Source organism: Carcharodon carcharias, chromosome 2 (assembly GCF_017639515.1).
Source record: "Carcharodon carcharias isolate sCarCar2 chromosome 2, sCarCar2.pri, whole genome shotgun sequence".
Taxonomy (NCBI): domain Eukaryota; kingdom Metazoa; phylum Chordata; class Chondrichthyes; order Lamniformes; family Lamnidae; genus Carcharodon; species Carcharodon carcharias.
The window spans coordinates 206,779,725-206,851,813 of record NC_054468.1 but is presented as its reverse complement, the minus strand read 5'-3'; the positions used below and the strand labels follow the sequence as shown (position 1 = coordinate 206,851,813).

Genomic DNA, 72,089 nt, shown 5'->3' with positions numbered 1-72,089 from the left:
ATGCAAGATTGTGCCCTCATGCCAAGTGAGCCGCTCTTAAGACTTAAAATAATTGACCTCCTTGTCAGAGGTCATGGTAATGACCAAACTCAGGTTCTCCAATGTGGGCCCCACTTCCACCATCCATGAGGCTGAATGCAGCAGCCTTCCATCCTGATGTAGCAGTTGACGAGGTGTCATAACTCAGTCTGGGTTTTAACTCCTAACCTCGGGAGAACTTGTCACCCAGCTCCACCTGCTGGGTGTCACTTGCCTTGTAAGGGATCTTTGGAGATTCCACCATTGTAGCCAATCTGCAAACTCCCACTGGAGTTACAGCCAGAGTCCACTGGAATGACTGAGGAATTTCAATCCCATTAACTGGTTATTCATTTCTTTGCTGCACATGGAGCTGTCTATGTAACAACAGCCATTGCCCTCCAAAAGATGAATTCATTGTCTAAATTACTTTGAAGCATTTTAACAGTAAGGTGCTATATAAATGCAAATGTTTCTTTTTATGATTAATATTTTGTACTGAACTTTCATTTGGTTTATGCTGTAGCATTGTACCCATTAGGGACAGGGTTGAGACTGCCTAAGCATCTATTGTACAGCACCTCAGCCAACAGAAAGGGAGGGACCACTGTTTCATTGGTTTGGGTTAGATTGGAACTCAGTTTCCTAGGGGAAAATATTCTGATGACACATTATGTCGTTTGTTCCCCATAGTGTTAGCTCAATGATTAATTTTTTCGAGGGAAGAAAGACTTGCAGTTATATAGAACCTTTTACTACCTCAGGATATCCCAAAACAATTTACAGTGCTTTTGAAATGTAGTTATTTGAACTGTGGGAATCACACAGCAAGCTCCCACAGACAACAATCTGATCATGCCCAGATAATCTGTTTTTACGGTGTGATTGAGGGATAAATTTTGGCCAGGGCACTGAGTAATAACTCCCTGCTCCTAATTAAAATAATGACATGGGATCTTTTACATCTACCTTTCAGTACTGCATTGGAGTACATTACCAGCCTATTTGTATTCAAGATCTGGATTTTCTTCTTTGAGGCAGTTAGCGGTAGTCGGGAAATTTCCCAGCTTGGCCCGTCCGCCTCAGGGGAAAGTACCCACAAAGGCGGGAACTTCATTGCTGGAATCAGGCCAGCCGGGACGAAGTGAGGAGGCAGTCACAGGGCTGCTGGTTGCAGAGGCATGCTGTTTAAAAGGCCTGCCTCAGTGCTGTGGGGCTTAGTTCCAGTGAAAAAAAACACAAAGGCCCTCCAGCCCTCACCCCTCACACTCCCCATGCCCCATCCTTGCCACCTCATGCCCCCCACCCATGCCTTATGTCCCCTCGTGTCCCCAATGCCAAGCCCTGCCTTTCCACCCACCCCCTCAGGTCCCTCATGTCCCCATGCCAACCTCCTCCCTTTCAACCACACCCTCAGGCCCCTCATGCCCCCTATGTTCCTCTACCTATCCCCCATGGCACCTCATGCCCTCTATGCCAAGCTACAGCACCTCCATGTCCATTGACCCACTGCAAGCATTCTAGAACCAATGAACCCCATAGTGTATAGTGGTATATGTGAAAAAAATTCTCTTACACATCCCGCTATACACTATGGGGTTCATTGATTCCAAAAAGTGCGCAGGGACCCAGTGGGCATGGAAATGCCATAGCTTGGCAAAGGGGATATGAGGGGAATGAGAGTGTGGGTGGGAGGGTAGAGCTTGGCATAGGGGGCATGACCCTGGACCTTTTGAACACATCTTCTACAAGGTCCCCTCATGCAAACTAGAGTTCATGACTCCTCTAAGGAGCTGTGGACCATGACTCTTTAAAAACCTGGCTCAACTCCATGAAGAGTAGGAGATGCCTATCTCCACAATGGAGCTGGCCAGGTAAGAAGTGCTGGATGCAGGCTTTTAACAGAAACCAGCCTGCACCCTAAAATGCACCCCTGAAAATCAGACAGACTGGAAATGGGGTCAGGAATCCTGGAATCTGGATCCACCCACCTTTTTTAAAGGGCTCCCAAATCAGCCTGACTCAGTGAAAATCCAGGCCCAATTATCTGCTAGCTACACTCTTGTCGAAAACTACAGCCCAACTACAATGTTTTAGTGTCAGCCATGGTTCAGTATCTACTTAGTTCTGTTGAAGGGCCATGAGGACTCGAAACATTAACTGTGCTCTTCTCCGCCGATGCTGCCAGACCTGCTGAGTTTTTCCAGGTATTTCTGTTTCTGTTTTTATCTTGAATGGGACTTGAATCCAGAAACCTAACATTTGGACTAGAGTGCTACCATCTGAACCATGGCTGACACTAAAAACATTGTAGTTGGGCTGTAGTTTTCGACAAGAGTGTAGCTATCAGAAAGAATTCTGGCTGTTCTAACATGCACAGCTTTAAGAATTCTGCTAGTTGTTTTGTGCTTGCTGAAGTGCAGCATGAGGATCAGTTAGCTAGATGCCAACAGCGTAGGTTTAATCCCTAACCCCGCTGAGGTAGTTCTTGGGGCTTACAACCTTGCTCCATAGGATATCCTGGTGTCATCTATAATTAGCAACCCTTGGATAATAAGTGGAGGGAAGTACAGCAGAGCATTGTGACCTGTGAGCAGCCTTTCCCAACTGAAAAAATATCAAGGACACTAAAATATATTTCAATGTTGCATATTTCAATCATTTTAATAGTTCCTGAGTTGCACCATTAAGCTTCATGCTTCAGTGAGAAACATGGACTATCTTTATGATTGCCAACCTTGACTCCTTGGCCAAGCACTGGGTGAGAGCATAGCTCTACAGTGCCTGAACATTTGAACTTAAATGGAATACTACGATACTGCCCAAATGTCCAAAAACTGAAAAGAACGTCCCTTTCAACTGGTATTAATCCCAGTGAAGTCAGGTGAACTTGAACATCAACTGTGGCCCAGTTTGACACCATTTAGTGCAGCCTGAAATCAGTGAAGTTCACAAAGCAAACTGCTGTTGCAATATTAGAAGTCAGGCTTAGATGCGGAACAAGGCTTTACTACTTAGCCTTTAAACTGACTGTGGTATCTATCCTATTATTTATGAGAAAAGATCAATGGTGGAGAGGCTGACTCCTGTTTGCAGTCGGGAATGAAGTCATTATCTATCTTCTGAAATAAAGTTGTGCCTACTGCCTGCATCTTCCACATTACAGCGTCTGGCTAATAAGAATTGTAACTGATAATGGGTTGCAGTGCTTATTGATTTTATCCCTCAGATGTGCGCTATCAGGCAGCAAAATGTGCATGTTTATCACCTTAACCTGAACGTGTTAGCCCTTAATTAGTCTGTTCAAACAACAATAATCAGCTTAAAATTGCAATGGTGGTGAGGGAAGTTTAACAAAATGAAAGAAAAATGATTCGGATTTGGCTGACATTAACTGCTTAAGGCCCAAATTCTTTCACAGCAGGAAATAATGGGCCTTACCAGACTTTGCTTGATGAATTGCACCTTATTTTGAGGATGATTGACATCTGTCTGACATACATGTATAACTAACTGCTTCATCTCCTTAAGATGTTGCGCCAATGCCACCACCATCGCCCCTCACACCCCTCCCCCTCTGTACCCCTAATAAATGCATTTACAAAACCTGGAAAAGGAAAAAGTCATGTTATGACGTGGCAGATGGGGTGTACCACGTGGACCAAATCCACAAGGGAAACTTGGTGTAGAAATATCCCCCCGTTGGAGGAGCTGTGCGGGGACAGGCTGGGTCAGGCGTGAACCTGATTGTCGCCCTTGATTGGGGCTGCGCCACCATTTTACATGGGCAGGCCAATTAAGGCCCATCCAGCGTGGCGTGTGCCTGGAAATGCTAAGCACTCCCTTTGCGGGTTGGGGGGGCGGAATTCCCTGAGTCGGGGACTGTGCACTTTCGTGCATGTGCGTGAAAGAGCGCAGAAATCTCTCTGAGGCACAGAGCTACCTCAGGGTGATTAAGTTCAGAATGCAAGTTTTTATTAAAGACAGAGAAAAATTATTTAGACATGTCCCCTCATGTGACAGCGTCACATGAGCTGGGACATGTTTATCAAATGTTTGAAAATTTTTAATTTAATTACTAAAGCCTTCATGAAACTTTATCCTGCCTGTTGATGAGGTCTCGTGAAAAATGTGAAGGCCGCCTGGGCTCTTCACCTGCCTGCCAACCTTAAGCTTGGACAGGCGGGGTTCTTAACTGCTTTAATTACTTTCTTAATGGCCTTAATAGGCCTTTGACAGTTCGGCGGGCACGCAGTTCAGTCAGCTGTGCACCTGCCGAATTGAAAATCTAAATGATGTGGGGTAATGTCGGGATGCCCACCCGACGTCACTGCGCGTCATTTTATACATCAGTGAGCAGACCCTGCCCCTCCTCACCGACTCAGAAATCCTTCCCTTGGTCATGCTATCACAACAGTTTTGTAATTTGTATTTATTATGAGATGTGTGCACTAAATTCAGAAGCAATGAGTCCACCAAGACCTTTAGAGATTTTAAAAATTAAATTAGAATATTTATTAACAAAATAAAAGATTCAAACACATACATAAGACTACAAATTACTTACTACTATAATTCCTAAAATTTCTAATTAACTGACTCCCAGTTACACACCCCCTTTAAGGCAACAGCCCAAAATAGATTTTAGATTTAAAACAAGCCCAGCAAGTTAACACAGTACCTATTTGACAGTCGAATCCAAAATGGCTTCCCCAACTTCATTTACTTTATATAGCAGATATATGCATAAATGGCTGGAAGCTTCTTGAAGGCTGTTTCACACACTTCTGTTAGATTTTACATGGCCGTCTCCTCACATAGCCTTTCATTTTCCTTTATATATGTTTCTCTCTATCTAATATGTAAATTCTATTGTTCCATATATCTTTGAAACTGTATCTTCCTCATTATATAAAAACTTTCATGCTGCCAATATTGTCAGTAACCTTTGGGAAAAATAAACACAATCCTTAGGCTTTCTTACCAGGCTAGTTGTAAACAGAGTAACATCCCTTTGAAATCGGAACAATCCCTTTATTTATCTAAAAATGCAAATGCCCTTCACACATGCTAAGCCAGAATCTATGTTTACTCATTAGCATTTCAAGTGCATTTCTACACCTAGCTTCTTTTGATAATTTCAAGCTTGCAGTCTACTTTATTTCAAATGTAATTAAATCACACAGACAGACCCATCTATATTCATATTCATAAACCTACTTCACAATAAACCAGAAAAATATTTTGAAAATTATTATACTTTCATCACAGTAATTTCAGTGAGATTTTAACTCATTCAAAACTAACTCAGTTGCACAGAGTTAAAATTGAGCCCATTAGGTCCAATAGACCCAGCCATTTTGATGGAACTCAAGCCCATCTACCCATCTTCTGACTGACTCCCTCAATCCTTTCTCTCTCCAAAAATGCTCTTGCTACTTGGCCCAGATATTCTATCTGTTTCAATGGTCTTCCTAGGTAACCTATTATACTGAGGCTTGTCTAAATTTTAATGCCTTTGACTTCTTTCAACAGTCTCACAGAAGAGACTGTGTAAACCAATGCATCATTTAAATTGTTTTGTATTAATCTCTTTTAATCATGTAATTGTGCTTTTATTTCTTTCATATTAATGAATGTAAGCTGGTTGTGGTGGAGTTCTGTGGGCAGAGTTTATCTCACGGTGGTAAGAAGATGAAGCTACTGAGAAGAGTTTTGACTGAAGGCATTGCTGAGGCTCATAGTGAACTTTTGACAATTGGCAGTTTCAACTAAACAGACACAAACACACACAAAGACATGTGAGGCAGGTCTCTGAGGTGGTAGTTTGCCACAGACACTTTGTCTATAGAAAATGAACCAGACAATGGCCACTCAGGAATGTGTGAATGACCTTCTTCATGCCCCAAGATACAGTAATAACACCTATTGTTGACATGCTCCTGGAGACACCTCCCCACCCTGCTGAAGGCAGGATATGACCACGTAGGGGTGGTCCTGGGTGGCCAGGGTGGGATTAATAATCCAATCGGATAGTCTGATTTAAAGTATTGCAAGCTATGTCAAGGGCCAGCATCAGGAAGGTGTATAAAGACACAGCCCTGAAGGACATTGCCACTGCAGTGGTTAGAATGGCCTGGTCAGCCATTTCGAAGTTGTGTTGGGATATCTGTTGAAGCATTGAGCACCTGAGATGGATCCCTAAGCAAGCATTGTCATTGTGAGGATGTACTATTGCTTTGAGATTTAATAAAAGTGTTTTACATTTAGCCATGATCTTATTAAATAGCAGAGTAGGCTCGAGGGGCTGAATGGCCTACTCTTGCTCTTTGTTTGTATGTACGTGTGTAGTATCCAAGTTGTTGTGTGCCATTTTTATCAAAAGGAAAGAAAAGGCCTTTAGATCAGAGAGGGGGGCCTTACAAACCAGAAGAAACACTCCAATGTTGGTCACCTGACTGACTGTTTCTATTAAAGTGCAAATGTATTCTCATCAAATCTCGTACTTTATCCTACTGTTCTCTTCTCCTTTCTGTGAAAGAAGTGTCTTCTCTGTTTTCCCCTCTTGCCCTTTGGTGTTTCAGTCCTTTATTGTGATGAACAATTTGCCACAAGGATCACAACAGGGACCACTGCTGTTCACAATTTATGTTAACAAATTGGAAATTAGAATCTAAAATACAAATTTGTTGATGATATCAGTTTTGGGGATAGTCAATACTGAGGAGGACTGCAACAAATTACAAGAGGATAACCTGGCAGAATGGGCAAACAATTGGCAAATGAAGTTCAACACAGATAAATATGAGGTGGTATATTTAATAATAAGAAGGTCAATTAATTATTATTTGGGAGGTGCAAGGCTTGGCTGAATAGAGGAACAAAGGGATCTGGGAGTACAAATGCACCAATCACTGAAAGTTGTTCCTCAGGTTAGCAAAGCTATAAAAACAGGAAACCAAGTGCTAGGCTTTATTTCCAGATGGATAGAATTGAAAAGTAGGGAAGTTGTGCTAAGCTGCATCAAACCTTGATTAGATCCCACTTAAAAGTACTGTGTGCAGCTCTGGTCGCCACCTTATATAAAAAATTGAGGCACCGGGGAAGGTGAAAAGAAGATTTACAAGGATGATATCAGAAATATGTGGGCGTACATATCAGGAAATGATTGATAGTTTATGCCTTTTTTCTCTTGAAAAAAGAAGGCTGTGCAATCCAATAGAAGCCTTCAAATTTTTTGAAAGTTTTGATAGGGTGGATACAGAGACAATGTTTCCCCTTGTGGGGAAGAGCATAACTATAGAGACCATCAATATAAGATAATCACCAAGAAATCCAATTTGAGAATTCAGAAGAAAGTTTTTTTACCCAAAGAGTGGTAGGAATACAGAACATGCTACCACCAGGAGTGATTGAAGTGAATATAGGTGCATTTAATGGGAAGTTAGACAAGCATTGAGGGAGAATGGAATAGACAGTCACAATGGGATTTAGATGAGAAAAGATGCAAGAGGTTCAAGTGGAGCATAAACACTGGTATGGACTGGTTGGGCCCAATGGCCTAATTCTGTGTTGTATATTCTATGCAGTCCTATGTAAAAACAACTTTATTAATTTCTTTCAAATTCTGAAAAAAATTAATTATTAGGTCGCCTCAAAGACTTCCCTTTTCAAAAGAAAATAAGTCCAGTCTCCTTAACTTTTCCTTATAACTTAAATTCCTGATAGCCAAGCCTGGAAATTATGGAGTTGTGGGGATGTGGACACAGGGGCAGGGTAAAAATGAGGGGAGACAGGCAGGAAATTGGGGCAGAACCCATTTCCACCAGGTTTCCACTCATTTAGGGTGCTGGAGACAAATTTCAACTGGGGTGATGAGGGGGAGTGGATGTGTGTGGTGAGATGCTGGTTTCCCTCAGCATCTAACAGTTTTGCCTTCTGTACGATGTTTGTGCCCTGTATGGGGCCGCAGATGGGGCCCACAACGCCCTTTCTAAATGGCAATCAATCCAAAAGAGATGAATAACTGTTTAGAAGCAGGAAACTCAGTGAGGATAAATGCCTTTGTAGCAATCACTTTGGAATCACAAACTGCAGGTCAGAAATGAAGCAGCTGTAATACCCCTCCAGTCTCCACAGAGCAGGCATCTCTGCAGTAATGGCGTGAGTATCCATCCTAATATATTAAAATGACCTTGACTTTGAATTTCCAGTTAAGAGCAAATGGAAGTTTTACTTTGTCTCAATTTCAACTATGCAGTACCTAGACCATGATGTCATCTTTGTTGTCCATCTTCGTCTCCTTCACTTGTAATAATATCCATCCTATGTTGATTGGGAGGTATTAATTCAATTTGTTTAGCTTTTAAGCACAGTTTGTGACAACTTATGTGTTTCAAAATTAACTTTGTAATGCAATATGACTTTCCTCTTCCAAAAATATTACATTAGTGCCAAAAGCAGCACAGAAATAATAACCACCTTTGATTCTAAAGCATCTTCCAAGAAACTGATGCCTGTTTTGTGCCAAGCATCCCTGCTCCTTTCAAGAAGACTGGAATCTAAAAATCTCAAGATCTTCTTCATTTGGTGAGGTTATTTTAATGTCTTTTTGCACTTGAGGACAGGATATAAGAAAAAGCTCATTGGCGTTCGCACCTCTCTAGGCTCCAACCACTGTCTATCCATCAGAACATTTCTTACCTCACTCTGTTTTTTGACAATGCTGAGGTCAATTAATCTTTTGCACTTTCACTTTCTTAACCCTCCAAACTTTAAGTACATACAGTATTCTTCCTCCTCACTGCACCTTCAGTCAATCTGCACATAGTAACTTCCCACAAACAACAATTTTCTTTACGTGGGCGACAGTGGCTAGGCCAGTATTTATTATCCATCCCCAGTTGTCCTTGCGAATGTGATGATGAGTTGCCTTCTTGAACCGCTGCAGTCCATCTGACATAGGTATACCCGGAGCGCTGTTAAAATGTGGGGAGTTCCAGGATTTTGACCTAGTGACAGTGAAGGAACAGTGAGGATATATAATTCTAACTGAGGAGGCTATATGGCTTAGAGGGGAACTTGCAGGTGGTAGTGTTGCATCTGCACCACTACCCATGTCCTAGGTGGTAGAGTCATGAGTTTGGTAGGTGATGCCAAAGAAGCCTTTGTCAGTTGCTACCATTGCATCTTGTAGATTGTACACAGTGGGCTGACAATGGAGGGTGTAATGTTTAACTTAGTGGATGGGGTGCCAATAAGTGGGCTACTTTGTTCTGGATGATGTCGAACTTCTTGAGTGTTGTTGTTGGAGCTGCACTCATCCAGGCAAGTGAGGGATATTTTATCACACTCCTGCCTTGTGCCTTGTAGATGGTGGACAGGCTTTGGGGAGTCAGGAGATGGGTTACCCACCACAAAATTCCCATTCTCTGACCTGCTCTTGTAGCCACAGTATTTATATGGTTGATCCAGTTCAGTTTCAGTTCAACAGTAACCCCCAGGATATTGATGGTGCGGGATTCAGTGATGGTAATGCCACTCAATGTTAAAGTGAGGTGGTTACATTCTCCCTTGTTGAAGGTGGTCATTACCTGGCACTTGTGTGGAGTGAATATTACTTTCCACTTATCGCCCCAAGCCTGAATTTTATCCAGGTCTTGCTGCGAATGGACATGGACTACTTCAGTATCTGAAGAGTTGCGGATGGAACTAAAAACTGTGAAATCGTCATTCAAAATTCTCACTTCTGACCTTATGATAGAAGGAAGTTTGTTTATGAAGTACCTGAAGGTGGTTGGGACTAGGACACTACCCTGAGGAACCCCTGCAGTGATATCCTGGGACTGAGATGATTGACCTCCAAAACCACAACCATCTTCCATTGTACTCAGTATGACTCCAACCAATGGAATGTTTTACCTCTGATTTCCATTGACTTCAATTTTCCTAGTGCTCTTTAACATTGTACGCTTGGTCAAATGCTGCCTTGATGTTAAGAGCCAGGGTGGGTTTACAATGAAACGCACCGTGCCATGGCACGGGGACCCCGAATGACAGTGGGGGGCCCAAAATAATGAGCGAGTGCTCAAGCGGAGAGTTGCTGCAACTATGCAATGAAGGCTGGTACTGGGTCTACTATGATTCTCTTGAAAATATCAGCACCATATGCATGGGTGCTGGATATGGGGTGTTCAAAGCCCTGGGTGTCACACAGCCCTCATTGTGTAAAGCAGACCTGAGTGTGTTATGCTGCCCTGCATTAGAATGATCAGCTCCTGCAATACTCTCACATTGACCCCATTTCAATGCAAAAGCTCCTTTCAATGTCCAGAACTATAAACTGCAGTGGGGTTTCATCCTTGTGAATAAAACTGCAAAGACAAAGCAACTCAACTCCCCAGCCCTAACTTCAATAAATAATACGCAGCAATTTCTTTAGAAAAAACTTAACATTGCTGAGTAACAGTCTACAAATAATGATATCCCCAAAATTCTCGGCAGGATTTTGTTTTAAACCAGGTTTGAATTCCAAAATAGAGCTGGTACTGTACTGAGCACACAATGGTGAGGATGAATTGCTGCATTTTGCCTTTTGCATTAGTGAGCTGGGCTGACCCGTTCCTTCACCGACCCTGCACTTATTCGCTCCTCGATGCCGCTTTGGATAGAGGGAGATGAACTTGGCTGCCAGCGCGCCCCCATCACAGAGCTGCCGCTCGGTGTTAACACGCACAATGTCCTCTGTGCGGATCTGCCTCACAAACACGTCCCCAACACGGAGCAAGAGAGCCCGAGTGTCCCCAGTGCAACAGGCAGCTTGTTCAATGAGCACAGCATCAGCAGCAGCAACCTCAGGTGGAGCTGAGTGATCCCTCCGGCAGAGCTGCCCCTGCTCGGAGTAGCCCCAGCTCAGAGTGGTCCCAGCTCAGGATGGTCCCAGCTCTGAGTGGTCCCAGCTCAGAGTGGACCCAACTTGGAGTAGCCCCAGCTTAGAGTGGTCCCAACTTGGGGCGGCTCCAGCATGGGGTGGTCCCAGCTCAGAGTAGTCCCAGCTCAGGGTAGTCCCAGCTCAGAGTGATCCCAGCTCGGAATGTTCAGAGTAGCCCCAGCTTGGAGTGGTCCCAACTTGGGGTGGCCCCAGCTCAGGGTGGTTCCAGCTCGGAATGGTCCCAACTCTGGGTGGTCCCAGCTCAGGGTGGTCCCAGCTCTGAAGAAGAGGCATGCAGACTTGAAACGTTAACTCTGTTTCTCTCTCCACAGATGCTGTCAGACCTGCTGAGTTTTTCCAGCACTTCATGTTTTTATTCCAACTTGGAGGGGCCCTGTTTTCTGTTGCTGCTTTTAACAGGCAAATCGCAATCAGGTGCTCCCGACTGTGAGATATGGACAACATGACTCGATTATCAATTTACTCAGAGAAGAACCATTCCCTCAACAGTTAGAAAAGCAGGATTCCAAGGAATAAAGACAGTTGTTTTATTATATATTAAAAAAATAATTGCAGGTATTTGCCATGAGAGAGTGTTTGGTGAGTTCAGGATTGTAAAATCAGTGAAGACTCGAATACTGTGCTTGTGAAACTGAGGTTATATGATAGTGTGCAGAAGTAGTTATGTGACTGTGAAAAAGCCAGTGAAATAACCAATGCCACATAGTTTTGTGTTGTGTCAAAAATGAAGCTGGGCACAGGGCCCCACTGACTGTAAATCTGCCACTATCAAGAGCAATAACTCTTAACTCACTCCTGAAATTCAGTTCTTTTGTCCACGTTTGGATCAAGGCTGTAAAATGGTCTGTGGCCAGATGGTCCTGGTGGAATCCAAATCGGGCATTGGTGATCAGGTAATTGGTAAGTGCCATTTAGGAGCACTGTTGGAGAATCCTTCCATCTCTTTGCTGATGATTGAGAGTAGACTGAAGGGGCTGTAATTGCTTTTGTTGTGCTTTGTGTCGACAGGATATAACTGGGAAATTTTACATTTTGTTGGGTAGATGCCAGTATTGTGGCTACACTGGAGTAGCTCAATTAGGGGTGCAGCTAATTCTGGAGCACAAATCTTCACCACTGTTGCCGAGCCCAGGGCCCTTGCTGCATCCAATGTGCTCAATTGTTCCCTGATCTCCCTGGAGTGAATGGAATTGGCTGAAACCTAGCATCTATGATGCTGTAAACCTCAGGATCGGCCGAAACGGACCATCCATTCAGCACTTCTGGCCGAAGATGGTTGCAAATGCTTCAGCCTTGTATTTTTACTCAGGTGCTGTGCTCTGCTATATTTAAGGATGGGAATGTTTGTAAAGCCTCCTCAATCGTCCACCATCATTCACGTCTGAATGTAGCAAGACTGCAGGGCTTTGATCTGATTCCTTTCTTGTGAGTTGGTTGGCTCTGCCAATGGCTTGCTGCTTCTGCTGGTTAACATGCATGCAGGCCTGTGATGCAGCTTCTCAAGGTTGGCGCCTCATGGGAAAGACAACCTGATTATCTGGTTTAATGATGTTGGTTGAAAGGTAACTATTAGCCAGGACATCAGGAGAACTCACCCACTCTTCTTTGAACTGAATTATGGCATTTTTTACGTTCACCCAAAAGAGCTGATGAGACCTCCGTTTAACATTGCATCGAAAAGATAGCACCTCTGGTAGTACAGCACTCCCTCAGTACTGTGACTTAAGAATCAGGCTGGATTACATCAGCATGCCTTTCACTTGGGCTTGAACCCATGACCTGCTATATCAGAGATGAGAATATTACAACTGAGCCAAGATTGACACCATGGCCAGGACTTTACGGGCCCTCTGCGGTGTGTCTCCCCCCTGGCAGATGCGGTGAGCCACTTAAATCTCCATTCAGTTTGGTGGGACCATAATATCCCACTGGGGGGGAGGGGCTGTAAAAACCTGGCCCAGGTTTGTTGTGCTCTGGTCATTCAGCCTGTTTCTTCCTCAATAATGTTTGTAACTAACCCCAAATTCACCCAGTGTGACAATTATGGTTTTATTTAGTGTGTAATATACCTTTAAGAATAATGCTTGTTAAGGAAGATCACATGATCTTTAGTACCCAATAGGAGAGTAGCGCAGGTTACCTCAGTAGTCAGTAGTTAGTAGCGCAGAGATAGAGTTTGAGTAGAAAGCACATATGTAGTTATTGCTGAGTACCTTGTAAATAAACATAAAGGGCAGGATTTCCTGGTTGGCATGCGGGGGCAGGACCCGCACGGCGACATGTAAAAGGGCGTGGGATGATGTCAGGTGGAACTCCCGACATCACCCCGCGTCATTTCAATATTCAGGTCGGCGGGGGCACAGCTGAATCAGCTCTGCGCCCACTGACCTGTAAACGGCCAATTGAGGCCATTCAAAAAGTAATTGCACTAGTTAAAGGACTTGCCCGTCCAACGTTAAGGTTGGCAGGCAGGCTGGGAGCCCTGGTGGGCTTCAGAAAAAGCATGAAACCTCATCCATGGGCGGGATGATGTTTCATGTAGGTTTTTAAAAATTTAATAAATAAAGTGTAATTAAAAGTGTTGGACATGTCCCAACTCACGTGACAGTGTCACATGAGGGGACATGTCAGGGAAGTTTTATTTTTCTTTTTTTAACAATTTTGAATTTGGCGCCGATCTCCCTGAGGCAGCACTTAGCCTCAGGGAGGTGAGTGCGCTCTTTTGTGCGCATGAGTGCAAGAGCACACTCTCGGCTGAGGGTATCCTCCCGCCTGCACAGGGAACACAAAGCGCTTCCTAGCGGATGTCACGCTGGGGGCACTGATTGGAGGCACGCCTGCATGCGCCCACTTCTGAACTTCCCCCCCTTTAGGGGGAAAATTCTGCCCAAAGTTTCCACCTAAGAAGTGTCTGCGGATCAACCCTATCAATAATACCAACTCGGCCACCTCTCACAATACCCAATTTATTTTTTTATGTGCTTGGTTTCTAGTTAGAATTGCACTTATTAAGAAGAAGATAATAATTTGTATAGCCATTGTAGTCAGCCGTTTTTTAATTGTTCTTTGGATGTGAGCATCGCTGGCAAGACCAGCATTTATTACCCACCCCTAATTGCCCTTAAGAAGGCGGTGGTAAATCACCTTCATGTACCACTGCAGTCCATATCTTAAGGGTACAGCCATAGTGTGTTTGGGAAGGAGTTCCAGGATTTTGACCCAGTGAAGATGCAGCCGATATAGTTACACATCAGGATAGTGTTTGGCTTAGAGGGCAACTTGCAGGTGATGGTTTTTCTGTCTGTTGTCGCTGTCCTTGTCTTTCTAGGTGGTAGAGGTCTTGGGTTTGGAAGATGCTGTTGAAGAAACCTTGACGAATTGCTGCAGTGCATCATGTAGATGGTACACACTGCTGCCACTGCATGCCAGTGATAGTTGGAGTGGAAGTTTAAAGTGCTGGATGAAGTGGATCAAGTTGGCTGCTTTATCCTGGATGTTATTGAGCTTCTTTGGTGTTGTTGGAGCTGCACTAAAGCAGGCAAGTTTTTAAAGAATTGTAACAGAATCCAGTAATGCCTATTATTTATAGTCCACTGTATAATTCTTTATTGTTTGACATCTCTATTTCTGATTGTTTCTTGCAAGTACATACAAGATCAACACTGCATTTCTCAGATCTGATCTCATATTTAATCAAGCATGTAATATGCTTTATTACATTACTTAGCATAATGATTGGAAAGTACTTGGCTTTCACTCTTGCTTGTTTTTAAATTATATTATGAAAGAATGGAAAATGTTTGTGTATAGTTTATTTTAAATTGAGAATTCTAACTGAGGGACCAAAGCCCAAAGTGCAGGATAACACCAAGCTAAAAGAACCAAGGTAAAAAGTCGCAGTAAATAAATGAGAAAAGACAACGAAATTTCTAAATAAAAAAGATTTGTAAGATGAAAGAATAAGGAAAAGGACAATACTAAAAAGGGAAAAGAAAAAGTAAAAATGAAAAAAAGTCGTACGTCATTATGCTTGCAGTCCACAAGGTTTATTCTTGCATGGAGTGAGTCAGATTCTTTTAGTAACACACAAAGTGTGATGATTTGTGAACTTTATTCATCTTTTATTCACTTTCAAACAATGGAATCACAAGCAAAACGACTGTCCCATTTATAGGAACCAACATAAAAGTTTGTTTCCTCTCAGTCAGTGTGGAAACACTGTCCACCACTGTCCACTGTCCCCAGGCCAAAGACTTGTTACAAACACATAGAAACATAGAGGATAGGAGCAGGAGTAAGTCACTTGGCCCTTGGAGCCTGCTCTGTCATTCAATATGATCATGGCCGAACCTCTATCTCAACGCCATTGTCCTGTGCTCTCCCCATACCCCTTGATGGCTTTGGAGTCCAGAAATCTATCTATTTCCTTCCTAAGTATATTCAGTGACTTGGCCTCCACAGCCTTCTGTGGTAGAGAATTCCATAGGGTCACCATCCTCTGAGTGAAGATGTTTCTCCTCATCTCAGTCTTAAACGATCTACCCCGTAGCCTGAGATTGTGACCCCTTGTTCTAGACCCCCCAGCCAGAGGAAATATCATCCCTGCAATGGAGGGCAGGGATTTTGAGTATGGAGGTCTGTAAGTGGCTGACTGCTTGGTGGACTCTGCCCTGTGTGAGGCAGCTTTTCATCCGTTAATCAGTCACCGAAGGGAAGGTGTGGAATGACCCGGGTTCATTTGATGGTGGCTATGGCGGTTTTGGCGATACTGGTGCAGGATGTGGGGGTCACTTGCAATCACCTGGAGGATTTGGCTCACCAGCTGGAGGCAGCCAGAATGACAGGAAAACTAGATCATGGGCCCAGCAAATAGTCCCTTCCACAGTGTCACAACCAATGTCTGTTACTGAAGCAGAGGAGATTTTCAGAGTTGTCTCATGTAATTGTGATTGGCATGATCAAAGATGCGGAGAATGGCCAACAAATATCCTATACAAGTTGGATGCTATGAAAGCACCCCCAATGGATGTGAGGCAGTGGGTGGATACCGATGAAGATGGAAGTGAGAATATTGTGGTTCCCTCCGGCAGCTTTGGAAAGGATCTGGCCACCTCCGATCATTCCAGAACAAAAAGAGCTTGGGAGCTTTGAAAATCATGGATTTGGAAGACATGAGTGAGTTGGCATCACACATGTTGGAGGTAGTGCAGGCTCACTTGTTGCTGAATAAGCTACAGCCTGCACCTGGTTGGAGGGGTGGGGTGGGGGGGGGGTGGGGGGTGGGGGGGGTGGGGGGGGCGTGGTGGGGTGGGGGAGGCGGCGGAGGGGGGTGGGGGAGGCGGCGGAGTTCTAGCTTTGCATACCCCAGTACGGAATGAGAAAGTAAAAAATAAGGATGGGGTTGTCTACATTGTTGATTGGATGCATTGCACCTGCAATGGGGCATGAGTGTCACCTGCCTTAAACTGCTAGCAAAATGGTGTAGCAGTACCGTGCAGCTTCAACATTCTCTCTCGTTCTTCTGCATTTAACACCAGGATGGAAAACTCAGAACAGGTTCCCAGAAGAATTGGGTTCCGTTCCACTTCCAGACATCCATCAGGATCCCACTTTGGTCCCATTGTGGGGTTGTTATTAGAATCAATCATTAAGGAGGTTATAGCTGGGCACTTAGAAGAGCTCAAGGCAATTGGGAAGAGTCAGCATGGTTTTGTGAAAGGAAAATCATGTTTAACAAATTTATTGGAGTTTTTTGAAGGAGTAACATGCGCAGTGGATAAAGGGGAGCCTGTAGACATACTGTACTTCGATTTCCAGAAGGCATTTGATAAGGTGCCACATCAAAGATTATTACGGAAAATTAAAGCACATGGTGTAGTGGGTAACTTATTAACATGGATAGAATATTGGCTGGCTAGCAGAAAACATGGAGTATGCATAAATGGATCTTTTTTTGATTGACGAGTCGTATTCCACAGGGGTCTGTACTGGGGCCTCAGCTTTACAATTTACATCAATGACTTGGATGGGGGGAGTGAAGACATGGTAGCTAAGTTTTCATATGACACAAACATAGGTAGGAAAGGATGTTGGGAAGAGGAAATGAGGAAGTTGCAGATGGCTATAGATAGGTTGAGTGAGTGGGCAAAGATCTGGCAAATGCAGTTTAATGTGGGAAAATGCGAAGTTGTTCACTTTGACAGGAAGAACAAAAAAGCAGAGTACTACTTAAATGGAGAATGGCTGCCTAATTCTGAGGTGCAGAGGGATCTAGGTGTTCTAGTACATAAGACACAATTGTTAGTTTGCAGGTACAGCAAGTAATTAAGAAGGCTAATAGAATGCTATCCTTTATTATGAGAGGGATTGAACATAAAAGTAAGGATGTTCTGCTTCAGTTATACAGGGCATTGGTGAGACCGCATCTCGAATACTGTATGCAGTTTTGGTCCCCTTATTTAAGGAAGGATGTAAATGCATTGGAGGCGGTTCAAAGAAGGTTTATTAGATTGATACCTTGAATGATTGGGTTGTCTTATGAGGAAAGATTGGACAGACTGGGCTTGTTTCCACTGAAATTTAGAAGAGTGAGGGGTGATTTGATTAAAGTATACAAAATCCTGAAAGGCCTTGACAAGGTGGATGTTGAAAAGATGTTTTCTCTTGTGGGTGAGTCCAGAACTAGGGGGCACTGTTTTAAAATTAGGGGTCGCCCTTTTATGACAGAGATGAGGAGAACATTTTTCCCTCAGAAGGTTGTGCGACTTTGGAATTCTCTGCCTCGGAAGGTGGTGGAAGTGAGGTCATTGAATATTTTTAAGGCAGAGGTAGATAGATTCTTGTTAGGCAAAGGACTCAAAAGTTATTGAGGTTAGATGGGAATGTGGAAATCGAAACACAAGAAGATCAGCCATGATCTTATTAAATGGCGGAGCAGACTCGAGGGGCCAAACGGCTACTCCTGTTCCTATTTCTTATGTTCTTATGTTCTTCTTATGTCCCAGTAGGGAATTATACACCATGGAGCCACTAAATTATGATGATAGGCTGTTATTGATGAAGTATGTAAAACAGCAAGTGGGGAAAAGAAAAATGGCGGGACCAACAAAAATGAAATGCACATACTGAAAACCATGGGCCCTGCAGATTTGATAGAGCCCCTTCCTTATTTCATGCAATTCTGAGTATACTTAACTTTACAGTCTTTAAAAAAAATCTGATTAATTAGTATATTAATTATTTGATGAAGTTAATCAACCACATGCTTGCATTAGTGCTCAAAAAACAGCCTAGTTGATGAGAGGTATGGAAGACAAAGTGAGCACATGCACCTTCCCTACCAAACTCAATGAGATGGCTAGGATTTGTATTGACCCCCATGGAATAAAGCATCGCTAAGCAACACCCGAACAATTGTCTTCATCCTGTAAACAGGTATTTTGCAGTCTTTGTCAAGGTGGATCCATAAATTATTTTGCACTTTTTCAGATGTTGTTGCATCAGCATTTTAGTTATCACTGGAAGCAGAGCAATGATCAAAGATAAAGAGTACAATGTTTAAGACATTTTGTATTAATGTTCTGTGGGGCTGCTAAATCCCATGCTTATCGTACTGTGCAGCTGGGCAGATGACTGAAGTTTTAATGATGAAAGCACTGAAATCAGTACATTAGATTCAAATGTTTTAAATATTTCACTTCAAAGGCTCATTGTATTTCTTTGTCTTCTTGGTCAGATTATTAACCAATTACACATGCTTAAGTCTAACAGGCGTTTGGTCTAATTATGTAATTGCTGTCTATGATTCAATAATTCTTTAAATTATGTGATTCGCGTGTTGCCTGGAACATAGTTATTAATGTGGAAGACTTTGTTTTCCACAGGAGAGAAACACTTTATTGGAAGATAGATGGATGCATTTAAATCATAAATAATCTTAATCATAATAAATCACAAATAAACTAAATCAAAATTGAATATATTCTTTTGAAGTCTCAACTTTGAGAAGCACTGAATTATAAAGCCCATTATGTAATGTTTTTGCTTGGCTAAAAGGTTCAGAACCCTGATAGCATGATGAATTGCGCAGATGTGCGATTTTATTTGAGAGCAAAGTTCTCGTATGGCAAAAAAGTGATCTGAATCCGAAACTAAAGCTAGAATATTTTGTAATGAATTCTCAAAGATGTCCATTCATAATTTATATAAGAGTATATTTGTGTATTCATTATGGAAAAAGTACATCTATATTTTGATTATACTGTTTTCGAGCATCAATTAAAGGTACCATTTGATTCAAATTGATTTTCATACACAACTGGCAACTGAATAACAAAGTGACATTTGCTTTTTGTTCTTGGCAAATTTGTACTCATCAAGATGAGGGATGTTAGCACTGAAGAACAGAACAATTTCTACTCCTGGTACCCAGAGTCAGCATTAAACACTTGGACCTAGTGTCACAGAGCTTGATGTAGAATAAGCACTCATTACTTTATCCCAACAAAGTTGCTCTAACCTCAGAATAAACTATCTGCTACTGCAGAGCAGTCCGAGCCTTTGCCTTAATGGACTGTAAAGGTGAATATAATTGGGCTTTGGGGGCCACATAAAAAGTTTAATTCAATGTTCCTGTTATGGCCAGGTGAGAAGTGGCAGAATTGCTTCCCTCTCCTTTTGCCTCTTGGTTGACCACAACAGGTGTTTTCAAAAGAATTTGCTCGCCAATTTAATGAATATTTAACTGTTAAAGTGCTGTGAATGTTAAAGACACACATAGTCAGGATTTCTTGTAAGCTTTAAAAGAAAAAAGTGTTTATTGTCCTAGGTAAAAATATTAAAAACGCTCAAACTCACATGTGCATCTTACACACACACACGTTATAGAGAGGGAGAATAGGTTAAATTGTTCTAGTGTGCAGAGGAAGTCAGTCATATACAGATCCTGTAGGTTGATGCGTTGGATGGTTTTAGGCTGTGTTCACTGATTTTTCTGGATTCTAAGCTGAGATCATTTAATGTCTTGACGAAAGTTCTCTGTCTTTGCCTGAAGTCAGCAGATGTTTGGTTTACATTGAAGATGCTGCCTGCGATGTTTGACTGGTCAGATGCAGGCAGGGCACGCGCTTGCAGAATGGCTGGAGAGGGAGAGAGAGAATAACGATTGATCTTCTTGCTGTTACCCACTCATAGGGCAGAATTTTGCCCTTGTCGGGCAGGCCCAGCAGGCGGGCCCAGGAGCAGGTGGGAAACCGAACGCTGCCTGTGATTGGGCCCCGACTGTGATTTCATGCTGGCCATTAATGGCCAGCCAGCGTGAAATGTGGGTGGGGTGGGGGCTGGGGGAGTGAGAGTGCTAAAGTTCACGTATGCGCACAGTAGAAGCTCCCTGAGGCATAGAGCTGCTTCAGGGAGCTGAAGATTTTTATCAATAAAAATAAAGATTTTTAAAATAATGAAAATCTATTGTTTAAAGTTCATATTTATGTGACTGTCACATGAGCAGGGACAAGTTAAATATGAGTGCAAAAAGTTTTTATTTTTTATCCGCCCGTGGATGAGATTTTGCCAAAAACGCAAAGGCTGCTTGGCCTTTTCGCCCATCAAACGGTTGGATGGGCAGCGAAAAATTCCAATCAATTAGTTGATTAAGGGCCTTAATAGGCTACTTAATTGTCGGCGGGCGTACTACTGACTCCTGTGCACACCCGCTGCCCGAAATATCATGCGAGTGCGCAATGACACTCGCCCGACGTTATTGCACGTCATCTTAAGCTCGAGTGTGTTGGGTGCACACTGGCACGCCGAGCGAAAAATTCTGGCCATGGTCTGTCTGTCTCTGAACCTGGAAAAACAGTTTTCTTTTTAACACAAAGGGTTAGCTTGCTATCGCATGACCTCTATTCACAAACTAGCCAGTTATAAAATATGGTCATAGCAAGCCAGGGAACCCTCAATCCAGGTCCATTGTTTAAAGTGATTAGATTAAATGGTCAATGGAGCCCCCCCTTTCTCAGCTGGGGTCCATGGTCCAAAGTGATTGAGTTTAATGGATTGGTCCACACCCACCTAAATAAACAGATTATGTCTGCATGACAGAGTGAGTGGTTCAGGAGATGGGCCATTCACACTCCTTTAAGCTGATTGTCCTGGTTTGCTACTTCCAGACAGCACAACTCCTTCATGATAGCTTGCAATTTGCAAGATGAAGTTGTATAAATGTTCAGCCATTTTAAGCACTGCTGTTTAGGTGACACTGTTGTCAGTATTTTTAAAACTTATTCTGCGGATTCAGCCCACACAGAAAATGCAGCCCTTTTTGACATAAAACATGGTTTTATAACAGTTCCCACTGATTATCATCCATCTCAAGTTGCAGATAAAAGGATTTATTCACCAATCGGCAAGAATTAAAACAGGCTTTTCCAAACCTGCAGACTCTCAAAATTGAAACAAAAATCTCCTGGTACTGGACACAGTTGCACCGGGCATGACAAATATCAGAAATTTGGGTGGGGGTCATCCCTGTAAAGGAACCTGCCTGATTTTCCTTCCATTTAAATCAGTAGAACAGTGAACTTTCAGACAGTGGTGTCCATGTAGTGATACAGGCTGCTTGCACTGATACAACGGCATTTAGGATCAGCAGAAAGAGTTTTCATTCCATCAAAGTGCAGGTCTTATGTAACCATCGGAACTCCCTCATGCAGGCATTTGCCCAGGTACCCAGGAAGCTAGCACACCGCATTTATTTGATACCAGCCCACAGTTTCACCATTATTTAAAGGCAGTGCTGTCCTCAATGGGTGTAGCTTGGATGACCAGGGAATCCTCCTGGACCCATGACATCCTTGCTGAATCCTAGAACCATGGATGAACAAATATGTTCAATATTTGCAAAATATTTGCCTCTACAAACGTACAAATTGAGGATACAATGGGAATCCTGAAACAAAGGTGCCAATAGTAACACCCCCATGATGGGTGGGAGAGGGTCGGAGCTAAAAAAAATTTTAAATGGTGAATATACCCTAACCCACTGCACCTACTGCCATTTTTACGATGCCAGATTGATGGCATGCTTGTGTTATGTCTTAGGGAGGCAAGCCACTTCATTGAAATATTTTAAATTAGCTTTCCACAGTACAGTTGGTAGCATGATTGAATTTTAACAACAGTGAACTGGGTTTCCCAGGGCTCAGCAGGAAAACAAATGTTAGAGCTGCTGGCTCCTGCAGGCTAGTGCTTTTTTTACACCGCTCCTTGTGGGCCAGGCTCACACCTGGCTCAACAAGCACTCCTTCAGCCTCATTTGTGATGCAATCGGCCATGGCCTTGCTGGGTTAGTCCCACTCCCCGGCTATCACATTTGCCTGCTCCTTCCCCGCCTCCCTGAAAATATCGCATCAAGGATTCCAGTGTCCGCATCAGTCCATGAGGAGGCTGCTGTCTGGTCCTGAACGTATAGTTCAAAATAATACAACAATTTTTTCCCCCCAGTTGTCTTGTATAATTTTATTGAGTGTTCTTCCAAGCTACACTGCTATTGTTTATCAAGGTCAATTTGATGTTTCAAAGAATTGCCTCTTGAGTGCATAGTCTCCACAAACACATGTGCCAAAATCTGAAAAAAGGTGTCAAGTAGGGTCCTTTTTAAGGAAGACATAGTTCTGAAACCAACAAAATGTGATTCTGATTAACCCCGAGATTCACAAGTAGACAAGGAAGCTTACATTGGATATTCAGCCAAGCAATCACTAACTAAACAGTCTTTCAAACTCTCAGATTGCTATTTTGTTATTTGACTGAGAACATTTTTTTTGATGAAGGAAACCCTCATTTATTAAAGAATTTACCTTTTAAAAACAAAGTAAATTTAATACAAAAACAAAATTACCTGGAAAAACTCAGCAGGTCTGGCAGCATCGGCGGAGAAGAAAAGAGTTGACGTTTCGAGTCCTCATGACCTTTCAACAGAACTTGAGTTCGAGTCCAAGAAAGAGCTGAAATATAAGCTGGTTTAAGGTGTGTGTGTGGGGCGGAGAGAGAGAGAGAGAGAGAGAGAGAGAGGTGGAGTGGGGGTGTGGTTGTAGGGACAAACAAGCAGTGATAGAAGCAGATCATCAAAAGATGTCAACAACAATAGTACAAAAGAACACATAGGTGTTAAAGTTAAAGTTGGTGATATTATCTAAACGAATGTGCTAATTAAGAATGGATGGTAGGGCACTCAAGGTATAGCTCTAGTGGGGGTGGGGAGAGCATAAAAGATGTAAAAAAAAAAAATTTTTTTTTAATATAATGGAAATAGGTGGGAAAAGGAAAATCTATATAATTTATTGGAAAAAAAGAAAAGGAAGGGGGAAACAGAAAGGGGGTGGGGATGGGGGAGGAGGCTCACGACCTGAAGTTGTTGAATTCAATATTCAGTCCGGATGGCTGTAAAGTGCCCTTAGTCGGAAGATGAGGTGTTGTTCCTCCAGTTTGCGTTGGGCTTCACTGGAACAATGCAGCAAGCCAAGGACAAACATGTGGGCAAGAGAGCAGGGTGGAGTGTTAAAATGGCAAGCGACAGGGAGGTTTGGGTCATTCTTGCGGACAGACCGCAGGTGTTCTGCAAAGCGGTTGCCCAGTTTACGTTTGGTCTCTCCAATGTAGAGGAGACCACATTGGGAGCAACGAATGCAGTAGACTAAGTTGGGAGAAATGCAAGTGAAATGCTGCTTCACTTGAAAGAAGTGTTTGGGTCCTTGGACAGTGAGGAGAGAGGAAGTGAAGGGGCAGGTGTTGCATCTTCTGCGTGGGCATGGGATGGTGCCATAGGAGGGGGTTGAGGAGTAGGGGGTGATGGAGGAGTGGACCACGGTGTCCCGGAGGGAGCGATCCCTACGGAATGCCGATAGGGGGGGTGAAGGGAAGACGTGTTTGGTGGTGGCATCATGCTGGAGTTGGCGGAAATGGAGGAGGATGATCCTTTGAATGCGGAGGCTGGTGGGGTGATAAGTGAGGACAAGGGGGACCCTATCATGTTTCTGGGAGGGAGGAGAAGGCGTGAGGGCGGATGCGCGGGAGATGGGCCGGACACGGTTGAGGGCCCTGTCAACGACCGTGGGTGGAAAACCTCGGTTAAGGAAGAAGGAGGACATGTCAGAGGAACTGTTTTTGAAGGTAGCATCATTGGAACAGATGCAACGGAGGCGAAGAAACTGAGAGAATGGGATGGAGTCCTTACAGGAAGCGGGGTGTGAGGAGCTGTAGTCGAGATAGCTGTGGGAGTTGGTGGGTTTGTAATGGATATTGGTGGACAGTCTATCACCAGAAATTAAGACAGAGAGGTCAAGGAAGGGAAGGGAAGTGTCAGAGATGGACCATGTGAAAATGATGGAGGGGTGGAGATTGGAAGCAAAATTAATAAATTTTTCCAATTCCCAACGAGAGCATGAAGCGGCACCGAAGTAATCATCGATGTACCGGAGAAAGAGTTGTGGAAGGGGGCCGGAGTAGGACTGGAACAAGGAATGTTCCACATACCCCATAAAGAGACAGGCATAGCTGGGGCCCATGCGGGTACCCATAGCCACACCTTTTATTTGGAGGAAGTGAGAGGAGTTGAAGGAGAAATTGTTCAGCGTGAGAACAAGTTCAGCCAGACGGAGGAGAGTAGTGGCGGATGGGGATTGTTCGGGCCTCTGTTCGAGGAAGAAGCTAAGGGCCCTCAGACCATCCTGGTGGGGGATGGAGGTGTAGAGGGATTGGACGTCCATGGTGAAGAGGAAGCGGTTGGGGCCAGGGAACTGGAAATTGTTGATGTGACAGAGGAATCAAGGATGTAGGTTGGAAGGGACTGGACAAGGGGAGAGAGAAGGGAGTCAAGATAACGAGAAATGAGTTCTGTGGGGCAGGAGCAAGCTGAGACGATCGGTCTACCGGGGCAGTTCTGTTTGTGGATTTTGGGTAGGAGATAGAAGCGGGCCGTCCGAGGTTGGGCGACTATCAGGTTGGAAGCTGTGGGAGGGAGATCCCCAGAGGAGATGAGGTCAGTGACAGTCCTGGAAACAATGGCTTGATGTTCAGTGGTGGGGTCATGGTCCAGGGAGAGGTAGGAGGAAGTGTCTGCGAGTTGACGCTCAGCCTCCGGGAGGTAGAGGTCAGTGCGCCAGACAACAACAGCACCACCCTTGTCAGTGGGTTTGATGACAATGTCAGGGTTGGACCTGAGAGAATGGAGTGCAGTAAGTTCAGAGAGAGACATGTTAGAATGGGTGAGAGGAGCAGAGAAATTGAGACGACTAATGTCACGCCGACAGTTCTCAATGAAAAGATCAAGAGGAGGTAAGAATCCAGAGGGAGGGGTCCAGGTGGAGGGAGAATATTGGAGATGGGTAAAAGGATCCGTTGAACTGGGAGAGGACTCCTGCCCAAAGAAGTGAGCACGGAGACGAACTCGGCAGAAGAAGAGTTCAGCATCATGCCGAGCCCGAAATTCATTGAGGTGAGGGCGTAAGGGTATGAAACTAAGTCCTTTGCTGAGCACTGAACGTTCAGCATCGGAGAGGGGAAGGTCAGGGGGTATAGTGAATACACGGCTGGGGTTGGGATTGGAAGATGGGGTGGGGACAGAGGGACAGGACGGGGTGGAGGGTCCTAGATGGGTGTTGGTGTCGATGAGTTGTTGGAGCTTGCCTTCCTTAGCACTTGAGAGAAAGAGAAAAAGTTTCTTGTTCAGGCGTCAGATGAGCCGAAGTAAATTTAATGTTGTTCGCAAAAAGGATAATGCACAGTTCACATTGGTGGATACATTTCTGCACTATATTCTGCCAATTTCTCACTTTTTCATTGTCTAACAATGAATTATTAAACAACAGATCGAATGACTTCATAGCCTTTGAAATATGCAGTGCATATTCCTATTGAAATGAGGGAAAGAGAATCAATAAATTGTGCTTTGATCTCATTGAGGGTGACAGATTGCATTGGAAGAAGATGTTATTCAAAAAGTTTTCTCAAACTGACAACTATTATCTCTCATGGTAATGAAGGCGAAGGTTTAAAGAAAGATTGAAACTGGATGGAACCAGTTAACAATTTCAGTGAATGCCTTGACTTCAGACCTGATAGGAAATGTCCAAGCAAGGAACATTGGGAAATACCACCGGGGTTGTTGTTCAGTATCAGACTTCAATGTAGGCTAGCAGTTATCCATCCCTATAATGTTATAAGTCTGGAGGAATGTACTTACTTAACATAGTGCATAAATCCTGTACTGGAAAGCAAGTCATTTGCAGCCTTAGGTAATTTGTGAGGGATAGTCAGCAGACTGGACTTCTGAATTGGATCTGATGGCTCCAATCTGTGCTAAATCTTCACTATCACTGATTTATACATCAAACATTGGCATCTTATCCCTATCATGAAACAATGGACACAAGATTCTAAATTTTACGATTGGGTGTGTTACGGACAGGAATGGGAAAGAACTGAAACCCTTGTACCCTTCCCTTACCATCCATAATCAGTGTTTTTTTTAAAGGAAGAGGTGCGTGTTTCTTAACCCTGAGTGTGTGGACAATTTGAATAATCAGCAGCAAGCTTGTCATGGATTTAAATAAAGAGGGTTATTTATTCACATATTCAGCCTGAAAATCTAATGCTTCGTCACTCACCCAACCACACAACACACACTTGAGGAAAGTACAGTTAAGGAGAATAGTGCACTTTTACAAGTTATAAACAAAAGAATAGTTCATGTGATTGGGTCATTTCAGAAAACACACAGTGTAAGGCCTGTTGAAGAAGTGGTTTTTCACTCCTGAGGCATAGTTAGGTGAAGTGGTATGCTAGAGTCTTTGTAGGATTCTCTCAAAGAGATGGACTCTTCAGGTAATGAAGTTAGTTATCTGTAGCCTTGCTACCAGGAGGTCAGTTTGCTGTATCGGTGGAGTTGAAAAGGAGCATGCTTAGAGACTGTACACTGTTACCATCTCCAGTTTTTAAGACATAGATGTTGCTGCACTTTCTGCTGCTGCTGTTGTGTCTCTTGCAGGCAGCGCTTAAAAGATTAAAAAAGGAAAACCTCACAGTCCCCTTTTCCAAATAAGGCATTGAGCTTCAGTTGATTAGCCGCAACCTGGGCTCTTGTTTGCAGACATACATCCTAGGAGTTTGAGACAATCACCATCTAGTTTCAAACGGCCCAATTGGGTCAGGAGTGCAGTTTGGGTGGTCTCAGGATATGGGTATTGGCACTTCTCAGTCTGGAACATGCTCTTTTGTCCTTTTGAGATAGTGTGACAATTTTTGAATCCACAGGCCAAAGCAGGTCATATTTTGCAGCTTTTTATTTACCAATTTTCAAAGAAAGGTCAGTTCCAGAAGATTCCACACTGAGTACAGCTCATGTTTTTAAAGGTTATGAATAGGACATGCCTTTATCAGACCACTGGTGTAAGCTCAACCAGAAGTGGGATGGTCCTACATTGAATGTGTACATTGAATAGCTCAATGTTACTTTCATAATTTTCTGGGACTCCTGCCAAGGAAAATGCACATCTTGTTGTTGGGTGAAAAAGAAATCGTGTGCTGCTGTCAGATTTAAAGGTAGAAGGGTATTCAAGGTTGGCAAGGTAGCCCCCTTAATTTTGTAAAGATGATTGTAACCAATCCTTCAGGGAACAAAATGCCTTCTTTCTCTAGCAGGTGCAAATAAATGCTGACTTGGAAAGTGATGTGCAGGAAGGTGGCGGGGTGGGTGGGGGAGGGGTGGAAAGGATTCTTTAGGGCAAGAGGAGCAAAGCAAAACCTCCAGGTAAGTTGCCCAACAAGAATGCAGGAGGTGATGACCAATGTGAATGCCATCATGTACCTAGAAACAATATAGAAAGAAGTTTAATGATCTTACCAGGTCAAGCAAGGTAACAGAACAGTTACCTACCATTAATTCAGTGTACTAAATACCCATGACTTAAAATATATCTCCCCTCACAATGTCTGAAATTACTTTCAATATTTGATATGAATGCCTACATTCCAGAGTGCAGTTCACAGGATGATATTTACAGGGTTTTTTTTTAGCAACCACTCGAGTAGCCTGATGGGGTCTCAGTTTAAGAACGCATCTTAAAAATGGCACCTCTAACAATGCCTCACTCCCTTAGTACTGCACTAAAATGCCTTGTGCAGTAGACCTCCATCTAAGAAGTGACTTGGGGACCAGTTATTGCCTCCTCCTCCTTCGAAGCACAGATTACAGCTCTGGCTGCAGTAGGTGAGCGATTGCACAACAATCTGCACGGCAGCTTTAAGACCCTCGGGTCCAGGTTGCAGGCCTCAAGGCTATCAGAATTTGTTAGCTGCCATTAGACAAGCCATGCCACTAAATTGTATGGATATGGATCCAGAGCCCAGTGGAATGAAATGACTGGAATGGATCTGTCTGAGGATGCCACTTCCCATGACAGCAGTGCATCCCGTTTTCCTCCTCAGAACATCAGCCATACACAATCTTGTGAAGCAGCCACTGCGCGGGGAGGCAGGGCTGCAATATATTCTGGCAGTCTTATTCCCAATTGCAATAGGGTAGCCATGGAGAAGATATTTCTATTTGTGGGGGACTCCAAAACTAGTGGGCATAAAAATAAGTTGGTCACTAATAAATCCAATTAGGAAAACAGGGGAAAAAAAGCTTCTTTGCCCAGAGGCTAGCTAGTATGTAGAATTTGCTACCACATAGTTGAGGTGAATAGCATAGATGCATTTAAGGCGAAGCTAGACAAGTACATGAGGAAGAAACAAATAGAAGGATATGCAGATAGGGTTAGATGAAGTAGAGCAGGAAGAGGTTCATGTGAAGCATAACCACCAGCATAGGCCAATTGCGCTGCTGTAAATTCTATGTAGTGCTCAAACTTTTGGCCACTCTCCACTGATCCTGCCAAAAGCCACCTCTTATACATGCTGTTTTTACTTACCCTGAGTGCATTCTGAATATAAAAAGCAGAAAAATTTCAGCACTAGTGTCAGCCACTTAAATATATTTAAAAACCAGGTGCATGAGGATTCAGTGGGCAGATTATCGGAAAAGCTGAATTGCCGATTGTGAATTCAGGTGATTGGCTTTTGGGATGGAAATCAGGGGATTTGCTGGTATAGAAATACCAAAAATGGATGGAATGTAAAGGCCCTTTTTCCTGATGTTGCTGCACTAACACTAGTAATAAACGTCTGACTGACTTGCAACTGGACTCCACATGCAGCTGCATCCTTTAGCCTATAAACTCACACAACCAGGGATGGGCGAAAAGACAAAAGGATGTTGCTCCTTCACTACTGCCAGGTGCTGATCCTTTGTGAATCCTTGAATCATTTTATCTAGCACATTAATCGAAACAGTTATGAGGCAGATTTTTTGTGCAGCAACTCGACACAGATCAATAATCAATAGAATCTAAATTACATTGCTAACAAACCCGTGTGATCGGAGTATCGCTGTGCCAGTGATGTTTGCTACATTTGAATTCATATCATTGAATACAATGAACACTAATGCAACAACAACTTTAACATAGAAAGACATTGTTTCACAGCGATGTCATCAAACAAGACTGACGCCAAGCCAAAAGAGCAAAATTGGCTGGAGTGGACTGGGAAAGGAGCTTAGCAAAAAAAAAAAACAGTTGATGAGCAATGGGAGACATTTAAGAAACTAGTTCATGACTCACAACAAAGATATACCCCAGTGAGGAAGAAGGATTCTAGGAAGGGAGTAAACGATGGTTAACCAAGGAAGTTAAGGATAGAATCAAAGTGAAAAGAAAAACATAAAATGTGGCAAAGGTTAATGGTAAACCAGAGGATTGGGAAAGTTTTAAAACCCAACAAAAGATGACCAAGAAATAAATAAAGAGGGAGAAAATAAACTTTAAGGGTACACTAGCAAGTAATATAAAAACAGACAGTAAAAGTTTCTTCAAATATATAAAAAGGAAGACAGAGGACAAAGTGAACATAGGCCCCTTAGAGAATGAGGCTGGGGAAATAATAATGAGGAACCAGGGAATGGCAGAGGATTGAATAAATCCTTTGCATCAGTCTTCACGGTAGAAAACACTAATAGCATTCCAAAAATACTAATCAAGGAGCAAAAGGAGGGCAGAAAATAAATACAATAGCTATTGCTAGAGAAAAAGTGCTAGGGAAAATAATGGGGCTAAAGGCCGATAAGCCCCCTGGACCTGATGGGTTGCATCCTAAGATATTAAAGGAAGTAACTACAGAGATAGTGGATGCACTGGTAGTAACCTTCCAAGAATTCTTAGATTCTGGAAAAGTCCCAGAGGATTGGAAAACTGCCAATGTAACATCCTTATTCAGAAAGGGAAGGAGACAAAAAACAGAAAACAGGCCAGCTAGCTTAACATCAGTCATTGGGAAAATGTTGGGAAATGCATAATATAATCAAGTAGAGTCAGCACGGCTTCATGAAGGGGAAATCATGCCTGACAAATTTATTAGAATTCTTTGAGGTGGTAACAAGCAGGATAGATAAAAGGGAACCAGTAGATGTAATATATTTGGATTTCCAAAAGGGGTTTGATAAGGTACCACACACAAGGCTACTTAATAAGATAAGAACCCGTGATGTTGGGAGTAGTTTATTAGCATAGATTGAGGATTGGCTAACTAATTGAAGGCAGAGAATTGGGATAAGGGGGGCATTTTCACTATGGCAACCTGTAACTAGTGAAGTGCCACAGGGATCAGTGTTGGGGCCACAATTATTTACAATATATATTAATGACTTAGATGAGGGAAGTGAATGTACTATTGCCAATTTTGTGGATGACAGAAAATAGGTGGAGAGGCAAGTGGTGAGCTTGACACAATGAGTATTCATAGGGATATAGACAGGTTAAGTGAGTGGGCAAAAACTTGGCAGATGGAATATAATGTGGGAAAGTGTGAGGTTATGCACTTCAGCAGGAAGAATAGAGGACCTGATTATTATTTAATTGGAGAAAGACTGCAGAAACCTGCAGCACAGAGGGATTTGGGAGTCCTCGTGCATGAATCACAAAAAGCTAACACACAAGTTCAGCAGGTAATAGGGAAGGCAAATGGAATGTTGGCCTTTATTTCATAGAGAATGGAATATAAAAATAGGGAAGTCTTGCTAAAACTATACCAGACTCTAATTAGACCACACCTAGACTACTGTGAACAGTTTTGGTTCCCGTATCTAAGGAAAGATATACTGGCATTGAAGGCAGTCCAGAGAAGGTTCACTAGGTTGATCTGGGTATGGAGGGATTTTCTTATGAGGAGAGGTTGAGTAGGTTGGGCCTGTACTCATTGGAGTTTAGAAAAATAAGAGGCAATGTTATTGAAACATATAAGATTCTTAAGGAGTTTGACAGGGTAGATGCTGAGAGGTTGTTTCCCCTTGTGGGAGAGTCTAGGATCAGAGGGCATAATATGAGAGTAAGGGGGCGCCCACTTAAAACAGAGATGAGGAGGAATTTTTTCTGTCAGGGGATGGTTAATCTGTGGAATTCTTTACTGCAGAGATCTGTAGAGGCTGGGTAGTTAAGTATATTCAAGGCGGAGATAGACAGATTTTTAATCAATAAGGGAACTGAGAGTTGTGGGGAAAAGGCAGGAAAGTAGAGTTGAGGATTATCAGATCAGCCATGATCTCATTGAATGGCACAGCAGACTCGATAGGCCAAATGGCCTACTTCTGCTCCTACGTCTTATGGTCTTATGGTCAAGCCAAAGAAAGAGACAAAAAGTGACAAAAGTTTGGCTGTTCTTAACAGAGGGGAAAGAAGCAGAGAACTGGCCCCCAAGGAATTTTAGCACCAAATTGTAAAATGCTTTCCGATGCTCTTTTATGTGATATGTGCTGTGTAAATTTAAGCTGTTACTGAAGCCTATGGCACCATAAACTGATGTGAGTTACAACATTCCGCAGAAAAGAAACTTTTAAAGAAAATAATAAACCATCATTCTTATAAAGATACGCCTGGACTTGTTCTGTGACATTTCCATCCATCAAGAAGAAACTTGCCCCTTTAATTACTGATAATTGTTTCAGAAGTTTAATTAAACCTCCTTTTGGGCTGCATCTGCAATTGAAGTATTTGAAGCACCATGTGGTGCCAGATGTGCAGAGTTACTGACGGAACAAAACTCAGATGCCAGCAGTTTAAACAGAAACCAGCAGTTCCGGGCCTTGCAAGAGCCCCTGCTCCAAAATGACATGTTCAACACAATCACAAGTATTATATTTCACCGTCCGTTTATCAAGAACTATTTCCGAGATAAAAGCAAAATACTGCGGATGCTGGAAATCTGAAACAAAAACAGAAAATGCTGGAAGAACTCAACAGGTCTGGTAGCATCTGTGGAGAGAGAGACAGAGTTAACGTTTCGAGTCCATATGACCCTTCTTCAGAGCTGAAGAGAAGTGGAAATGTGATTAAATTTATACTGTTTGGGAAGGGTGGTGGTGGGGGGTTGGGGGGGGGGCGGTGGGGGGGTGTGTGTGTGTGGGTGGAGCAGGCGAAGCGTTCAGTGTATAACACTGAGCACACAGGATTAAGTATGCTTGCACAGAGGGTCATACATACAGTTCAAAAAAGGGGCGAGAACAAGGTAAATCAGGAAACAGTGCTGTCGAGCTTGGTATTTGGAGCCTGTGAACTGTGGAGGATGCGACAAGTCTGCTGATACACTGCAGTCTGTGTGCTCTCCAATACAGGACTGAGAGCCAAGAAATGGGAGTGCAGAGCTGAACTGATCGAAGTCACAATAAACATACACACCGCACCTTCAGCCAGCACATTAGCAATTCCACAATTGTGCCTCGGTGACATCAGTTCACAAAATCAAACACCCCCAACTTTAACGCGGTCATGTGTTTTATTTTCTTTCTTCTTTAACTTGCTGAGGGTGGGTGTGGGGGGGATGGTTTTGCTTGTCCCATCTGTCAGTGTGATGTCTGCTCCTGTTGCGGTGGGTACATGTAGCAGGCACAGCGAGATTGCCCACCCTCAGGCATGGAAATCTCTGTATTAAAGTCAAGCGGAGCGCCACCTGTCAGGCTACCGAAACAGCTTGTTGTGACAGGTAAACTGTCAAATCGGCTGTGTAGTTAATGAGATTCTTCTCACTTAGTGAGCAGGATTCAAATTGTTTAATATAATCTCAGCATCAGCACAATTTACTCGACTGAAGTGCATAACCAGACAACAAATATTTGTACTTTGGGACAACATTTAGGGAGCAGCACTTTTTAAGGTTTATAGATCCATTATTTTCTCATTAAGCAGGAAGTAACTCTATATTTTCTGTCACCGGATTATTGCTGCAGCATTGTTCTTCATATATTTTATTTCTGATATTATCTGACCTTCCTGCTCTGTGATATGAATGTTACTGTAGCTCCCTCCCCTCCTGAGGTTATGGTCCACAGGGGATGTATGCTTCCAGAGGAACTACCAATCCTTCGGTACCTCATCCAGGTTCTGTATCGCTATAGGGGCACAGGATTTAGGAGCAGGTGAAGGTCATTTGGCCCATCGAGCCTGCTCCACCATTCAATAATATCATGGCTGATCTGATTGTGGTCTCAATTCCATTTTCCTGTCTGCCCCTGCAGCCCCCCAGCATCCCCACCACTGCCCCACACACACTACACCCAATTCCCTTGTCTGTCAAAAATCTATCTAACCTAGCCTTAAATAAGTTCAATGACCCAACCTCCACTACTTTCTGGGGAAGAGAATTCCACAGACTAATGACCCTCTGAGAGAAAAGGAAAGTTCTCATCTCCATCTTAAGAGGGAGATCTCTTATTTTTAAACGGTGTCCCCTCGTTCTAGTCTCCACCACAAGAGGAAGTTAGTGTCAGGAGGCAATTTGACAGTAGAGGGCGCCATGCCTGAACTTGATTCTCAAAAGACGTTCCAACACACTTTCCAGCAGGGGTCACTGGGTATTTACTTCATATTTCTAACTCAGGGACAATGGAGAAGGCAGTTCCCCAACCACTGCCCTGGCTGAGATCAGCTAATTCAGCACAGACTGTACATCAGGATTAGGGTTAGGGCCTAGTACTTTCCATTCACAAACAACCCCAATTGTACAGCCTGTTTCAATGCTTTCTGAGTAACTTACACCATGACTCTATTTTTAATCTGTGCCCTGGCATATAAACCCTTCACCATAATGAAGAAGTCGCCTGGACCAAATCATGCAAATGACCTTCACAATCTTGAAATCATCACCAAGGTCGCTTCTATTTCAAAGCAAGACTTGCATTTATAAAGCGCCTTTCACAACCACAACATGTCTCCAAGGCTTTTGCAGCCAATCAAGCGCTTTTTGAAGTGTAGTTACTGCCGTAATGTAGGAAATACTGCACCCAATTTGTGCATGGTAAGCTCCCACAAACAGCAATGTGATAATGACCAAATGATCTGCTTTTGTGATGTTGAGTGAGGGATAAATATTGACCAGGATACCAGGGATAACGCCACTGTCTTTCTTTGAACACTGCATTTGGAATTTTTATATCCACCTGAGAATGCAGGTGGAACTTCAACTGAATGCCTCATCCAAAAGGCAGGGGCTTCAACAATGCAGCACTGGATTATTAGCCTAGATTATTTGGGCTCCAGTCTGGGAGTGGGATTTAAATCCACAACCTTCCAGGTCAGAGTTGAGAGTGCTACAAACTGAGCCACAGTGGACACTGCAAGATCAAAAAGATCCAATATCTCAAACTTGCTTCAAAATTTAAGTTACTGAATCTTGAGATTTTTTTGGTTCACCTCTGTATCCTACCTAAAATGAACAATATCCTAAATTAACATTTGCAAGTGTTTTATTTTCAGTTAAAATTGTGCTTTCCGAAGGTTATTTTAGCTCAAAGCACCAAGATTGCAGTGATAAAGCTACCTTGGGTTTTAGAATAACTTAATTCTGGAATCAATGCTTATTTCGTGTCACAGCAGGAAACAAACAAAACTGTTGCGCTGGGAGAAACAGTGAAAACGTGCTATAAGAACGCAGCTGACTGCATTCCACAGTGTAAACAAACTTCGAATCAGGCACTGACTGCATTGTACTCACAAAAAACATGGGTGGACGATTCTGCTGTGGGGAGCTGATTATTATTGTGTAAATATGGAAAGGTAGTATTGAGCATTTGCTTTCTAGTGCCTCTATTGCTTCCCTGTCCCTATAATGGAGCAGGGGATTGGCTAGTAGATTCTCCTCAAACTGGATAAAGTATAGTTTTCTTTTATTCATTCCTGAGATGTGGGTATCACTGGCTAGATCTGCATTTACTGCCCATCCCTAATTGCCCTTGTCAGGGGGCATTTAAGAGTCAACCACATTGCTGTGGGTCTGGAGTCACATGGCAGCCAGCAGATTTCCTCCCCTAAAGGACATTAGTAAACAGGTGGGTTTTTACAACAATTGACAATGGTTTCATGGTCATCATTAGACCTTTACTTCCAGATTTTTATTGAATTCAAATTTCACCATGGATGGGATTTGAACCCAGGTCCCCAAAATGTTGCCTTGGGGGTCTCTGGAATATCAGTCAAGTGACAATACCACTATGCCACAACCTCCCCCTCAGTTGTAACTAAAGAGGTAGTGGCTTTGTCCTTTGACAAGAAGAACTGGGTAGCAGCTGCAGGTTATTTTCAACATCGTGTCACATGCAATTTTGTTCATGGCACAATGGTACTCCAACTCTTTAACAATGATTTCAACATGATGCAGCGTTCGACAAAAACAGGAAGGAAAGTTTATCGAACACTTTTTAATGAAAAAGACAGTTCCCTTTTAACAGTAAATTATTGAACATGAAAGCTGTGAAGGAAATAAAACTAGCAATCATCAGCTTTTGGGAAACAAAATGTTCTGCGAAAACTATGGTTCAAAGAGATCTACAGAGATCCAGCATCTGGATGTTAGATGAAAGTCAGATGGCATTTAATACTGAGAAATATATGCAGTGTATTCTATTGCTAAAAATAGCTTGCATATAATTTTGAGAAACCTATGAAAAGGGCCAATGCCCACAATGTAAGACACTATCGAGGTTAAAAAGGGCAGGAGAAAGGACAATATGATTTGAAAAGCAGGATTGGCCTTTCATCCTGCCAGTGGGAATAGAAAAGTTGGCCAGATAAGAATGTGGAACTCAACTCATTGTCATACTATGATGTTATTGGGATCCCCCCGATTTTAACTGGGAAAGATGGAAATCCTAGCAAGTGGCCAAGCTGCTGAGTAAATGCCAGTGTAATTAGCCTCAGAAACTGACTGACCAGAGCTGCTGCAGGAATTTAAAGGAAACCTGCCAGAAGGCAGAAGATTGCCAAAGATTAATAGCAAGGATTAATATTAATGGCTGGTGACTGTACCACTCGGGGCACATGTTGGGTACCCATTAAAGAGAGGAATCTGGAAATACCAACTTGTGGGTGATAGGGTGTACCGGGGTCTATCAGATTGAGATTGCCAGTGTACTCACCAGCCCATTTCATAAAAAGATAAGTAAGTCCTGCCTATAGGTTTTCATATCTTTGGGGGTGGGGGCGTGGCAGGCCACTTGTGCACACTGATTGGCAAGTTTGCCTTCACTCACTGGAGCGGGTTCCCTGGTCAAAAACAAGGGAGCTCCCACCCCACAAGGCCCACCCCACCCCAGCGCCCCCCCCCCCCACCCCTCCCCTCCCCCCCACCACCCCCCACCCCCGCCCCCCCCCCCCCCCCCCCCCCCCCCCCAACCCCCACCCTCCAGGGGCATGGTAGAACATTTATGGAGTAGGCCAGCGGGAGTGCATTAGAAAAGCAGCAGAGTTTTGGCCCCTAAATCGAGTTAAATGGCCTGATTTCCAATTGACAATGAGGTGGAAAAGCCAGAGAAAGGCTGCTTTATTGTATTTACATTCAGGATAAAATGTACACTGACATGGCGCAAATCAACCTCTTCTTTCCTGTGCTGTCCTCGTCCTGTTTTTCACTTTTAAAGCTTTTCACAAAGGAAGGACTGAGGCAATCAAGAATCTGCAACAGAATTTTCCTAATTCTAAGGTTGATGCATCCAAGGCAAGCAAATGACCTGTGGAGGAGGGAGTTAGAGACGATTATATGTTTTCTTTTCCATCAAAGCATACAAAATATATGAGAAACAAAATTACATTATTGATATGTTTTGTCAGAAAACAAAGTTTCATTTCTCTGCAGTGATTTACACTTCATCTTTTTACAATGTATAAAGGTTGGAAAGGTGATAGAAATTAATTTCCTTCGATTTTAGTATGACTGGAAACAGCTCAAAGGCTTATTGAAGGTACTACTCATGCTGAGATTTACATGAGAAGGAAGTTTTGGGAGTTAACTGTTCACCAGCAACCTCACCAAAGTGAGTCCCAGGAAATGGAGCACTACATATGTCTGACATCAGTGTTAGGGTCAAGCAAGGTTAGATGGTTCATGCCTTTGATTCATGCTGGCCTTGTCCTCCGACAATGTCATCATTGCACCCTCGGTATTTTTCCACTTTGCTTTCTCAGTTTGCGATGTTGTGCTGTTGGGCTAGATTTTCAACTTTCCATCTGGGTGGACAGCTGGAGATGCAGATTGGCTGTCCGTTACACAAACTGCCTGATTTTCATTTTGAGGGAAATCGCACGGTGCCATCTGAGTGATAAGTTAAAAATTTACCCTGTTGCCTCACCCTATAGTACAGTTCTGCAAACAACGGCTTCCTCCAGTATCTTTCATCAGTGGCTGTTCTTCATATGTGGCTCTGGATGGTGAGTGTTAACAGGTCATTCCATTCCAAGGGACATCACAATTGATCCCAATTCTCTCTTTGTCTAATGTCCACACAAGCACACCTTCCTGTTGGGATCTCAGTACAGCATTCACAAGCTGAATTATTGGATGTTTCTTCCCCTCTCTAGCTATGTGACATTAATTAATTACTTCCCTGACAGATTTTCATTAACTCAACTGTAAACAGATTTTAAAGCTAGGAAGTTTTGGCTTAGCACCACACCATACATTGAACCGGGGTGCTGGTGTCACTGAATCTTTCATCAGATTTCTGTTTACCAATCTGGTAAAATATTTCAGAAGACACTTTCTTTTCTACACAGTAAAAAATGCAGACAGAAAGATATATTAAATGTGAATTGATTTTTTTCAGTGTTTCAGCCCTCATGTGTTTTACCCCTTGTGAGCCATGATCTTACTCATATGCTTGGTTTATGTGCCTGGTTCTGAAATGCTTCACTTGTCAAAGGTGACTGCTAGGATAATGCATGATATGTAGAATATCTCATCCTGTGGCTAACTCTGATGTACTAACATCAATACCAAGAATCTATTCGTGCTTATTGCTTCCTGAGACAGAATTGGGCTCAATTGTAATGCCTCTTTCATAGGCAGCTAATCTGCTATGCCAGTTATATGCTCAACCCCGGGTTGTTGCCAGATAATATGGTGACACAGAATTGCCACTGACACATGCTCCAACAGCATGCTCCTACACCTTTCCTTGCAAGTTCCTGCTGGAGGCCAACTCATAATGGTGCCCATTCGTCTCTTGAAGCATCTCTGACTTCTCTGAATCCCTTTCTTCTGGTTGTCTTTAGCCATCCTCAAAGTGACTGCTTTCTGGAGTACATTCTACTCCAAAAACTCCATGGCACTACTGGGAGCATTCATAACGGGTGGTCCTACTAAACTGCAGTGTTATTGACTGTCATTGCATCCCTGCTGATGGGCTCTAGGATCTTGCTTTTTGAGACAATTGGGCAATGATTCAGAGATTACCACTGCAGTTTGAGTTGATATTTCTCTGTTTAATCACATCCTTGCCATAATGACTTTCACAGCTGATTGCTTGGAGCTAAGTGACAATGCAATACATTATATTGAAGAACTAGACCTATATTCCCAGGTAATTCAGAAAGGATGATAAACACACTGACCCTCCACTCTCTATCTACTGTATTGACTGGGTATCAAAACCTGCCACTTTCATCCCTTCATCAGTAGTGCCCCATGCATCCTCAGTCTCGATATTCTACATTGTATATTTCCTATATTATTGGCACGTATCTGTACAGGTGCTTAATGTAACTGTGGATGTAATAGTTGGTGGAGTTGTGAGTCTTTCTCTTTGTATGTGCGTTTACAATCACTTGTTTTTACTTCCTTTTCAGAAATAGCAGATGAGATATAGTGAGTACATAAAACCCCAATCCATTGGGGCACTACACTGTCATTACATGCACCATCATGCATTTGTATACAAGATGGAAAACGTCGTTCAAGTCATTGAATATACAATTAATATAGTACATATTATTTGATACATGTACCAATTTTCTTAGGTCCAGAACATTTGAAGGCCTCTTCTTGCATATTAAACAGTAAATATTAACAAATGTGGTGAGAGTTTCTGTTGGTTGGGTACACCATCACTATTATGTGCAAGTTTTGTCTTTAAATGTAAGCACAATATAGATTATAGCAGATTTGGCCCATGGTAGTTCCTTCTATGCTATCATAGCATCACGTAATTTTCATAAGCCTCCAATTTTCTTTTCTGCTATTTTTCCTGCTTTATCATGGTAAAGGTTTCTCTAAATAATGTAACATCTATTTTATATAAATCTACTAATTATGGATTCCTTCACTTTCTCTCCTGTGCTGTTCCTTTGCAGTGCTATTCTTGCCTTAAACGTGTCCTCCTTTTAAAAATTGTACAACTTCTACTGAACTTCCCCTGGATATCAGATTCACATGCTCTGACACCTAGGGCCAGGATTTTACGGCCCCACTGCAGCGTGTCTCCGCCTGGTGGATGCAGAGAGCCATTTAAACCTCCATTCACTTAGGCGGGACCATAATATCCCGCCGGGTGGGAGAGGCAGTTAAATCCTGGCCCTAGTTACATGCATCTTGTCTCCACAGTGTTGTGGTGTGTTATGTTCAGGGAGAGATGGTAGGGAGTTCCCCTTTTTTTCATCTCTCAGTTGACCAGAGACAGATGTGTTTGTGAAGGAAAAGTGTTTTTTAATTACTTGAGTGCTGTAACTCTTAAGAACAGACAAAAGACATGTTTCCTCATAAGTTTTTTAAAAAAGGATAAACGTTTATTTCTCAATATCCAAATGTACTTGCAACATCAGCCACTCACACACGCACAAACACACACACACAAGCAAAGGTGAGTACAAAAGAGGTAGCATGTCCTTAGGTTTTAAAAATCCAAAAATTCAATGTTATACTTGATACTGTCGAGATGGGAGATTGAAATGTTGCAGGCCTGATGACTCCCTTTTGGTTCACTGAAGAAGTGCAGGTTGGAGGTTTCTAGCTATGTATTCACAGTGGCTTACTGCTTGCAGTAGCAGGTTTCTGGCTTCTCTCCAGTTAAGGTGCGGTTGAATCCCTTGTAAGGCATTTTGATATTTTGTGTATTTCTGTGAAGCTGTAAGGCCTCCCTTAGTTTCTTTTTAATGTGTATTATCTTTATACTTGTGTCAAAATGTAACCAGTTGTGAAGTGGACCAATGTCCTGAGGTCAGGACCGGGTGGTAGGAACATGGACTGCGGAGGACATCTGATGAAGGGAGAAGATTTTTGACTGAAGACATCAATTCTGAGGCTTTTACAAAATAAAGACTGGACAAGGATACGCAGACACTGATGTGTCAGGACATGCTACTGGGATGGTGGCTAACCACCAGACATCCTGATTATAGAGACTGACCCAGACAATGGCCTCTTGGGTATGTGTGAATGGCTTTCTTCCTGCTTTACCAAGGTACAGAAATCACATCCATTGCTGGCAGGTACCTGGACACCTCCTGCTAAGAGCAGGAAATGACCATGTACAGGTTGTCTTTACTTGGCCAGGGTGGGATTGATAATCTACTCAGATGTCTTGATTTAAGACATTACCTTGTATGCTGAGATACTAGGATCAGAAAGGAATAAAGCCACAGCTCCCAAGGACATTGCTGCTGCAACCAGCGAGTGTGATTTGGTCAGTCATGGAAAATTATGTGAAGGAACTCGCTCAGTGTACCGAACACCCAGGAATGAGCTCCTGCATGCAGGTCTTACTAAACAAGAAGTGTTGTTAGTGTGTAGTATTGCTTAGTTAATAAAGGTTTTCCACATAAAGTGGAAATTGTATCCATAGTTTGTTTCATGTCATTGATATCAAGTATGGAGTGAGGACCCTAAAGGATAGTGAGACCCCCTGGTTAAGAGCCTTACACCCTGTAGCTAAAATCTTGTTTTGTTCTTCAAATTGGTAGGTATAGGCTAGCCCCAGTTCTCTGTCTGCTGATTGGCCCAAGGCAGGATCCTTCCTTTGGTTTGGATCTGTTTCTTTCTCCCTCTTTGTCTGACTGCGGCTGCTCTCTAAATGTGTCTTAATAATTGTTCCTTATCAAAACCTGGTATCTGTCAAGTGAACATAGTATTTGTTTTCCATTGTCCAGATAAATGGTCTCTGATGACTTGGGCATTGACACACAGTAGTGTTTGAGTTTCATCCATATGCATCTCCTTGCAATAGAATGGGTTTCTTCTCACACCCATTATCTGGAATTCTATTTTGTAGCCAAGATTTCTGCAAGCCTAGCTTCTGAAAATCTTTGGACAATGCAGCCATTTATCCAACTTGAAAGATCTGTTGCATTTTAATGGTATGCTATGAAAGGTTGTTTGCATTTTAATGCTTAGTCCAGACAATTAGGCTAGTGTCCAACCTTGTGTAGTTCTGTGTATATTGGCAGAAAAGAAAAGAGATCACCTGATCTCTCAACTCTAGTTTGTTTCAAAGGCAAACTGTCCATTTTCCATAAATCCATGACAATAACTGTGTGAATGTAACATGTGCTCTGCATTTTTCTATTATGCAGTCCAGTCCACTAGAATAGCCAGGATTCATGAAGCAAACTTTACATCAAATATGCTTGTTGCAAAGAATAATACATTCCACAGCTCGCTTCACAAGCTGTTTTATGTTTTTACCCATTTGGTTTTCTAGTTGTTCCAAAGGTCTTAATGGGGTCAATTATCCAGGCACATAATGATTAGCAAGGTCACTGATTTCTGATTTTAATGGAAAAATGGATGCAATCTCCAAAACATTGGTAAAAATCCAATTGTCCCATGTACAAAAACAAACTTTGACTTATTTGGTCACCATAAACAATTGGGCAGAATGGTGGCATATGACATCCAGAACACCGATAAATGTTCTGCAATCTATAAATTAGGAAACAAATTTGACTTATTAAGTAAGATACAAAAAAGTAGGATCCTGCCTATTCCATCCAATAAGAATTAGGTGTCAGATGTGGCTGCATGACAACACTCTCACATCTGAGAAGGCTGATGATCTTAGTCCCAGTCCAGAGAAATGAGCATAAAACCTAGGTTAACATTCCAGTGCAATACAAAGGAAGTGCTGCACTGTAGGATATTTAGATGTTAAACTGAGGCCTCTCAAGTTACAGTAAAATATGCCATGCCAATATTTTGAAGAAGAGCTAAGGCAAACAGATTGTTTGTTGCTGTGCACAAATCGGTTCCTGTATTTCCTATATGACAGCAGCTTTTTAAAATTCATTCATGGGATGTGGGCTTCGCTGGCTGGGCCAGTTTTTATTGTCCATCCCTAATTGCCCTTGAGAATGTGGTGGTGAGCTGCCTTCTTGAACCACTGCAGTCCATGTGGTGTAGGTACACCCACAGTACTGTTAGGGAGGGAGTTCCAGGAATTTGACCCAGTGACAGTGAAGGAACGGCGATATATTTCCAAGTCAGGATGGTGAGTTACTTGGAGGGGAACCTCCAGGTGGTGGTATTCCCATCTATCTGCTGCTTTTGTCCTTCTAGATGGTAGTGGTCGTGGGTTTGGAAGGTGCTGTCTAAGGAGCCTTGATGAATTCCTGCAATGCATCTTATAGATGGTACACACTGCTGCTACTCTGCGTCAGTGGTGGAGGGAGTGAATGTTTGTGGATGTGGTGCCAATTAAGCGGGCTGCTTTGTCCTGGATGGTGTCCAACTCCTTCAGTGTTGTAGGAGCTGCACTCATCCAGGCAAGTGTGGAGTATTTATTCCATCACACTTCTGGCTTGTGCCTTGTAGATGGTGGATAGGCTTTGGGGAGTCAGGAGGTGAGTTACTCATTGCACAATTCCTAACCTCTAACCTGCTCTTGTAGCCACAGTATTTATATGGCTAGTCCATTTTTAAAAGTGGACTTTAAAAGTGTTGTGGTGACTGCACTACCAGCATGCTAATATAAAATATATAGCTTACAGGAGCACTTGTTAACAAATGTCATCACCTTTACAAAATGCTCTGGATGGACTGCTTCGCATCTTGATTATCAGTATTGATTGAACAACAGAAGGTAATTGTGCACTTACTGAGCCCAATTTTAACTGTGCCAGGGGATGGATTTGGAATGGGTTAAAATCTCATCCAGTGGATTTAACTAATCTTAGTGAGTTTGGGATACTTTAATTCTCGCTACTTAAGTGAATTGGAAATGGTGATCAGAATATTTGTGAATGAGAGATGTTACTGAATAACTGTGCAGTTTCCCTGGTGAGTGCGTATGCTGGTGAATGTCAATGCAGAATTCCTCTGTAAGTGGGGTTTGGGGTGAGCAATCACATGGTTTCCTCCATGATTAGGGATGGTGGTGAATAGCTATGCAGTTTCATAGGGACATAGTACTTAGGAGCAGGAGTAGACCATTCAGCTCTCCAATCCTGCTCCACTGTTCCAAGATCGTGGTTGATCTGGTTGTGTCTCAACTCCACTTTGCTGTCCCCATAACCCTTGCCTTCCTTGTCTAACTCTGCCTTGAATAAGTTCAAGATCCAGCCTCCACTGCTTTCTGGGGAAGAGAATTTTACATACTAATGAGCCTTTGAGAGAAAGAATTTTTCCTCATCTCCATCTTAAATGGTAAACCTCTTATGATTAAACTGTGTCCCATGGCTCTAGTCTCTCCCACAAGTGAAAACATCCTCCTGGTATCTACCCTATCAAATCCCCTCAGGATCTTATATGTTTCAGTAAAGTCACCTCTCATTCTTCTGAATTCCAATGGGTATAGTCCTAATCTGTCCAATTCTCCTTCATAAGATAAGCGCCTCTTCCCAGGGATGAGTTGAGTGAACCTCCCCTGAACTGCTTTAACACAATTATGGGCAGGATTTTCAGCTGGGCATGTGGGCACGCACCTGACACGCACGAGTGTGAAATAGTGAACGATATCATCGGGCGGGCGTCCCAACTTCATCGCGCGATCGTGTGATATTTCGGTCAGTGGGCACGTGCAAGAGTCAGCAGTGCACTCGCCAACAATTAAGAGAGCTATTAAGGTCCTTAAGCAATTAATTAAATTGAATTTTTCGCTGCCCATCCAACCTTATGGTTGGTGGGTGGGTGAATGGGTCAGGTGGCCTTTGTATTTTTTGTGAAACCTCATCCATGGGCAGGATGAGGTTTTGAAAGTGACTAAAAAAACAATAAAAAATTTTAAAATACGTACTTCACATGTCCCTGTTCATGGGACAGAGTCACGTGCGATGACATGTTTTCCTTATTTTTAAAATCTTTATTCCTCATGTTAAAAATCTTTAGCTCCCTGAGGCAGCTCTGTGCCTTCAGGGAGCTTTCACTGAGCACACCTCCACACATGCGCACACTTCAGAGCTGGCACTGCTCCCTCCCCACCCAGGCAGCGTTGAGGTTATCAGCGTGCGTTTCACACTGGCTGGCTGCTCCTGGGGCTGCCCGCCGTGCCCACCCGCCGAGGGGAAAATCCTCCCCTATATCTTCGTTCAAATAAGGAGACCAAAACTTTACACAGTATTCCAGATGTGGTCTCACCAAGGCCCTGTACAGTTGCAATAAAACCTCCCCACTTTTATATTCCCTTCCCTTTGCAATAAATGCCAACATTCCATTTGCCTTCCTAATCACTTTTTATACCTGCTTACTAACTTTTTGTGATTCAGGTACCAGGACACCCAAATCCACCTGTACCACCGAGTTCTGCAATCTCTGTCCATTTAAATAGTTTACTGCTTTTCTATTCTCCCCACCAAAGTGGACAAGTTCACATTTTCCCACCTTAAACTCCATCTGCCATTTTATTTCCTACTTACTTAACCTGTCTATATCTCCGGATATAGACTCTCTTGATGAATGAAGTGGTGGCTAGTTACCATGCAGGTCCCCAATTATTGTTCCGTTACAAACATGCTGAAGAGGCAATAGTGAGAATATAATGGCGTCATTAATGAACAGTGAGTCTTAGGATTTCTTCTGCTCCAGCAAGGTTCTTCTTGAGGAAGCTGTTCTCAGCCCACCATTCTACCTACTTTATCCAACATAGGATCATAGAATCATAAAATGATTACAGCACAGAAGGAGGCCATTCAGCCCTTCCTGTTTGTGCCAGCTCTCTGCAAGATCAATTCAGCTATGTCTAGTCCCCCACCCTTTCCCCCATAGCCCTGCGTTTTTTTTCCTTTTCAGATAATGATCCAATTCCCTTTCGAAAGCCTTGATCGAATCTGGCTTCATTACAATCTCAGGCAATGCTTCCACATCTTAATCACTCTCTGCATAAAAAAATTTGCCCTTATGTTGCCTTTGACTTGTTTTGCCAATCACCTTAAATCAGTGTCCTCTGGTTCCTTGACCCTTCTGCAAATAAGAACAGCATCTCTCTTCCTACTCTGTCCTCTTGGTTTTAATTCCTACTTCCAGCATCCCCACCAAAGCCAATTCCCCTAAAATTGCAGCCATGTTCATGTGAAATCAGCCCTGCTGGTCTGGATACTGCATCTGCATGCCGAAGCAGATCCTCATTTCACAATTTAAAGATGGCACCCAACTTTAAAAGGAATAAGAAAATGTTTTAAGGATACTCTGAAGGCCTCGTTGAAAGGGGGACAAATTGACATGGGTGTACGGGAGGAATTTGCCGCCAAATGTGCCACGTGGTGCCGCCTCATCCATCAACACAGTCAGAAACTGACTGCATAAACTCTGCCACGGAGAATTGATGTAAGTGGAAGGAGAGAGAGAGAGAGAGAGCAGAACCCCAGCTTGAGAACCGTCCCCTTCCTCAGGGCAATTCTTGTCCTGTCTTCTCAAAGACCTGTGGCTCCACGATTGATCTGTTGACACACAAATCATGAAGCCTGGCAGATGTCATCCTTGTTTTGAGGGAATGGCAATGATGACAACATGATTTTGAACACCTCTCAAATCTCCTCTCAACTTTCTCTTTAAGGAGAATCAGTTACTTAGTGACTTCTCTAATCTAACCATGCAACTGAACCATTCTTGTACATTGTTTCTGCACCTTCCCTAATGCCTTCAAAAAACTTTCTGAAGTGTGGTGTCCAGAAGTGAACGTTACCTCCAGTTGAGGCTGAACCAATGTTTTATAAAGGCCCTCATAACTTTCTCGCTTTATACCCTAAGCCTCTATTTATAAAGCTCAGGATGCCATAGGCTGTATTAACTGCTTTCTCACCCCACCCTACCACCTTCAATGATTTGTGCACATGCAACCCCAGGTCCCTCTGCCCCTGCACCCCCTTTAGAATTGTGTCCTTTGTTTTATATTGCCTCTCCCTGTTCTTCCTACCAAAATGTATCAGTTCACACTTCTTTGCATTAAATTTCATCTGCCCGGTATTCACCCATTCCACCAGCCTGGATTTATAAATATAATTTGATGTTGTTGATTGTTCAGTGTGTTACCCAGAACACTGAATAAAAACCTAGTGATAATGTATGTAGGGAGAATAAATTCCTTTGGGAGATTATCCACCCATTCACAGGGTGAAATTTTCCCTATCCCACCCATGGGGGGTTTTGTGGCAGGCAAAAAGTCGGAAATCCGCTGGCATAAAAACAGTTCGTAATTCTTCCGATTAATGTTTATTAACGGGTCGGTTATCCCGTTGGCCAATGGCGTGAACACCATTTGCATTCATTAACATGTCATGAATGCTCATTTAAACAGCTGCTCACAGGAATCTTGTCGGGCCTTCCAATCTTGTTGGAAATCACATCAGCCTCAAATCCATTTGAAAAGGGGTGGTGTGCACAAGTTGGACCTCAATTCACTGGTAACTTTAAGGTGAGCAGAACATACATAGCCTACCTTCCATAGTGCTGCGCCAGTCTTGTTGTGATGAACGCCATTCAGCTGGGGCTGTAGAGTTGGTCTGCTCCAGCTCCTGCCTACATTGTCCTGAAGAACACCACTGTGCTGTGGTACTCATGCAGGCCTCCACTTTCAGGAACTAGCACTTCAACTGGAGGTGGGCTGTGAGGCAAGGGTGGAGTTGATGAACACGATGGGGGCAATGGGGAGGGAAGGCTGCGGAATGGCAGTGAGGAGGAAGGGTGAACTCAAGTGTGCTTTTCTGGGATCGCCTTCTAACCTCTTGTTACCAGAGGAGTCTGCTAGAAAGAAAGGAGGAAGATCTCCTTATGATGAAAGCCACTGAAAACCAATGGCTTCATTAGCATTGTTAAAGAACTGCTCAGAACTCAGTGGCTTCACATCACAGTCACTGCATCTCAAGGGTAACACATAGGAATGTAGAATTTGGGAATGTAGGCAATTGTGAAGGAAGCACAGCTGCATCATATATGGCATTCCATCAATGAAGGCCTGCCATGTGTTCACCAGATTTGACACTCCTAACAGGCAAAGGACATTCATTCATTGACCATGAGCAACAGATTGGTCATTAATATGCCACATCAGAGATTGGAGCACTGAGCTAGGTTGGGTCACTCATGTCAATTAAACTTTAACATCCCATGCAGGGCTCAAGATGTTACATATCTGCGATGCCATCCTGGTCACCTCGATGTGTGTGCTACTGTCTCAGGGACAAGGCTGCATCAGCCACCGTGCAAGTAGGGCAGTAAAAACTATGGACCCTTACAGTTTCTACATGTGTCAATCTCTAAGCTTCACTTTCTTGCCCCTTGAATCATTGTCTTCAATGTTTCCTTTCAGGGAGAAGACAAAAGCAGATATGGATCCAGGGTGCAATGCTGCTTTTGTCATGGTCCTAATGGAATGGAAAAGGTGAAGGAGGGAGAGACAACTCTGTGTGGAGCTCCAGCAGGAGGGACGTGGTCAAGCAGAGCCAGAGCATGAACAGGAGGGTCAGGAGGAGAGACCCAGACAACAGCAACAACTTACCAGACTTAGGGTTTATCGTAGGAGGGACTCCTATTTACAGATGAGAGGCAATGCTGTGCACATTTGTGCTTGTCCTGGGCTCTGGTACATCACATACAACATGTTCTTCATGAAGACCTGACGTCATGTGGAGTTGGAGAGTATCCCCTGTCAGTGGTTTTGAAGGTGATTGCAGCGTTAAATTTCTTAGCTTCTGGTTCTTTCCAAGGATCAGCAGGGGACCTATGCGGCATCTCTCAGTCCGCAACACATTGATGCATAAAGAAGGCCACAGGTGCCCTTTATAGGAAGGCCCATCATAATGTCAGGTTTGCTCTGGAGGAAGATAGCCAGGCTGCGAGATTCACCGGCTTCGCCGCTATCTAATGATGCAAGCACTGCTGTGACTGAGATGGGGACATGCCTAGGGATCTGCTCCTCCCGTGCATGTCTTTTCTTCTGCCATTACCACTGAGGAGACACAAATGCTGCTAGAAGACAAAGCTGATGAGCTGCCCTCACTCAATGGTGTTTCTTGAGGAAGAAGAGTTAGGAATGCTTACATCACACACTTCAAATAAAGATTTAAGCACATCTCCCTGACATCACACAAGGGTGTGGAGACTAGTTCAACTGAAGTTGGCATCACAGGGATGTGAATCTCACAGTGGGACACTAACATTGAGTGGGAGGATTGCTAAACCTCGAAATAAGAGGATTCCAAAGAACAAAATCACGATGCCGTCAGTTGCCAAAGACATTCACATAACCATCAAATGTATCTGCAAAAGTACAATGTATTTATACATGTATAACACACCTGTGCCCCAAAAGTGACATCAATTTTTCAAACATTTCCTAGCTCTACCACTATGCCCCGACATCCACAGCAGAGGTGAAGGCAGCCTGCTGACCGTTACATCCTGATGTCTATGATGACCTTGGCAGAAGCCCTCTGGAGACCAAAAGCCTGGAGGGCCCGGGCCTGATAAGGGTCACCTGCTCAGGGGCAGAAGTGCCCTCGGCGGCCTGAGAAGCTGGAGTGGATGGGGTCACTGGCAGAGGGCTGTGAGCGGCTGCACACCCTGGGAGTGTCCTGAGGGGAGGCCCCTGGGGATTCCGGCTGACACTCATCCTCCTTGTGGGTGCCGGAGGGCCCAGCCCTGACTCCTGCAGGAGATGGTGCACCTGGAGGGAGATCAAGGTGCCTTGGCCCCATGTCGCCTACATCTTGATGGTGCCAACAGGGTGTGTGGCCATGGAGAGACCTGCTGGTCCAAGGTTACCATGGTGGTCGCCAGCCTTCCCATTGTGACCTCGAGGTGCTGGCATGTCTTGGACAGAATGCAGATGGGCTCCTCCATTGTTTGCTCTAGTCTGCTGAGTGACTGTCAAATCTCTGCCTGATGTTCCACTGTCTGTTGCTGCATCTCCAGCATTGATTTTCCGGCTGCTTCCAGAGGCTCAGCATCTGAGCAGGTGGCTGGTCTCCAGCAGCCCGCTGAATGCCGGAGACCTGGGCTGTCCCTGGCTCTGACTGCTGTAGGGATGTGTCAGTGAGGTGTTCCCCAGAAAGTGAGCCCGAGCCTAATCTACAGCTGTGCCCCACCAACGTGTGTGTCACTGGGCTGATGGAGGGTGTATATGAGCACCATCACAGTTCTTCCGGAATTTCCTCTTCGGATGAGGTCCAGGGGCTCACACTCGTGCTGGACTGGCTTGGAGGCCTCATTCTGCTGGTGCCTAGAAAATAGAGTTTCAGTTAATGAGCATGAGCTAGATAAGACTGCATGTGACTCACTGTGAATGTTAGGATTTGAGGAAGTGATGGAGCTGTGATCTGTACTAGGTTGCTGGGAAAGGCTGATCTCCCCTTCCCCACAGGAGTGATCCCTGTCCTTCCCAGCCAGCTCAGCTGCAGCCTCCTCAAACTTACCAGGGCAATGATTTTGGTCGTCCCTCCCCCAGGCTGCGATCTCTTGCATCTGTTGTGTGCCAGCTTGGCCTGTATGAAGAAGAAAGAAAGGCGTGTGATGAGAAGGGATGGAGCAGAGGTTGGGTGAGATGCGTGTCCCCTGTTTGTGGTGACCCTTCCCAGAAGGGCCAGAGGATGGAGTGTGAGCAACATGATAGATGGGATGGTGATGGTGTGAAAGTCTCGGAGAGAGAATGAGTATTGATATGTGTGCCCCACTAATGGTTGTGTGAGATCCCTGAAGAAAGTAGCCATTTGAGTGCATGATGCCACGATGAGAGTTTGATATCGGAGGAAATTGCAGGATGACTTACCCCGGTAGAGCGGATACGATCATTCTTCCTTTCCCTGCACTGGATGGCATTTCAGGCACAGGTGCCAGCCACGTTGACCTACTCTGCGATGGCCTCCCATGCCAGAGAGTTGAGGCTGCTGTGTTTCCTGTAACCATCCATGGGATAGAGCGTGTGCCTGTGCACCTGCATCCCCCTGATCAAGGCCTGGAGGGCCTGGTGGGTGAAGCAGGGTGCTGGCTTCTTCTTGAGGCTCTCAACCTTCTTCTTCCGGCTGTAAGACATCTCTGGTGGGCTGGAGAGAGTGGGATTATATGTGTTGGACTGGCCTTTAAATATGGCGTCCGGACCATCGAACCTACCAGCTGATGGTGGGTGGAAGAATCAGCTCCTGACCTGCCAGGTGATTTGGATCGATAGGCACCTTTGAATAATTAATGACTCTCCAAGCGCAGAATCGGGCGCAAGTTCTCACCATTCGGGCCAGCTGAGCGGGTGCTGCCAAAACAGCCCACTGCCACACTAGGTCTCATTAATGGAAAATTCCACCCATAATTATTTTATTGCTCTTAAATTTCCATTACCTCTGTTCCTTTCTTGGTACTTTTCCATATCTTTTAAAGTATAAGAAATTTTAGGAGAAGAATTAGGCAGACCAAGCCCATCCCTTGCTCAGAGATCAATGCTTCCTACCCACCCTATCCGTTCACCTCTCCTGAGTCCAATGATGCTGCACGCTTTTATTGCTATTCCTGGTGACTTACTCCACAAGCCCAATAACCTTTGGGTGAAGATACTTTATAACGGTGATTAATTTCATTACAAAAAAGAAAATCCAGATGGAGATTTCCTTACAGGAGCTGATTTATTTTTTTCTAGCAGCCTTTTGTTACAGCAGGCACAATTATTTTCATTTTTCAAATGTACATGATTTTTGTAGGGATTAATTTCAAAAAATATACCATTAAGAACCGTCGTGAAGAGCTTTATTTTGTTACATTAAAGACACTGACCCAGAGTTTTGACTTTAGGCCCAATTGGTGATTCTGGTGCAAAATTACGCCCAAAAATTGCATTACTTTCAACTGTGATTTTTCTTCCCTCAAGTTTTTGCTAACCTAATTTGAAAATACTGACAAGACTTATACACATTAAAATACATTAGAAATCTTTTTGAAAAGATTTGGGGGAAACCACATAAAAATGAATAGATTCGTGCATCAGCATGATCTTACAAACTTGCATGCCGAGCTTTTTCAGCACTTAGCAGTATTTTTAGTTACAGTGATAAAAACAAAAAAACTGCGGATGCTGGAAATCCAAAACAAAAACAGAATTACCTGGAAACACTCAGCAGGTCCGGCAGCATCGGCGGAGAAGAAAAGAGTTGACGTTTCGAGTCCTCATGACCCTTCGACAGAACTTGTCATGAGGACTCATGAGGACTCGAAACGTCAACTCTTTTCTTCTCCGCCGATGCTGCCAGACCTGCTGAGTTTTACCAGGTAATTCTGTTTTTGTTTTTAGTTACAGTAATTGGCTGATCAGAGGGGGTCTAATAACTTCAAGTGAAAAAGGAGGTTAGCTTGCTCAAAAATACAATGAAATGGGTCAGAAAGTAATTTTCAAAACACAAATATTTGGGAATTAAATAAATTAAACTAACCAGCTTCAATTTTTCAAAACTCTGATATTCCACTTCTTAAAAAAATGTAACAAAGAGGTGAGCATGATTTATTTTTTGTAGTTAATTTAGAAAGCTCCAATTTCACAAAAAAGGGAAGTTTTTCATTTGTTTATGATCACAGCAGATTTAAAGTGGCTGCAATGGAGGAAAATCTGTGCTAGCACCTTGACAGCTGTCCTGGCTTCTAAATGGCATTTGCATCAATTAAGGAAAATGTTCTCAAGGAGAAGGATATGTGGGAGAATATGGATGCTGAGAGATTCCTTTAGAGTGGGTCCAAAGAGAAACTGTATTTTTTTAAGTGGTGCTAGAAGTCTGCCCTATGTGTTTGAGGTGAAAAGAGACAAATAATAGCGAAAGAAACTTTCATTCACGTGACAGGGATAGTATTACATAGAGTTACACAGGAACAGGCTATTCACCCTAACCGGCCTATGCTGGTGTTTGTATGCCTCACCTGAGCATCCTCTCCAACTGACTTCATCTCAAGCTATCAATATATCCTCTATTCATTTCTCCATTGTGTGTTTATTTAATTTCCCCCTAAATTCATTTGTGCTACTTGTCTCAACCACCCAATTCTCACGACTCCTGAATTTCTTATTTTATTTATTGGCGACTATCTTATATTTATGGCCCCTAATTTTGGACACCCCCCACAAGTGGAAACATCTTTGCTACATATGCCCAATCGAATCCTTTCAAAATTTTACAAGACCTCTCTCATTAGACGTGTTAGCCTTCCCTTTTCTAGAGAAAAGAACCCCAACTGTTATTACTACAAAATTTTAGACTGAGCACGAGCACAGTCTAAAATATGGGGGCACAGTCTCAAGATAAGGGGCCGATCATCTAGGACTGAGATGAGGAGAAATTGCTTCACTCAAAATGTTGTGAATCTTTGAAATTCTCTACCCCATAGAGGTGTGGATGTTCCATTGTTGAATACAGTTAAGGCTGGGATAGACAGAGTTTTGGCTTCTCAGGGAATTATAGGATATGGGGAGCGGGCAGAAAAATGAAGTTGAAGGCCAAGATCAGCCATGATCATACTGAATGGTGGAGCAGGCTCAATGGGCCATATGGTCTACATCTGCACCTATTTCTTGTGTTCTTGCGTTCTCATTTGCATATCACTGAATGTAAAGCCTGCCACAAACCAGAACAAACGGTTAGCATTTTAGAAAGTAATTAAAAAGTATATGTTCTTTGATGCTTCTGGGTGTGGTAACTTGGTTTATCACAAGGACGAGGCATTTTTAATCAGAGTGTCTAGTCCACCACCTATGAGCAACACAATGGCTGGAATTTTCCAGCCCCTCCCGCCAGCAGGATTTTCCCATCCCGTAGTCAACGGACTTTTGGCTGCCTTGCCGCTTCCGCTGCAGCGGGTCCCGCCGCAGTGGGGCTGGAAAATCCCGGCTAATGTTAGTTAATTAATTGCAAATGACTTTAAATAAAGGTGTTCTGAGTCATTTGCTCTTTATATGAAGGTACAGAGGTCAGTTTTATAGCTTATTAATTAAAAAAATATTCTATTTAAAAGCTTATAGTATGCAGATGATGCTTGTGTGCGTGCTCACTCAGAAACTGAGCTCCAGGTTATTGTCAACTCCTTTTCTGAAGCATAAGAGGGATGGACCTTTCACCAAACAGCCGGAAAACTAAGGTGCTCCTCCAACCAGCTCCCACAGCAAAACGCATTGCCCTGTCAGTTAAAATCATTGGCGAGATCCTGGAAAATGTGAACCATTTTCCATATCTTGGGAGCCTTCTCTTGATGAGGGCAGACAAAGACTATAAAATTCATCATTACCTCCAATGTGCCAGCTCTGTCTTTGGTTGACTGATAAAAAGAGTATTTGAGGACAGGAGCTCAAACCCAAGTCTAAAGTCATGGTCTACTAGGCAGCAACGATCCCTGTGCTCCAAAATGCTTTGGAGACTTGGACAATTATAGCAGGCACCTCAAAATACTGCAGAAGTGCCAAGAGGTGCCTTCACAAGATCCTCCAAATCTGGTGGGAGGAAAGATGGTCCAAAAGCAACGTCCTCTCCCATGCCAATGTGCCCAGAATGGAGGTCCTAATCACTCAAAATCAGCTCCACTGGATGGGAATGTCGTTCTTATGCCTGACACCAGACTCCGAAGCAACTGTTCTACTCAAAACTCGGTTGTGGCAGGAGGACAGCCGAAAAGCTTTAGAAATGTCCTCAGAGCAGCCCTGAAGAGGTCAAATATCCTCACCAACTCATGAGAGTCCCTGACCTTTGACTGACCAAAACAGAGAAGGTTCATTCAGGAAGGTACTGGACATATTGAGAGAGTTAGGGTAAAATTTTTAGCTCAGCGGTGGGGTGCCTGCCCTACCCTACCAGGCATAAAATGACGTCGATGAGATCGGGCATGCTTCCCAATGTCATTGTACACTTGCGCAATATTTCGGTCGGCGGGCACGTGCTGGAGTCTGCAGCGCGTCCATCGACAATTAAAAGGCCTATTAAGGTCATTAAAAAGTTAATTAAAAGAAATCTTCACTGCCCATCCAACCTTATGGTTGCCGGGCAGGCAAAAAGGCCAAGCGGCCTTTGTACTTTTTTGGAAACCTCATCCACGGGCAGGATGAGGTTTCCAAGAGCAAATAAAAATCAAATAAAAACTTTATTTTTTCATTAATAACGTGTCCCTGCTCTTGTGACAGAGTCATGTGAGGGGACATGTTTCATAACATTTATAAAATCTTTAATTTAAAAAAAAAATCAGTTCATCTCCCTGAGGCAGCTCTCTGCCTCAGGGAGATTATGTAGCGTGCACTCCCCCCCACTCTCACAGGCAGGGCTCAGCGCTGCCACTCGTGTTTCATGCTGGGTGGGCCTTAACTGGTCCGCCAGCGTGAAATTGCCTTTCTGGCCCAATCGCGGGTGGTGGTCAGCTCCCTGACCCCCACACCCGCCCCGCCGAGCCTGCATGCCAAGGGCAAAATACTGCCCTTAGTCGGGAACCCACAGAGTCGAAACCAAGGCATCGGAAAGATCACACAAAACTCAAAACAACTCATCCACCCGCCCCTTCAAACACCATTTGCCCCATGTGTGGCTGAGTCTGCAGATCGTGCTTTGGATTTACCAGCCATCTCAGAACCCATCAGATTAGAGTGGAAGCAAGTCATCCTCAATCTCGAGAGTCTGCCTAAGAAGGTTAAAGACTTCGTTTAATTTTAGAGCCTCCTCAAAGGGCCACAAACATATCGGGAATTAGCGGGAACCCAATGATTATTTCAACCTGGGAGCATGGCCAGTATTGGAGCAGCAACAGTTTCTTGCAAGATTTTTTTAATGACAGCAAAAGATCACAGAAGCTCAATTTGCTGACATAATTGGTGGTTAAAATTCTGTTGTGCTGGTTTGACCAATTTTTGGAAAATTGTTCTGGAAAAACCAGCGCAAATACTCTCTGACCCAGAATTTCTGATCTCCAGAAGGTCATACCGCAGAGCCATCCCTGCAAGCTGCACTGGGAAGGCCCCACGAGCTTACTGTGAAGGAAATGCCAGGGAAGTTTGGACTTCTGACAGACAATTCCCCTGTGTCTGGAACCTTCCAAAACCCTGAGTTAGAGTCAGAGACTTCAAATGGTGCTGATTCACTTACCAGAATAGTTACCCAGCAAAAGTCAGAAGGATTAAAACCAGTTCCAACTCCTGGGTAACTACAGTGCTGACTCCCGGACTCCTCACTGGAAACCCCTGACTAACCCCCTCAACCACTCGACTAGCCCCCCACTCCCCTGAATACCCCCCTGAGCCGACTACCCCGACCACTTGACTAGCTCCCCAACCTCCTGACTAGCCCTCAACCTGACTACTCCCCTGATCACATGCCAACCCCCGAGCCCCCCAACTACTCTCCCAACCACACGACCTATCCTAGCTCCTCACCCACTCACCTGCCACCCTACCCCACTCACACACCCACCTGCCAGCCTACCCCCCTCACCCACCTAACTACACACTTACTTTCTCTCCTTATCTTCTCAAACTTACCCGAATACGGCAACTAGGGCTGCATGGCTTGGCTTCCCCAGTGATTCTGCCCCAGGAAGGAAGGATCCCCAGAGCAGGCATGCTCCACATTTCTCAGGAGGCCCAGTTTGGAAGTCCAAGCGGGAAATGTGGAGCTCCAGTGCAAAGTAAATAGGAGCGGAGTGTCAATCCAACAGTGATTGCCACTTCTTGGAAGATTTGGCACATTCTATTAATGCGAGTTGTTGAATATTATAATATATAAATTGAAGGCTATATTCCCTTGAGTATAGAAGATTAAGTAGTGATATAATTGAGGTATTTAAGGTGATTAAAGGATTCAATAGGGTAGATAGAGAAAATCTATTTCCTCTGGTGGGGGAGACCAGAACAAGGGGACATAACCTGCACCATTCAGCTGTGAAGCTATATTGAAGTTTCTACTTATTTTACACTTATCCACATAGAATATTGGAGCTATAGTTTATCCATGGTTACATCTACCATCCCCACAAGTCCCACCCCTTATCCCAGAGGCAAGTTGCCAGTGGCTAATACTGCTGAAAACTTGTCCTCATTCACGTGAGTCTAACCCTTTAAATTAGGCAGGGCCAGCACAGAGTGATGCTGACTAGCTGAAGTTCTGTCCCAACGCAGCTTTGACAGAATCTTCGCTGAATTGGAAAATCCAGGTTTGCTGATTCTGGCTTGTAGTCCAATTCTTTCATTCCCCTGTAGTCAATTTTAATGACTTGTATTCGATCCTGATGATTTACTTAGTTTTAAAGCCTGCACAATCTGTTCTGTTCAGCAGGTTAAATTTGACCTCATATTCACCATCACCAGCTGACCTGTCATCTAGGTAATGTATGCGTTCCATCTGGACTGGTCACTCAGAACAATTTAGCGACTGATTTATGAAACAGATGCATTTCCAGAAAGGAAACAGGAGAACTTTCCACTTCTGGAGTATTTGGGTGATCAGAGTTGAAAGGGTGAATGTGTGAGACTGTGCAAACAGTACCACCCGTATGATGATAAAAGAGACACATGGATCAAGGATTGAGAGAGAGAGAGAGAGAGACAGACAGTGAGAGAATGCTTAGCCTGAGTAACACCTAGTCATCTATATCTGTATATAATTATGTTTAACAAAACCAGTTATTGTTCAGACAGACTTATGTCTCAGTAATTATTCCTTAGCCAGGCACAACCAACATACAACAACTTTTGTGCTCCCACATGGTGAATAGAAAGTAGAAAATCCTGACCTTAGGGTCTTTTATGATTCAAAACCACACACTAGAGGGAGCCTAGTGGTGTGGGTTTATTTACCACTGAATGTAAATATAAGATTAAGTATTTTTACCAGTCAGTCAGTTATTGGAATGTAACAGCAGTTCAATTATGGAATTTCTCCTCTTTCTACACAGAGCAAATGTTTTAAAAAGTCAATTGCCCTGGAACTTCCTGCAAAGGTACAAACAGGAAGCTCTGCCATTTTGGGCCCCAATATTGTGCACCTACTCCAAAATCCCCTGGAAGACTAATTTGAATACAAGACAGTGAGTATAACAGAGATCTCAGAAGCAATGCAGGCAATGGCTTACCTCAGCTGCATCAATAATCTAATTCAGCAAATTGATTTGAGCGTGACCCAAGTCTCAGAATCCTGTCATAGAATTCCACATCCCTTCACTTGCTGAACTTGATTGCAGAGAACTGTTTGAATCATGGACACACTCAGCTGCTGTATTCAGTTTTCAGGCACATTCTAAAGGGAGAATTTTCCCCATTTCGGACGGGCTGTGCAGGAGCGGGAGCAGACCCAACTGCTGCCCACGATTGGGTCTGTACTGCTATTTTACGCGGGCAGGCCAATTAAGGCCCAGCAGTGTAATTCATGACTCCGGTGGATAGCGGGATTGGGCGGGCGACGGTGGGCATGCACAGACCGCTGGGTCCATTGATGACCTGATGGCCTGTTTAAATGAAGGCCTGGCAGCCTTTGCAAGGCTGCTCACAATGGCTGGGATAAGAGCACATCAGAGGGGCAATGTGCCTGATGCAAGTCTGGAGGCTGGGCCATCGGGGCAGGCCAGGCCGGAGGGTAGGGCAGGCCAGGCCGGAGGGGAGGCCATCCGGGCAGGCCAGGCCGGCGGGGAGGCCATCGGGGCAGGCCAGGCCAGCGGGGAGGCCATCAGGGCAGGCCAGGCCGGAGGGTTGGCCTGTGTGCCCCTTGTTTTTCAGATGAGTGCCTAGCTGCCCTGGAGAAGGTGGCAGTGCAGCAGCAGGTCCTTCTTCCGAGGGACGGGAGGCAGAGGTCTCCCCACCTGCCCAAACGTGCATGGGAGGAGGTGGCCGAGACTGTTAGCTCCCATGATGTGGTGCGGCGCACATGGCTCCAGTGCCGCAAAAGAATCAATGATCTCCTGTGCTCGGGAAGGGTGAGTAACATGAGATAAAAACAAAAAACTGCGGATGCTGGAAATCCAAAACAAAAACAGAATTACCTGGAAAAACTCAGCAGGTCTGGCAGCATCGGCGGGGAAGAAAAAAGTTGACGTTTCGAGTGCTCGTGACCCTTCAACAGAACCGTCACTTAATGCAGCCGTCACCTTTTCCCCCCAGTGCCCACCTCCCCGTATCCCTGGGCAAATCTGAGTACAGTAGCAGCATTGAATCCCTCATGGCATGTATCTCTCGCTGGGTGTGACAGCAGAGATTGCCCAAGCCCAGTTCACCCTGAGCTAGGGTGTGTTCTGCATCCACAGCTTATGTAACACTGACACCCAGAGTATAGAATGGGGTTGAAAGTCAAGGGTCTGCACCTAGGCAGAGTGCTAGTACAGCATAGCATGTCAAAGTCAGGGTGCTGGGAGGGGAGCTTCCAGTTGGCTGGACGCCAATCCATCTGCTAGACTTTGCATTCCATGTGCTTGTGCCTCCTTATGGTGCTGCATGTGACGAAGGCAGCGTTTGGGCAATGGGGATGGTGATCAGCCCTGGCTTGTTTGGGTGAGTGTGCGGCAGCTGCGGGGTGACGAAGAACTGGAGCCCTGCAATGTCCCACTCTGGCTGGGGTGGCAGGGATGGGATGGGAATTCAGGTGCATTCTGGACTAGTCAATGCTCTTCTCTCCTTTTCAGGAGAAGACTGCGCACAATGCCTTTGAACAAATGCGGACTGACGGAGGGCAGGTCCAGTTGGCCATCCTAATGGCTTTCGAGCAGCAGGTCATGGATCTAGAGAGGCACCATGCCCCCAGGTCCACCGATGGTGAGGCTGGGGTGCCACAGGGAGGTATGTTTGGCGAGCACTCAGGTCACCATGTGTGTCCCAGAAGCCATGGCACTGCTGAATGCTCAGTGATTGAAGTTAGCAACATTGGTTTACCATTGATTATGGAAGGATGAGCGCATAATGATCGGGGGGAGAGACAGGCAAGTTGACATTGTCGGCACTGTAGCTAACCAAATGTCCATTTTCTTCCTTTCAGCATCAGCAGAGCAGGGCCGGGAGGAGGAGGCAGAGGGCCCACCTCTCACCCCTGAAGCCTCAGAGCAAATCCACTCACCAGCGTCACACCACCTCAGCGAGGCAGGCATCAGCACAAATAATAGCACCTCCGTGGGAATTAGATATTCGGCTAGTGTCCCAGGGCACGTGGTAAGGGCACTTCACACTCGCTTGAGGTGCGGGCAGAGACAGAGTGTGCTCAGGGAGCTGCCAGTCGGAGGACTGCTGTGGACCAGGTACATGCTCAGTCGGTGGCTGATGATGTGCCTCTGGGGTCGTCCATGAGGCAGCGAACGCTGGAAGTGCAGCAGGGTATGCGGCATGATCTGGCAGAGATACATGAGGCTATGCATGGCATGGTGCCCGTGCTGGAGGAGTCCACATGGAGCATCACCGATGCAATGAGCCTCATGGCTGAGGCTCATCCTCCATGGATAGAGTGGCGACTCTTGTGGACAGGCTCCTCCAGGAGACCCATCAGGGCCTCCTGGGGTTGCGCTTGGACCTGCAAACCCTCACAGTGGCATTGTCCTCAGCTGGTCAGTGCCAGTGTGGGAGATGGTTTGGGCACCAAGTATCCCAGCTCAATGCCCATCCATCTACGGTGAACAGGGAGGACCAAAGTGACCTCACGTCGGCACGGCAGCTGCCTGTCCTCTCTGCGGGCTCCTCTCAGGGCGCTCCAGATGAGGGCAGCAGCTCCTCCACCCCTCTGCCAGTGACCATGGCATCCGATGAGACTGCGGCAATTGGGGAGAAGCCAGCTGTGGAACTGGCCACTCCCTCCTAGGCAGGGCCTGCACAGGCTCCACGGGCCAGAGGACACCCGGCAAGGTCATTGAGGCAAACAGGACAGCAGAGTGCGCAGGCTGTCTCAGATGCCACTCCCAGCGAGGCGACAGCACATAGACATAGCGCCCATAAACATAGATTTAAGGCACCTTAGACACACCACGGGTTTCTCACTGGTGCTTTTATGTTGGCCCACAGTAGTTTCTGGAAGACTTGGTGTGTTGTCCAACACTTTTTTTTGCTTTATGAAGTTACATTTGTTCTCTCAATAAATGTTGACATGTTGCCATGCCTCAGAGTGATTTCTTACTTCTGCAAGTGGACAAGAAGCCATGATGTTATGAGTGAGTTGTTTGACATTGAGCTTTATTGACAAGGGTCTTAGTTAATGCTACTATCCAGGCAGATTTAGCACACAGGTGTCGAGTGTGGAGCCTGAAGCTCTGATGTGTGTTGAAGGTCCACCTGTGGTGTGCTAGCTGAAGATTCTTTGGAATAAAGCCTCCCGGGTGTCCCTGCCTCCCTGGAGTATGCCCAGGTCAGCGTCTACCCCCTTAGCATTCTCCTGTGCATGCTCATCCTCAGACTCACTGCTGGACTCATCGTGTGCAGCTGCAGACACTGCGTCGATGTCTTCATCATCCACTGCGTCTCCCCTTTCCAGCGCAAGATTGTGAAGAGCGCAGCATGCAACGACTATCACCGACACATGATCTGGCGGTACTGGAGTGCGCCCCCTGAGTGGTCCAGGCATCGGAAGCGCATCGTGAAAAGACCGATGGTTCTCTCCACCACAGCCCTTGTGGAGGCGTGGCTCCTATTGTAGCGCTGCTCAGCTTCTGTTCTTGGATGGCGGAGAGGCATCATGAGCCACCTTCTGAGGGGATAGCCCTTGTCACCCAGCAGCCATCCAACCAGCCTGGCTGGAGCACTGAAGAGCCCCGGCACCTGGGAGTGTCTGAGGATGTAGGCGTCGTGGGACCTGCCTGGGTACCTTGCACAGACTTGTAGAATCAGCATCCTGGGATCACACGCTATCTGCACATTCATGGAGTGGAAGCCCTTCCTGTTGACGAAGGAACCGGGCTCACCTGCTGGCGCCTTGATGGCCACATGCAGTCTATTGCGCCCTGGACATGGGGGAAGCCAGCAATCGCGGTAAAGCCTCTAGCTCGCTGTGTCTGGTTAGCCTCGCCCCAGCAGTACTGGATGAAAGTCAATGCACGCCTGAATAGAGTAGGTCTGTCACCCACTGACACAAGTGTCGACAGCTGATTGGGAGACTCCGCAGAGATCACCCACTGAGCCCTGGAAAGAGCTGGAGGCATAGAAGTTGAGGGCAGCTGTGACCTTTAGAGCCACTGGCATGGGGTGTCCACCCACAAAGTTTGCAGAGATCTCAGGGCCTATCATCTGATAGATGGAGGTGATTGTCTCCCTTGAGAGACGGAGCCTCCTTCGGCACTGCACCTCAGACATATTGAGCTAGCTGCTTCGCCACCTGTAAACCCTAGTGGCAGGACATTGGTATCTCCTGTGGCCCCTTCTACCTTGGACTTCCTGTTGGCCCTGCGCCCCTTGTACTTGTGCCTTTCCTCCCAAAGGTGGCTCCCCTGGAGGCTGAATGTGGACTCCTGGCCTCCTCCCCCTTCTGGCCCTCCCTTCCTCCTCAGAGGAGGTGCCTACAGTGAAGAGCACAACTCCCATTCCCAGGCTAAGGGAAGCCTTCCTGAAAGCTGCAGGCCCCAGAAATGATCTCTACTGTAGAGTCCTAACCAAGGCTTTTACTCCTGTCAAAGAAGCTGGTATGAGTTTTGCAGTATCCCTGCTCACACAGGCAAGAATAAGTAACTTTCGCACTTAAATAGCTGAAAGGTCACATTCGTGACCCCACTTATCCCTCTTATCCCGCCCGTGGATGAGGTTTATACAAATGTCTCCTACCTACCTGCCCATTGCACCCGTGCGACATCCTGAAGATCGCATGGGCTGCGAAAAATTGATTTCAATTGCTGCTTCAAGGGCCTTAACTAGCCCATTAATTGATGGCCGGCACGCATCCGAACTTATAGCACACCTGCCTTCCCAAATATCGTGATCGCACATGGTGACGCCGGGATGCACGCCCGACGTCACTGCGCATCATTTAATGCGTCAGAGTGTGGGGCCCGCCCCTGCACGCCAACCGGAAAATTCTGCCCTAAGTTACAGATTTGCTTTATTTATAGTTCATCTCTGCCCCCCACTCCCCACCAAAGGGCCCAAATTGGTCTAAAGGCATCTCAAGGGAATTATTCAAATGAGGCTTGAGGTCCAATTACAGATGAGCTTCTGACTTGTGGCTTGTGCCACCTACCATTTTTGGGCCTGACTACAGACTTAAGCAAAGGTCTCCTGCACATCGTCCACCTTCATCAATGGCTCTTTGGTGTCCTACACCAGGCACACAACATATACTAAACCTACCTCACAATGATAAGGAAGCTGTTTTTTACCTCAAAATTAAATATGGTAACAGCAGAGATTTTGTTTCACTTTAATCAAATATTTTGAACTCATGATTTTAAGAACCATCTCTTGCACCATTATTTTTCATTCTAAGTGGCTGTGGAGAGAAAACCAGCCTAAATCCAGGAAGTTCATTGACTTGATGGGGAGAACTAGTGGTGGAGCTACAACTATCATTTTTTCACTGGCAGAGCAGTGCAAGAATCCCAGGAAATTATGATGCAATATGAATCATGGCATAAGTCACATATGCCCTAATTTCACTGGAAATCTAACCCAATGTTGTAAATGTGTTATTCCAATGGCATAGTTCTCCAAGAAATTCTGGGAAAAATGTTTACAATGATCCATGAAAAAACTATTTTCCTCACAAATATTTCCAACTTGAAGGCTTAATTATAAGTGGAAATACTTACCCGCTCCTCGAACACCTATCCCACCCACCCCATTACCTTAACATATTTCTTCAAGCTAAAGCAGCCTTCTTAGTTAATCCATCACTGCACATAGGGCAAAAGCTACATCAACTCTACTTTAAATTACTGTCAGCTGGGAGTAGCCCAGCAGAGCCAAGTGATGTATCAATAACTGGTTTCCCTTTGGTCTTAACTAAACCAAACTTGGAACCAGATATGAGTTGATAATTCACAGTTTACTATATAACAAGGAAGATATGAAGGACACCTCCATCACATCCCCCCCCCCCCCACTCCCCTTTCCAGGGAACTGCTGAGAGGCCAAGTTTACCTGGCAGTCTTGTCATGTGACACAGACAAAATGGCAGCAGGGTTGGGAAGTGACCCTTAATTGGCCACGCAGTGAGCAGCTGCGCTGTTGAGGTTCCCACCACTGGCAATATGCCATGGTGATGGGAAGAGGCAACCCTCTCTTCCTGACACCTTTCCCTGCTAATATTACCAGCCCCCATCCCGTGACGTCTTCCAGTCTGTTGCCAAAGTGCCAGGAAAATTCAGCCCCGTGACTCTGACTTGGTTTCATTAATATTCCTTCACTCTAACTACACTGTAAAGATTAACTTGACAGAACCCCAAACTGTGATGCCGTTACTTCCTTTAGTGTCATCAACCAGAGAAGATTTAGCTTTGTGTTTGGTCTTGTCATCTTTATATTTGCTTAGAGTCCGCATTAGTGATCTCAATCAATCTCAACCAATACTGTAGACTTCAGTCACTGTATCTTGTAGGACTGGATCTTCAGGAAGTTTGAGCATGTTCTTGATGTAAAATAAAACTGATGTGAAGTGAGTTCCTTTATTTTTTTCAGTAGTCCATTAGCTTAAAAATAAATAAGAAAAAAAACACTGCATTTTCATCATGTTGCCCAAATAAGTTTTGATCAAAACTGTTTGTTCCAACAAGGGTGAATGATTATTAATTGTAAAAAGTGAGTATTCACTTTTGTACAATATCTCTTAGACAAGATCCAGCTCCTTCTTCAACTCAGGATTCTTCTCCATAGCTGGAAAAGCCAATGACTGCCAGATCACTTCATTTTGTGAGTGATTAGAAAAATAAATCAGGTTCAGTTTTCTTGGGGAAAAAAATTCTTTTGCTGTACCACTGACATCTAGAAAAGGGGGCGCTGACAATTCTTCTACAGTTCCATTGTGACCTTTATTGAGGAAATAAGCCATCTTGTCACAACCCCCAAACAGGTTTGGAATAGTTTTTACTAACAGTCTCTGTGTAAGTCATTGACCGCTGCTCTCTCTGCCCTTCTGTGTATTTCTACATTTTCCATTTTTATTCCATTGTTTTGCCTATATCAAAATGCCATGAATGGCTGATCTTTCCATTGGAAACAATGTAAAACACAAGAAGAGTCCAAATTGGCAGCTTGCCAATACAACAAATGAGGCATAATTGTTGTCCTGCTGGTAGATATATGTGGTTCAATGTTAGCACTTGTGTCTCTGAGTGGGGTGAGGGGTTCATAGTTCCAATTTGGAAATCTAAACACAAGATATATTCCTTTAGCTCTGAAGAAGAGTCATACGGACTCGAAACATTAACTCTGTCTTTCTCTCCACAGATTCTGTTAAGCCTGCTGAGTTTTTCCAGCATTTTCTGTTTTTGTGACAAGATATATGTTGTTCTTCCCACAGGCAGCTGAGGGAGTGCTGTGCTGTCTTTTGGATGAGGTGTTAAACAGAAGCCCCCTCTGCCTTTTCAGGTGGATGTAAAAGATCCAAGGGCATTCTTTCAGAGTTGTTTTCTCTGGTCTCTTGGGCAATATTTATCCCTTGAACAACCTCAGTAAAAAAATTAGATCACTTGGTCATTATCACATTGTTGTTTGTGGATAAAAACAAAAAGCTGCGGATGCTGGAAATCCAAAACAAAAACAGAATTACCTGGAAAAACTCATCAGGTCTGGCAGCATCGGCGGAGAAGAAAAGAGTTGATGTTTCGAGTCCTCATGACCCTTTAGCAGAACTGGTCTACCTGATTTTTTTCCCTTGTTCACACGAAAACCTTCAAAATCTTCGTCAATATTATCATCTTCAATGACCATTTTGTAGACCAAAGGTTGTGCCAGTCATTGGTCAAGGTGTCTTTATCAACAAGGCACCAGGCATTAGCAGATGCATTGATGGCGACCTTAACTATGAACTTCTTTTGGAAGCCTTCCACCCCAGGCTTCTGTTCACAGCACCAAGCATAGTATTCAAGAAGGAGTCATTATATTTACATTTCATGGACCAAAAATTGCCTTGGTCCATCAGCTAAATTAATGGCATTACATTGCGGGGAAAGTAAACAGTGAAAACATTGTGCTTCACCAAGAGTTCAGCCAGGGGAGGTGCTGAACAATTGTCCAAGGGCAACATGATCTTACAGTTTTCGTCAAGTCCAGCCACCCAACAATGCACACTTCCCCCGGGGTACAAAGCGGTTGTGAAACCAATCAGAAAACATGTCCCTTGCTACCCAGGATCTCTTATTGGCATAATAGTGAATACGTAATGCCCGAATACCATTGAGCCCACTGGGACAGTTGCTCTTCCCAATTACAGCCAACTTACATTTGTGTGTGCCCATCACATTAGCACAACTGAGGACAGTCAACTTATTCTTAGCATCCTTAATAACCGTTGGTGCACTCTCTGAATTCATGTAATGTGTCCTACATTAGAACTAAGTACAAGAGAAACTATTTCAAGGAAATTCTCTTTAACAGACCCTCATAGATTTTCCTGTCAGGTGTAGGATTTGTTTCATCTTTCAATGCCAGTTCAAAACGAGCACATAATGCTTCATAGTTGCACCACACAGCCGACACTGTTCGAAATGAACTTGCTACCTATCTGGTGATTAAAATGTGACCTAATTTGTAAATTTGTTGCTCTAATTCAGCAGTGCATTCTGCCAATCACCTCTGATGGGAGGTGACCTGCTATACACAGAGTATAATTTGTCCATAAATGAATGGAAATAGTTCATTCCACTAACTTCTGTCACTGAATTGCCTGTTGCAAGTTTTAATCTATGGTTCAGACAATGCCAAATAATAATATCTGGATATTTCTCCACAGGTCTGTTAGCTACACCTGATTCGGTGCCAAGCATAACACTCGCTCCATCATTAGCAAACGCTACAACATGCTGCTTCAGGTAGGAGTCATCAAGACCACGTTTCTCAAGATATTCAAGAAGATACTTAACTACCATATCAGCTTTTTGGTCTGGAAGTTCAACTAGATCTAAAAACATGAAGTGTGGATCATCCTTCTTATCACCTTCATGTTTCAGGTAAATAACTAGGGCAGTTTTGCTACTTAGGTTTGTATATTCATCAATAAGAATCGAAATTTTACCCTCGATTACTTTGATATGCTGACAAACTTTCTCCCTCAACTGAGTAGCTATGTGGTCAATAATTTCTGCAGCACCGTAGCAGGAATGCAACACAATTCCCATGTCAACACCATTTGCACTTTGAAGTTCCAGCAAGCCAAAGCGATCAGACTAATGTCTGTTGTTTTGAGCCCGTCTGCATGCAGAATGGAAAACTGCACAAGTCGCCTTTCTATGTGATTGCCTTCAGGTTGTCACAATTTTTTCCAAGTGTGTTTGCCTCTGTTATTTCAGCAACACGTAGCACAGTGATATGAGCTTTCGATTGTTTGTTTTCCACAATTCTTTTTCTGAGAGATTTTAAACATGCTACTGCAGTTGAGTCCAATATACAAACGCCATTCATTCGAAAGTCTCGATCCCTTGAAAGTGAAAAGTGATAAGTTGCCAATATTTGCACACACTTTACACCCAAGTTTTTCATCCTTACAATCTAACCAAGGATATGTCTCTTTTTTCCTCTTCCACATTTCCTCTGTCCGTGCATCTGCACTGAGGTACAGACCTGACACTGTATTAAGCTCAGTTTCAGATTTACACTGTGTGGTCAATTTTGATTCTGACTCTGAGGCAGCTGCAGCACTGGAGCTCTCCCTTCCATCGTCTCTCAGTGTGACAGCACTTGCTACCCTTAATGTCCCAATTAGCACATTCCTTAGATAATATCACCACCGTCAACACCCCTTTGTCCTTTTGTCTATGACATTTTTGGCAATCTCTTCTTTGCCTTCACCTATCAGTGGCTCCCTATCCAGCTCTACCTGCTTATATTTCACCCCATTTCTCTATTTCCTTAGTTCTGGTGAAGAGTCATACGGACTTGAAACATCAGCTGTATTCCTCTCCACAGATGCTGTCAGACCTGCTGAGTTTTTCCAGGTATTTTTGTTTTTGTTTTACATTTCCAGCATCCGCAGTATTTTGCTTTGATCTTAGCACTTCAATGTTCTTTACTTTCTTCACTTTCCCTACGAAAGGAGGAGGTTATGCATTTTTGTTTTGCGGCCATTGTGTTGCTATCAGGTGGTTTTGAAGGTTTGATTGTTTCTCCCCTATCAGTTATGCATATAGCAGGCTCTTGGGCTTGGAGATTTTAGAAATTGTCCTATTTCCTGTGGGCAGCTGTGAGCAATTCTGACTGAGGCCTTTCACCCTTCAGGCTGGCAGTGAGTACTGAGTTGGTCAGTAGACTTTAGGCCATAACGTAACGGTATTTTCACTAGCATTCCAAAGACATGAGGGTGATGCACTGGGGATCCAGGTTCAAATCCCACCACAGCAGATGGTAAAATTTGAATTGAATAAAAATCTGGAATTAAAAGTCGGCTGATGACCATGAAACCATTGCTGATTGTCGTAAAAACCCATCTGGTTCACTAATGTCCTTTAAAGAAGGAAATCTGCTGTCATTACCTGGTCTGATCTATATGTGACTTCAGACCCTCAGCAATGTGGCTGACTCTCAAACGCCCTCTGAATAAGGGCAATTAGGGATGGAGAAAATGTACTGGCCTAACCAGTGACACATCCCCTGAACGAATAAATTTTAAAAACGTTACTGCCACTTCAAGGTGTTGAGAGCTGGGCGTCGGGGAAGAAAGACAAAATATGTAGACACTAAACAAGCAACAACTGGCAAGCAATGAGGCGGCACCGGAAATGGAAAGGAATTTTGGAGTGTTGTTTGCCTCCAGGATTTCAATCTCACCTTCTGCAATTCCTCTCAATCTCCACGCACACTCAAGCTTCACCTTCCAAGCACACTTTCAGATCTTCAGCTATCTCAAGCAGGAATCACTGCTCCAAATGTATTTAGTAAGGAGTCATCAACCTTTGGCTGCCTCCTCGAATCGTCATGGCTTCTTTCAAGCCCACTTTGCTTCAGCTCTGCTCCCTGCAACTCTTTCTTCAACTAGGAGCATTTTCTCTACTCCTGTTGTTTAACTTGACTCAACCGGATCTATCTCTGATTCCTATCTTTGTCCCTTATCTGGGACTTTACTTCTGGGAACTTCCTTGTTCCAATACCTGCGTCTGTGGGACACCCTCTCTCCAACGGTGCGCCTGTTCAAGTCCACCTGATCTGTAGTTTTGCGCTGCTTCAGCTCTTAATTTCCTTTCCTTCTGCGCAGGCGCGCAGGGCCGTTCCCCGGCCCGAGGAAGGAAAAGTCACTAAGTGCGCATGTGCGGCCAGTAGCCAGCTGGCGCAGGTGCGAAAGTCCCGAGAACTGGCCGGAGAGATAGAGATAAATACAAAAAAACTGCGGATGCTGGAAATCCAAAACAAAAACAGAATTACCTGGAAAAACTCAGCAGGTCTGGCAGCATCGGCGGAGAAGAAAAGAGTTGACGTTTCGAGTCCTCATGAGTCCTCATGACAAGTTCTGTCGAAGGGTCATGAGGACTCGAAACGTCAACTCTTTTCTTCTCCGCCGATGCTGCCGGACCTGCTGAGTTTTTCCAGGTAATTCTGTTTTTGTTCCGGAGATATAGATCCTGACCTGGCCTCCAAACTCCCAAACTGAGTCCTGACTTACAGTGAAGCTGGCCGCACTACACACCCCTGCTTCAAAGGTACCTCATTGATTGTAAATTGGTGAGGGAAGCACTGAGGTGATAAAAAGTGCTATAGCAATGCAAGTCTTCCTTTTATTTTATGAGATGACGTAAGAATCATTAGCAAATATTTTGGGCAGGGGGATATTCATATTTGGTGGTAGCACGAATGGGCAATAGTGAATTGGCAGGCTGCTTCACAGCCAACCTGGTTTTCTTTATCTTTTGAAGGTATGTCCAAAAGTAGGAATCAAATGAAGCCCCTCTTTTATGTTTGGAGATGCAGTTAGTTTAGCTGCTTTTAAAAAAAATGGTTGGGTCTGTTGAAAAAACAAATGCCACGGTTATTCATTAATGTGCCAATTGTGAAATATTAAATGAGCTAGAGTACGTAATTTGTAACGTAAAATTCTCATTTTTTTCTGTTGTAGCACACCTCAGACACCCCCAGAAACGTGTCATTAATTTTGTGCACCCAACATTTGTACTCCCCCCACACCCTGCAAGCAGTGCCCGCCCCCGCTTCAGGTCTTCACTGGCAGAATTTTGCCCTTGTCGGGCGGGCTCGGAAGGGTCGAGTGGGAGCGGTCGGGAAGCGGACCGCTGCCTGTGATTGGGCCGTGACTGTGATTTCTTGCTGGCGGACCAATCAAGGCCTGCCCAGAGTGAAATGCACGCTGAAGCGCTCAGCGCTGCCTGTGTGTGGGGCGGGGGAGGAAGTTGAGGTTGCAAGTTTGTGCATGCACACGAGCGCGCGCAATGAAAGTTCCCTGAGGCACAGAACTGCCTCAGGGAGCTGAAGATTTAAAAACCGATGAATAAAGCATTGTAAGATATTAAAAAACATGCCCCTTCATGTGACTCTGTCACATGAGCAGGGGCATGTCATGAATTAAATGTTAAAATTTTAATTGCTTTTAATTTTTATTGCTGTCAGAAACCTCTTCTCGCCCGTGGGTGAGGCTTCCTAAAAAAATCCAAAGGCCACTTGGCCTTTTCGCCTGCCTGCCAACCGTAAGGTTAGACGGGCAGTGAAAAGTTTAATTCAGTTGGTACTTTAATGGCCTTAATAGGCCTGTTAATTGTTGGCGGGCGCGCTGCCGGCTCCTGCGTGTGCTCGCCGACCGAAATATCGCGCAATGACTTCGGGACGCTCGCCTGACGTTATTGTGCGTCATTTCGGGCTCTTTTGGGTCGGGCGCGCGCCTGCCCGACGAGCAGAAAATTCTACCCCGTGTATTTGTTCATTTTCCTGGTCTAATTCCAGCAAATGCCTAGAGCTTACTTAACAAACCATGTGTAACTATTTCTTTCCACATGGCATAGGCTTACAATCAGGGCTGTGTTGCCAGCCCTTTGGGGACGGTATCAGTCGTTTTGAAGTTGTTGTCAGCTTTTGCTAGTTTTCTAAGTTGGCATGTATAGAGAGTTAGGGTTTGTTGCGGTGTTCCCAATGAGCTCCAAACTGTCAAGCCAAATTGTGCCAATAGGCACATGGCCAAAAAACATTTATAACTTGCACATTGGCAGAGATTACACACTTATCCCACATATTTATGCTGCAAAATCCTTACCAGGCAACAGGTTTCACACGCTGCTAACTACTGAGTCAATCAGAGTTATACGGTGCCAAGTTAGAGAACAAAATGCTGTTTAGTTTATATTTTGAAAGCATTTTGTCTCCACCTTTTCTCTTTGGTGAACTGGCCCCCCATATACTGAGTATTTTTTTTACCATCTCTTGTCAAAAGAGCATTTGATTATTACTTTTGCTGTGCAGATTATTTTAGTTTGTGTTGGCTTGGCTCAGGTGGAGACACTTCTTGCCTCTGATTCTGAAGCCACTGGAGCTGAGGTGCAGCATTTTAGTACGTGGACAGTTGGTTGCAGTTTTGAAGGATGTAATATTGTCAAAGATGTTATCTTTCAGATTTGGTGTTAAACCCAGGCCCTGCCTGGATGTTCAGGTAAAAGATCCCATTGGCACAAAGTGAAAACCACCAAAATAGAAGATCGGCCATTTCGTTTGCTGTTTGTGCAGTCTTGCTATGTGCGAATTGACAGTTGTGTTTGCCTATGTGCCAGACAGTGATTACATTTACAAAGTTATTTATTGGCTGCGAAGTGCTTTGGAACATCTGAGATGTGATCAGTTGCTATATAAATCCAAATTTTTTCTTACTTTCCGCAGTTTTCTTTGTGGCTTATCTTCTGACATTATAAGCTCCTACAATATGTACTTCTCCCAAATACTAATCCTCTGGTAAGTTGTTGTATTTCTGCCAGCTTCACTTTTAAATATTGACAGCAGGCGCATGCAGTCCTCTGGAATAAACCCTTCCAGAAGATTTATTTTGTTAAGCATGGTTTTATTCTCCTAGAGTATTTCAGACCTCACCATACATTTTCTGATACTTTGGCCTTGTCTACTTAATTCCTGCAGCTTTGCCAGTTTTCTATTTCTGTAAGAAAAGCATCTTTGCGGGCTTTCTGCAGGATAGCACTTTCATATTAGCAGCAGCAGGGCTGGTCTGGGAGCTCCAGTGGTGGTCGGGGGGGATGCCAGTGGTGGTTGGGGGGGTGC

General features: G+C 44.2%; 1 pseudogene; it reads left to right on the top strand.

Moving 5' to 3' along the window:
• The first annotated feature begins 11,823 nt into the window (after positions 1-11,823).
• Positions 11,824-38,759, top strand: LOC121288705 (annotated as a pseudogene).
• Positions 38,760-72,089: the final 33,330 nt, after the last annotated feature.